Source organism: Babylonia areolata, chromosome 13 (genome assembly GCF_041734735.1).
Source record: "Babylonia areolata isolate BAREFJ2019XMU chromosome 13, ASM4173473v1, whole genome shotgun sequence".
NCBI lineage: Eukaryota > Metazoa > Mollusca > Gastropoda > Neogastropoda > Buccinidae > Babylonia > Babylonia areolata.
The window spans coordinates 15,651,849-15,704,348 of NC_134888.1; the positions used below are offsets into that span (position 1 = coordinate 15,651,849).

Here is a 52,500-nt window from a genome sequence, read left to right on the forward strand (position 1 = left end):
ACATGTGTATATAGACTGGCGTCGTTTTCGACGATGACTATCAGTACAGCACGAAAGATCCTCGGCATAAAGTGGCAAGACAGGGTCTCCAACCTCCAGGTCCTAGAGAGGAGCGGCCTGCCCAGCATCGAAAGCCTGCTGATCCAGTGCCAGCTACGCTGGACAGGACACGTTGTCCGCATGACAGACAGCAGGATCCTGAAGATGCTTTTGTATGGCCAGCTGAAGGAAGGCCACCGTGAACTTGGAAGACCCTGCAAGCGCTTCAAGGACACCTTGAAGACAAACCTCAAAGCCTGTGACATAGACATGGCTTCCTGGGAAACTGATGCCCTTGACCGCTGTCGCTGGAGGATGCTGTGCTCTAGTGGCATAAAGACGTTTGAAAACAAGAGAACGCTGGCCATTAAGGAGAAGCGTGAGCGAAAGAAGCAGGGCTCAACTTCTGGAGACGTTTTCCCTTGCAACACTTGTGGGAAGTGCTGCGCATCCATAATCGGCCTCTTCTCCCATATGAGGACACACACCGACAGATAAGCCTGCCTGCCTACTCACCCGTCGGACCGACGGGAGACTCCATCATCAGAACAGCAGAGGAGGTTACTGCTGTTCCGACTATCTGGGCTAGAATTTAATTATAGTGGAGAGCGTCTTGCCCAAGTTACACCCCCACTCTCTCGGCCAAGTTTTAGGGCAGTCGGCGTTGGGGATGGTTCCCAAAGGCCAACTAGCCCCCCCAAAGGCTGCAGCACTAAGAGCCAGAGCAATTTTGCCTCCCAGTTTGACTTCACAAAAGACTAAGCTGAAAGTGATTTCCCACTGCATTGGAGAAACCATTGATAATACAGCTCTCATTTAGCTGTTGGCCCAACTATAAACTGTTCTCAATCTGTGATATAAACCACATTCATCAGGGGTCTAACTGGATCAATATGTTCAACATTTACACTCTTTAGTTTGAATGGACCAAAAATGGTTAAAATAGACATTTATCGTGAGTCTGAATGGACCAATATTGTTAAAAATCCATATTCATCATTAGTCTGAATGGACCAATATCATCAGTTGTTAAAATCCACATCTATCAAGACTGTGACATGAGTCTGAAAGGACCAATGTGATCAAAACCCACATGACACACATTTGATGGGACCAATGTGGTTAAATTCCACATGAGTTTGAATCAAATATACAACGTAACATTCCAGACGTATCAGAGTCAACAACAACAACAAAAAAAGGTTGAAACCTACAAATTGTCTAAAACAGTATATTTACTTGATAAATTCACATACCTCCCTTGAATGCAAAATACCGACTTGTACAGTTAGTTACTAAACTAGTGCATTTGTGTAGGATTTTTTTTTTAAGTAAAAAAATAAAGTGAAATAAAAACAAAAACAAAAAAAACCCAGTTCTACAGTTCGTTTTCTAAACACACACACACACACACACACACACACACACACACACACACACACACACACACAAGCATGCATGCACTGGCACGAACACACACACACACACACACACACACACACACACACACCACAATTATTCATGATAGCCTTGTCCTCGTTTTATGAAAAATCGAATAAACAAATAAATACATAAAATGAATAAAAACCACGTTTGCTGTGTGCTGTGTGCCTGTGCCAATGGCATGAAGCAAGTCAAACAGACAAGACCAGTAGTGCTTCAACACAATCCAAGCACAAGCACCATTGATTATTGTGAGGCAAGGCACAGGCACCTGAAGTTTCATACAAACCTCAGCCAGGAAATAGAGTGCTACTGTTCTGCTGGGAGGAAGAGGGAAAGAGAAACAATAAGAAATCTTATTTGACAAACCAGGCATATGAATTAAACAGACGGGCGCAATAGCCGAGTGGTTAAAGCGTTGGACTTTCAATCTGAGGGTCCCGGGTTCGAATCACTGTGACGGCGCCTGGTGGGTAAAGGGTGGAGATTTTTACGATCTCCCAGGTCAACATATGTGCAGACCTGCTAGTGCCTGAACCCCCTTCGTGTGTATATGCAAGCAGAAGATCAAATACGCACGTTAAAGATCCTGTAATCCATGTCAGCGTTCGGTGGGTTATGGAAACAAGAACATACCCAGCATGCCCACCCCCGAAAACGGAGTATGGCTGCCTACATGGCGGGGTAAAAACGGTCATACATGTAAAAGCCCACTCGTGTGCATACGAGTGAACGCAGAAGAAGAAGAAGAAGAATTAAACAATCAACGTTCTTTCTTTATCCACCCAGCCCTGGGGTATATATATAAATGTATTTGTATTTTGTATTTGTATTTCATTTTATCACAACAGATTTCTCTGTGTGCCGAAATTTGGCCGGCTGCTCTCCCCAGGGAGAGCGCGTCGCTACACTACAGCGCCACCCATTTTTTTGTATTTTTTCCTGCGTGCAATTTTATTAAGATGTATATAGATAGATAGATAGATACTATCAAAACTTGGGGGTGGGGGGTTTACATTAAAATTTGCAAAGTATGCGAAGTTTGCCTCTCTCTCTCTATCTGTGTGTGTGTGTGTGTCTGTCAGACACACACACACACACACACACACACCCGCACGCACACACACACACACACACACACACACACACACACACACACCCGCACGCACACACACACACACACACACACACACACACACACAAGGGGTAAAACGTTCGCCTTGCATCATTCTTTTACTGTCAGCAGTTACTTAACTTCTTGCCCAAGTATTTCAAAGAGGAAAACAATTCAACAGACGATTTTTGGAAAGTCATTTCTGACGAGGTTCTTACGGTCGAACTTTCAAAGGCACTATAGTTCATGGCCCTATTTCTACATTCCTTTAATGTACTGCATAAGTGTTTTAATACTTTTTGTTATCATCGTCATTGTTGAATTGTTACTGCTAAATTTGATTGCATGTTAGTTATGCATTTCTTAGATGTTTTAACATAACTGAATGGCAATTTTCATGTATATCTGACCGAGGAGGTGCAGAATATTAAAATGTTGGTTTGACTACCCAGAAACTGTGTTCAAGACTTACTGACAGTTTTAGCAGTCATACTTCCGTGAAAAGGATTTCCATTTTGCACTGAAATTTACAAAGTAGGTTTGAATATTTGTGACTGACAGACACAGATGATGGAGTCTCCCGTCGGACCGACGGATGAGTAGGCAGGCAGGCTTATCTGTCGGTGTGTGTCCTCATATGGGAGAAGAGGCCGATTCTATATGTGCAGTACTTCCCATATGTGTTGCAAGGGGAAACGTCTCCAGAAGTTGAGCCCTGCTTCCTTCGCTCACGCTTCTCCTTAATGGCCAGCGTTCTCTTGTTTTCAAACGTCTTTATGCCACTAGAGCACAGCATCCTTCGGCGAGAGCGGTCAAGGGCACCAGTTTCCCAGGAAGCGATGTCTATGTCACAGGCTTTGAGGTTTGTCAAGGTGTCCTTGAAGCGCTTGCAGTGTCTTCCAAGTTCGCGGTGGTCTTCCTTCAGCTGGCACTGGATCAGAATGCTTTCGATGCTGGTCAGGCTGCTTGCTCCTCTCTAGGACCTGGAGGTTGGAGACCCTGTCTTGCCACTTTATACCGAGGATCTTTCGTAGGCATCTCTGGTGGAATTGCTCAAGTTGTTGAATGTGACGGCGATACGTCGTCCATGTTTCACAGCAGTACAACAAGGTGGTCAATACAACAGCTCTGTAGGTTTTGATTTTGGTGCTGAGCCTGATGCCTTTGTTGTTCCACAGCCTGTTGTTGAGTCTGCCAAAGGCGTAGCTGGCCTTGGCGATGCGCAGCGTCACTTCTGCATCAAGGGCTCCGTTGCTGCATAGGGTGCTGCCCAGGTAGCAGAACTTGTCGACTGACTTGATCTGTGTGTCATCCATCTTGATTGCAGGTGGGGAGGGGGGGGTGGGGGGGGGGGAAGCACTGGCGTTCTGTGAGCTAGCTGGTTGGTACAGGGACTCGGTCTTGCTGAGGCTGATGGTGAGTCCAAAGCGCCTGCAGGAGGTTGAGAACCTGTCCATAATGAACTGCATGTCCTCATGGGTGTGTGCAGCAAGCGCGCATTCATCAGCGAAGAGGAAATCTCTCATCAGTGCCTCAAACACCCTGGACCTAGCGTGGAGTCACCGCACGTTGAAAAGTTTGGCATCTGTGCGAAACTGAATGTAGATGCCCCGGTCACAGTCTTGGAAGGTGTCAATCAGCATGTCAGAGGACAGAATGGAGAACAGTGTGGGTGCCAGGACGCAGCCCTGCTTCACTCCATTTACCACAGGGAACGGATTCGACATGTCAGAATTTTCCCGTACTCTTACCTGCATGCCATCGTGGAATGACCCAATCAGCTGGATTAGGCTCTCTGGGCAGCCGAACTTTAGGAGGATCTTCCACAGACCACGGCGGTTCACCGTGTCGAAGGCCTTAGTCAGGTCTACAAAGAACATGTGGAGCTCCTTGTTCTGCTCACAGCACTTCTCTTGCATCTGGCGTACGGCAAACACCATGTCACATGTTCCCCTGCCTGAGCGGAAGCCGCACTGTGCTTCAGGGATGACTGTGTTGGAGACATGGTCAACCAGTCTGTTCAGTATGATGCAGGCGAAGATCTTGCCGGCGATGCAGAGGAGAAAGATTCCACGATGGTTATCGCAGGATGTTTTGTCTCCCTTCTGTTTGTAAATGTGGACAATTGAAGCATCCTTGAAATCCTGGGGGACCTCCCCTCTCTCCCAGATAGACTGGAACAGGGAAGTCGGCTTGTCTGTCAGCACCTCGCCTCCATACTTGTAGATGTTGGCCTGGATTCCATCCACTCCTGGTGCTTTTCCTGGCGTTGTCAGCTTCAGGGTCTTCCGGGTCTCGGCCTTGGTGGGAGGGGCAGCTAGCGAGTCATTGACTGGTAGCTGTGGGAGGGCTGCAATTACCTCGTCAGATACGAAGTCCCTGTTGAGTAGGGTGTTGAAGTGCTCTGCCCAGCAGGCAAGGATGTCTTTCTTGTCTGTCAGGAGGGTGGTCTGGTCCAAGGCTCGAACAGGGGTTGATCCTGTGACTCTCGGCCCATACACAGCTCGGAGACCATCATGGAAGGTCTTCGTGTCGTGAGCATCAGCAGCGGACTGAAGCTCTTCGGACTTTCTCTCCCACCAGGTGTGCTTCATCTCACCCAGCCTCTTCTGTACGAGTTGCTTGGTTTGCAAGTACTGGTTCTTCTTCCTCTGGCAGTCTTTATCGGAAATGTGATCCCGATGCCGTGAAAGCAGTGTGTTCAGGAGCTTGGAGATTCCAGAGTCGTTCTCGTCAAACCAGTCTCTGTGGCTCCTCTGTACAAAGCCGAGTGTGTCAGCTGCTGCTGTGTACACAGCATCTCCAAAGGTGGATGAGGAAACAGACAGACAGACAAAAGCCCGTCAGTGTCACTGTATGAGAAAATATTTAACAGCCAGAGAGTTGCATAAACAAGATACAACACCAACCTTTTTTCTCCTTCCAAAATTGTGTTGATTTAAAAAAAAAAATTTAAAAATATATATATATATATATATTAGAGAGAAGGGGGGGGGGTGCATTCTGTCTTAACTGAAAAAATACATCGTCTGAGAAAGGAAATATTTCTGGTGCCTATGCAACTAAAAGGGGAGAAGAAAAGAATAGAAAAAACAACAACCATCAAACAAACAGAAGTGGGGATTAATTATTTTTCTTTCTTTTCTTCTCTCTCTCTCTTCACATCACTTCAAGATAGAACCACATTATGAGCTGGGGGAAAAACAAACATTTTTTCCTTGTGCCTGTATATGAAACTTCAAACATTCCAGGGTTGTGTGTGGATGAGCAATAAACTTGATGTCATAAGATAACCAGCTCAGAACACGAGAAGCTTTCATAGGTGCCCCACAGGCATGAAACTGGCGACTAAATTGGGAAGCAAATAAACGAAAGACGGCTTGAAAGTAGGAGGAGAAACGTATAATAAACGTCGAGTGCCTGTGGGGTGGGTATGCAAGTGGGAGAGCTGAACAAGATGGAAATGAATAATTGATGTTCTTCTCGTGCAGCCTTTTATTTCTTTATCTTGTATGTTACACCTGGCTTCGTTTACAGTCGGAGCAGTTGTATTTATCTATTTCTTTGCTCCATGTGCCGTGAATACATGTATGAGTATGAAATGAATGTGTCGGTGTGTGTGTGTGTGTGTGTGTGTGTGTGTCTGTATGAGAGTCCAATTTATGTCAAAGTGTTTTGCATGTGAACGCGTATGCATGTGCGCGTGCACGTGTGTGTGTGTGTGTGTGTGTAAGCATGTGCGCATGTACAAGACACTATCAGACAGATACGGGTGAAGAAACAAGCTGTGAAGACACGTTGTTAACATGAAAATAAAACTTTTTTTTTTCTCATTCTCTTTCAATAAACTAAATATTGATTTCCTCAATGCTCGGCCTTCTTGTTTCCACCACGATTAATTTCTCCCCCCCCCCCCCCCCACTCTATTCCCCTCATCCCTTGGACTCCCCCACCCCACACACACACACACACACACTCCTCCTCCCCCTCTCTGCTTCCACCTCACCCCCCTTTTAGATGGTGCTTGGCTTCTCCATCAACCACCCCACCCCCACCCCCCGCCCCCCTTCACCCTCCTCCCCCTCTTCTAGTTCCCCCTCCACCACCCACCTCATCTTACACACTCTTTCCCCTCCATGGACAAGTGTGCGTGTGCGTTGTTGCGCATTTTCCATTCTGCAGAGATAGGAAGAAAAATGAATGAAGAACAAGAAGCAGGAGGAGGAGAGAGGAGGAGGAGACGAGGAGGAGAAGACGACGAGAAGAAAAAGATGGAGGAGGAAGAGGAGAGCTACGAGGAGGAGGAAGAGACAACAGAAAGTGGGGGAAGGGGGTGAGGAAGAACGATGGCAAGAAGAGTAGAGGGAGGGAGGGAGGGAGGAAGGAAAGATGGATAGAGAATTGGATGGGAGTTGACAACAGGGAAGGGAGGGTGGGGGGCATTGGGCGGACGGGAGGGGGTGGGGTGGGGGGGTCAGGGAGGAGTTGATGGGGATGGGTGTGTGAAAGTGGCCGGAGGGGGACAGGGGATGGGTGGGGGGGGGGGGTGAGGAGGAGATAGAGACAAAGGAGGAGGAATGATAGTGAAGACTGGGCGGAGGGGGGGGGGTGATGGGGGGACGCGGACGGAAGAGGGAGAGTGCAAAAGACAGGACAGACCAGACCAGGATGTGTGTGTGTGTGTGTGTGTGCGCGCGCGCGTGTGAGACACACACACACATACTCACAGACGGAGATACAAAGAGACACAGACTGACAGAGAGATAGTGGGGGTGGGGGGGGGGGGAAGGGGAGGAAGTGAGGGAGACTGAGGGAAGGAGAAAGGGGACTGGCAGAGGGAGTGGGAGAGAGAGGGAGACAGAGAGAGAGAGAGGCAGAGGGTGGGGTGGGGCGGTATGAAAAAGTACGAGGCAGGGAAAAGAGATGGCAGAGGGAGTGGGGTGTGTGGGAGAGAGAGACAGAGACAGACAGAGACAGAGACACTGCTGGAAGATCATCCTGACGTATGCTCAACCAGCCACACCCAAAGCCCCACTGCCCCACACCCAAAGCATCACTGTCAAATGAGATTATCTTGAGCTGTTGTCAATGATGTTACACACACACACACACACACACACCATTCAAACCACATACACACACATGAACACACGCTTGCACGAACACACACACACCATTCAAACCACACACACACAAACACACACACACACACACACACTCTTCATGCCATGCACTGTTCCCTTTTTCACCCCTCACATAACAGACATGTGGTGTTTGTCCATGAGAACACATTAATTCAATCACCAGGCTAAAAAGATCAATTCAATTTGCATACATGTGTGTGTGCGCGCATGGTTTCATGAGCTGGTGAATGCATGCATACCTTGAAATGTGCAAGCCAGACAGATTCATTCTTTCTTTTCTTATATTGTGCATGTGCAAGCATGATTGATAAAACAGTAGTTGGGTTGTTTTTTATTTGCCTTTGTGCACGTCTGTGTGCGTGCGTGCGTGTGCGCTAGCGTGCCGAGAGCTGGCGAGCAAAGGCCATTGTTTTAATATTCTGTCTGCCTTTGTGTGTGAATACACAATTGTATATCCTGTATTCAATTGTCTGCTTAACTGTGTGTGTGTGTGTGTGTGTGTGTGTGTGTGCAATCAATTTCTGAATTTGTGATGATCAATCATTTTTCATTGTGTCAGCTTTAGTGTGTGTGTACGCATGCTCACATGCGCAGGAACATAAAGCAGCACTTTTTGTTTTTAAGGTTCTTTTTCTTTTATCTAGTGTTATTTTGTCTGCATCAGATGTTCATGCAAACATCCATGTCTTTAAATGTGATGCTACTAGTCCACTTAATAGCTTAAAAAGCACCCTGCTTAGAAAGAACACAAAAAAAAAACCCAACAAACTTTGGCAGAAACAGAATGAGTCACTTTAATTCTAAAAGACAAATATGATTACATATTATTGTTCTTGTTTTGTTTTGAATTTTTAGAGACGCAGTTTAACAGACACAGAAAAAGGGGTGACTTCCAAGAACAGTTTTTACAGATGAATTTATACACAATTCTAAAACAATGAAAACAATGGTCAATGGAAATTGGAATATGGGAAAACAGCACAGAACATATGACAACTGTTGTCAGTACCAAAAAAATATATATATATATATGAGTGCGTCTGTGTATGTGTCTGTGTGTGTCTGTGAACCCGTTTTGATCACTTGGAAATGGGATCAAGTTTCACATGGTTAACTTCTTGCAACAGCACTTCTGTCCATTCAGACATCCACCACACTTCGTCTGTTCACAGACATCCACCACCACATATCCATCTGTTCACAGACACCTGTTTCATGTTCACTGACAATCTACTTTAATCATTCATTTATAATCCACAAACAGTAGTACACACACCCCTCAAAGACACACACACACACACACAAACACACACACACACCAACAGAAAGTAAGTCAGACACACAATTAGTCACAAGTAACATAACAATTAATATACTACAAAAATATACTGAGAGAGAAAAAAAAAGGAAAATCAAAGTTATAAAGGGAGAAATCTAAGTGACTGAAACTAAGTGTATTTTTAAATCATCAATGTCTTTCTGTTAAAAAGAAACTATAAATAAAATTTCTCAATGATTATTATAATCTTAAAGCTTTTATTGACAATTATATTATGGTCATCAATATCATTATGCTAGATTTTTTTTAAAGTTTCTTTTACAAGTTATTTGCTTCAGAAAATTGTTGTTTTGTTATTGCACTTTCATCACTCACACACACACGCACTGCAGCAGATTTATCTTTCCACTTCATATAGATAAACAGTATTGCGTTGCTCAAGAGGACACTTAATAAAGCAAGAGGAGAATCCAAGTCACTGTCAGTTAAATGGTTATCTGAATCTCTGGTCCTGGAGCTAGATGCACTGCTCGGACGGAAGAGCCAAGTATGGTCGTAACCCCCTACTAACTGTGTAGTATGGAACTGACTAACGGCGTAGTTCGGTCAACGTGGGCATTTTGTCATGTGTAACTGTCAAAAAGTTAGAACCAAGCAATGCAACTGGCACCAGGAGTATAGGGCTTTGAGTCTGTCCTACTCCTAGTGTAAATATATTCTCTGCATCCATGTGTGTCCAAGCGCATGCATGTTCATAAACGCGAATTAAAACACTCCTGTTCTTAGACATGAGACCATAAATTCAAATGCACCAGTGCATGAGAACATGCAAGTGTGTTTGGGTTTGTTGGGTTTTTTTTGTGGAGTGTCCGGGAGCGGGGGGTGGGGAAACAAGATTGAAGCAGTACTGTCTTGCGCCTGAACTCCAGTCAGTTTTGTTGCAGAAGTCTCTCAAAACACACCTCTTCTCTTCTGCTTATATACTACGCTCTAATCGATTAGTAATGTGCTTCTTGAACTTCTGCTCGGTGTATGCGCGTGTGTGCGCGCGCATGTATGTGTGTGCATGTACACATCTGCCATGTGTGTGCGTTTGCAAGTTGGTGTGCGCACACATTTGTTTCTGTATGACCTGTTGTACTTGCATATATGTAAGATTCTAAGAATGTACGAACTTCATTGTAAATGCCACAAACTCCCTGTATGGGAGATATGAGTGTCACTGTCAGTCTGGATTGTCATTATCATCAATATTATCATTATTATTATCATTACTATTATTATCAAATTCTCTTTAAAATGGATAGATACTTTATTATCTTCTTAAATCACTCATTTCATTGGGAAACTGGATGAATTTAATAACCCCCCAGGATCTACTTGGCTGGAATTACATCCCATGCTCTTCAATGTATGCATGCACATAATTATGTCAAAGAAAATCTCTCTGTTTTCCAACAATAGACCATAAATCTAAATGTTGTCAATGACTGAAAACATTTCATACATGTATCAGTGACTGAAAACATTTCATACATGTATCAGTGACTGAAAACATTTCATTTATATGTTCTGTGACACAGATATCTAAGATAATGTTTCCTTTTTTTTTTTTTAAGGGTATATCAAAAACAAAACAAAAACACAAAGTGAACAAGAAATAAATAAAAAAAATAAATAAAAAGGAATTTCTTTTAAACAACGCAAACACACACACAGTCACGCACGCATAATTCTATATACACATAATTATACACACACAGTCTCAAATTTACAACCTGCACCTTCCCTTTCTCTGAGATGAATGTGATAGGAAGACTGGTAAAACACATCAAAACGCCATCACAACACACTAACATAGTGCAGGTCTCATCTCTTTCATTCTTCCTCTAACTTACACCCCATCCCAACCCCTCTTCCCCCTACCAAAACTAAAGATGTACTGCATACAGGCCATACCTTACTTTTATTTCTTTTTCTTTCTTTCTTTTTTTTTTTTCTTCCAAGAATATAAATATTTAGTAGTCATCGTCCCATTTCTTCTGTCATCAACTTCAGTCTGAAGACTTCCGTTTCTCTCAATGTTTATTATTAACCCTCTCGCTGCCAGGAAAGTAAGATTTAAGTGAAATCTATTTGCCAGGGGTTTTTCACAAAAAACGGGTATAAATTTTCAAAAAATTCTGCGCTCTTTGTTATTGGAGAAAGACCCATTAAAGTATACATTTTCTGAAAGGGAAATGAATAAAGAATACAAAACACATGATGTTTTCCCATTTTATGTATTTTTAGTGACATGCTGTTGTTTTGAAATCAGTGTTTTGTTTTTTGTCACATTTTCAACTTGTTTATTACAAACATTAGTTAGGTAATTTGCACTAAAATATCATATTTTCTGGACAAATGGATATTTGCACACACAAAATCATACTAGAACAACCACAATATAAAAAAAACTGAAAAAGAAATAGATACATAATGCATTGTGACTTCTGCAAGTGATAATATGGATGTGAGGCCACGCCCCCTCGGTCGCCACCCCCCTCCTCTTCACCCCTCTCACACAGTCACTTTATCTAGTTCTCATCAGAACGCGTTGGCTGAGTGCCAAGAAAATAGCTCACACTGCTAAAAATTTGGTGACTTCTGTCGACTGCTAGAGCTGAACAGCCGGCATCACTCACTGATAGTCGTATCTTGGCCACTCTCTTGACTGCTCCCTTTCTCTTCTATCAAATCGTCCTATAAATGTTCACCACTGTCTTCTCCTTCGAATTTATGCTTCAATTCTTTCTGAGCATTAGCTAAAGAAAGTAATCTTGGTTGATTTAGTTCGCCATGATCGCACGTCTTGAGCACGAAGTCAGTCTGACATTTTGTTGAGCGAGCGAGGAGAGGAGCCAGGCAAAGACTGCGGCCAGTACCCCAACCAAAACGTTCAAATAAAGGACTGCCTTATGACGCAGATGGTGTTTCTAGCTATGAGTAGAATCTAAAAAGATTCCCCAAGTTAAAGCTACCAGCATTTTTGTCAAGAACTGAATGCAAAGCAGGGAAAATTCAAAATATTTCGATGACGAGTTATCTCGTCATTGTGGCAGCGAAAGCATACATGCTTTCCATGACGAATTTATCTCGTCATATAGGCGGCCTAGGGGTTAATAATATCATACCTGTCACACTTCGATTTCCCTTGATTAATTAATTGTACATTTCGTTTCTTCATTTCACTTGTCCTTTTCGTAGTTCTGATTTCATGCCAAATGGACAAATTAAATGAGAAAATCTCAGGAAACAGTTTCTGCAAGCACAAACACATGCTGCTGTTTGGTACTGGTCAAATTCCAAAACCCCCCCCCCCCCCACTCCTCCACCACCACCCCTCTGGCTCCCCCACCTTCCTACCCCAACCCACCTCCTCCGTTATTTTGATGACAAAAAAAATAGAACATATATACAAACACATCTAATAGAAATACCCAGGCAAATCATACATCTGGCTAACACACAAGTAAAAAATACAACTCCAAATAGCAGCAGCTCTCTTTCTGATCTAGAAATGAAAAAAAAAAATTTTTTAATAATAATAAAACCTAAACTAATTAATTACAAATAAGATCCTAGACCATCATTTATTCGTCAAACAATCAAGCAAAGAACAGGCATATCCAAAAGATCTGTCCATTGAAGACAAAGCCACACACACATCATTTATTACAACAACAAACAGAATAAAACAAAACAACTGATAAACAAAGTCACCCCCTGACTCAGAACCCATGTACTCTGTCAAACATCCACTGAATCTGTCCACTCAAACCCGAGGCTCACACATCACCACTGCCCCACCAACTCCACACAGACACAGCTGCAGGAGAGGGAGAGCAATGACTCCATCCTTCGTGGCTAACACCACACACACAGATACATCCCTGTGGAAGAGGGGATGGGGGCGGAGGGTGGGGGTGGGGGGGGTCACACACTCCACACAGCCTCCTGGAAATCCATTCCTCAATGCAGAGAATCAGACATCATGGACAGTGCCACTCCACTTCTCCCCATACCCCTGATATCTCAAAAACAAAACAGGTGCTTGAGTCGGCACTTGCTGAAACACGGCCAGCCCCTTCCCTGGGCCTGGGGTTCCTCCTCCAAGACCCAACCACAGGCACCCCCCGAGGCAAATGGCAGGTACTCCTCACACCAACCGGCTTCCACCGGGTTTTTTTTTTTTTTTGTTGCTGCCCATGTGCACTACTGAGTAGGCTCACACACCACCACACTGAAAGACTTGAGCCCCCTGATTTTTTTTTTCTCCTGGTTTTTTTTTGTTTTTGTTTGTTTGTTGTATTTTTTTTCTGATGGAGAAGATTGTGATTTCCCCGAAACCTTCAGTGTCTGGTCTCTATTCCTCTCTTTCTCCCCCTGTGCCGTCCATCAACTCACACACGAGCGGCCCCTGCTCTTGTTCTGTTCTCCACCCCGCAGCATGCTGTCCTCAAACTGTTTGAGCAGGGCCACCAACGCCTTGCGCTTGAAGCGCATAGCCTCCTGCGTGATGCCCCGCACAAACGCACGACGCACCTCAAGGCTGCCTTGCACCGTCGACAGCTGTTTGAACAGGCTGCTGAAGTCTGCAACCCAGGGCAAGGCACACACACACACACACACACACACACACACACACCACATACACACATGGATGGTCTAGCTGTCACACACAGACACCTAAATGTGCATGCTCACACTTGCAGAAAATGGTGCATAAAACCCATCACAGCATGTTACAAGCATACTCAAAAAACTGCTGTTACCAGTCTCAGTCTGAAGTATTTGATTAAGCTGAAGTTCTTCCCCTCCTCCTCCTTCATTCTTATTTAAATACACAGGGTCTCCAAATAATATATTTGCACATACCTGTTTACATGTGAAAATGCCTTAACAGTAGAATATCTTTTTTCTTCTTTTTGTCTGGTTGTTTTTTTTCCCCTGCCCCGTCATCTGCACCCTTTTAGTGGCATTACTCCCATGCTGCTAATTTCAAATGATAGATATTCACAGTCATACCTGGGTAGTGTTATGTTTGTCTGTGTGTGTGTGTGTGTGTGTGTGTGTGTGTGTGCATGCACATACTGTTTTACTGTTTAGCTGAGAAAAAAAAGTAATGACGCATACATCACACACTTGGTTGTTTTGCTGTTGTGAAATAAATAATAAGTAAACAAACATATATCAATACACAAAAGTAATGACACACACTATACATGATCTGTACATAAATGACTCACCTTTGCCTGGCTTCTTCACCTCCTTGCACACTTTGACCCGCAGCAGACTGTTGAACTTCCACACCTCCTTGCTGTTGACGTTGTTAGTGGAGTTGACCACAGTCATCACATTGTTCTTGCCCTGCTGCTGTGCCCCTCCAGGCCTAACAGGAGGATGGTGGTGGTGGTGGTGGTGGTGGTGGTGGTGGTTGTTGGGCCCCCCACTGTTCACCATGTCCGACAGTTCACTCTCCCCATTGGTGCTCACCTCCCTCTCCCCTACTCCTCCTTCTACACCACTGCCACCCCCTGTGTGATTGTGATTGGTCAGACAGGAGGTGGGCGTCTGCCGGGTCACCCCCCCACCTGGAGAGGGCGCCGGAGTCGGTGACAACGATGCCGCTGAGGAAGGGGTGGTGCTGCCTTTGTTCATAGAGTCCCCTCTCTCGTCGTCCGTGCTGTCGTCTATATCAATGGCGAGACGGCTTTCCCCTGGTGAGCATAATTGACAAAGACACTGGTTAGAAAACTGTCAGCTAAGCCCAAAACATGCAGTATAAAACTGTGCTTTTCAATCATGGCAAATCCAATTTTTACGGCCATACAAATAAGAAAAAAGGTATGCTCTATTTGAAATGGCAGTGTACTGCTGGTTTCATGACAGCCTATTCCCCATCTCCGTATCTCTCTCAGGCAATGCATTCATAACATTAAATTAATCACCATGCAAAATTCTGTCCTCACACACTTGTCCATCACCTTGAAACCTATCAACACATTCACTATCAAGAAGAATTTGCATGGCAATTATTGTCAACAAAACAAGCTTCAAGTCAAAACAAAAACTGTCAATTAAAATCAACCTGGTTTTTTTTTTTTTTTTTTACCATTCACATTGAAAGGAAAACTTAAAATGATAGAAAAACAAAGCAAACACAACTAATTAAAAAAATAAATAAAATTTTAAAAAAAGAAGACGAGCGATAAATCAAACCAGAACTTACCATCCGACACTGAGATGATGTCTTCTTCATCTGACGGGTAGTAGTCCTCTGGGGGCGGAGACCGGCGTGGCGAGGCCAGGACCTTGTAAGGAACGTTGCGAGGCAGCGGACCTGTGCGCCACAACATATTCAAAGCGTCAACATTTGGTCACTAGCTGCAGCTGTTTTCTCGCCTGAGCTATATAGTATTTTGCACAGGGCTGGAATCAAGACCCCTGCCCGAGTCTGCTTCAGTGGGTCCCGAAATAGCATGTTTTATCAGTGACATACCAAACCCATTCCTGTTTTTCTCCCCCTGTCCAGCTAGAAGACCACTTCAAACTATCAAAAACAAAAAGTAAAACTCAACAGCTGCCCATAACAACCCACAAAAGAATTCTGCTTTGTAAATAATTCAAAAAGGACATGTAGCCTTCAACCTTTCACTTCTTTGGACATTTTTGTCAGGGACAAACTAGCCCATCCATCCCAGATATGTATCTTCCATTTCCCTTGGCCCCCACACCCACCCACATCCTCCCCAATAGAACAATGCACTTGGTTCCCCCCAAGCAAGAACGTATCTGCTGTTGCATCAAATTTCAATCATCCTGTTCATTATGCGTTGGGCAAGGAGGACCTCACAACCCACACCGTTAGATGCATCACTTATTCATTATATCATCATGAAAGTATGAAAGCTAAATACACATATACAAATGCACAAACATACTCGGGTGCACATATGCAAACGTATGCAAGCAAACACACGCACTAAAGCACACACACACACACACACACACACACACACACACACACAGACCAGGTTTTCGCTTTCGATCAGGTCCTGGAGAGGCAGGAGCCTCCTGTGTCTTGCGTTTCAGCGACTGGTTCCCAAACAGGGCGTCTTCCGCTTCATCCACCATCATGTTCTGTGCAACACAACAGTAATCATCATTTAGCCATTTCAGTGCCAAGCTGATTTCATACTCAATGACAGCTACTTGCACAAGGGATTTCTGGCCACAGAGGGGGGTATAATAAAAATAAATAAATAAATAAAAAGATTCTAGCAAGCAAACCACTGAAAGAAACCTATACTTTTCTGAAAGGACAATGAACACTCTCTCCAATTATGAATATGAATCTAATGATTTTGCAATGAATAGAAAAATTCCTACAATGATGCAGACAAGATTGCCATCCTGCAGTACTTTTGTGCACTAAAAGGGGATGGGGGAAGACAGGATGGGGAAGAATGAAAAGAGAGATGTAGACAGTATGAAAGAGGGGTCGAAAAAAGATGGGAGGGTACATGGGTAAGGGAGAGAGAAAAAGGATAATAAATTCTGCAAAGACGACCAACCTACAACTTTTTATAAAAGTTTTCAAAATTCGACACAGCCAAAAACTCTCCACCCTTAAATCCCACCAGGCACCGCCGCAACCAAGATTAAAAAACCCAGGACCCACAAGCTGAAAAAGCCCCCCACCCCCTCACACCCCTCCCCCCAAAAAACCGCTTTAACCATCAGGACTGCTGGGCCTGCATCTCACCTGCTTGTTGACCTTGAAGGGATTGCCGAACATGTGGAGGCGGGCAGGCTGGTTGTCGATGGGTCGCAACGCTGGAGGCTGCTTCTTCAGCTGCTCCTGGTAGTTCCCCATTTGCTGCACCGGCACATTGTGCCTCTCCTCTGGAACACCATTTCCCAACAGGTGTGACCAACCACCAAACTCACATGCTTTTCCAAGACCTTTCCCACGCCAGAATGAACATTTTCCATACCAATCACAAAAGCCAAAACTGAATGAAAAATTAGTCTGCTAGCTACACCCACTGATGAAAAAAAAGATCAGAAGATATCCTGATATTGATCTTCAATTTTCTTCTCCTTTCAGCTTTTTTTTTTTTTGTTTGTTTGTTTGTTTTCTCTTTCAGTTGTTAATTAAATGCATCACTCTTTTTTTTTTCTTTTTCCTTTTTTTTTTTAATGGAACTGGTCAAGGGTCATATAAAAATTCCAAGACTTTCCCAGACACCCCCCCCCCCCCCCCCCCCCCCCCCCCCCCGATATATTTTACACCTTAGAGTTGGAAATGGTTCTGCCATTGTTCCAACAATCCAAGACTTTTCTAGACTTCCACAAGTCTGTATGAACCCTGATGGAAGTTACAGGAAACTTCCATGGCTGCTGATGTTGTTTTGTTTTTCACCAGCATGCTGAATGCTGTGGTTTTGGTGTTTTTAATTTCATTCTGCTTTTATCTAAGGAAAGCATTAGAGCCAGATGTATGAATCACAAACATTTCTATATCAGATTTTTGTGGGTTTGTTTTTGTTTTTTTGTCAGTCTGCTAATAAATGACACCCTCTTGTCCAGTAAATTACATTCCACATTTCATTTCATCAGGATCTGTTTTGGGGGGGGGTTGTTTTGGGGTTGTTGTTTTTTTGTTCTTTTTCTTTCTATATTCTTGGACTGAAACTCCCTCCAGCATTCTCTCCAAGCTATGAGTGGGGGGGCTTTTAGGTGTTTGAATATTTTTACCCTACAAAGCATGCAATTCATAAGTTTCTCCTCTATAAAGAAAAGAATCCTCCTATTCTAACATATGTGCACTCTCTTTCAAGTTTAGTCCACAAGCTGAAGAATAAACAGCACTCCCTTCTGCCTCATCATTCAACTAAACTACAAAGGCCTTAAAGCTTAACTGATTCTTTACTCAGTCTAATACCATCATCTTAGATGAACAGACTATAAATAAATAAACAAAAAAATGATTCTTTACATGTCATTTAAGTCCATATACCATTTTATACAAAATGAATTTTTTTAAATATATCTTTGAAAAAAATTCTTTTCTTCTTTTTTTTTGTAAATCAACAACTGCATGGCCTGAACAGTTCACCTTGTTCCATGAGGGTCTGGGCAGTATGGGACGTCTGCAGTAAGTTCTTTCTCATCCGCGTCACCTGATCCAACAGGTTTTTGCGGAGGATGTCATAAGGGTTTCTGAAAGTTAACACACACACACACACACACACACAGAGGTCAACCAACTGTTTCTACTTTCAAATCCAAAAACATGTATTTGTGAAAAAAGGAAGGGAAAGCGAAAGATGAGACAGTTTCTGAAGCGGTCCAGTCCAAACACAAATAATAAAACTGGTGAAACATCATCAATTTTTTCCTTCCCTGTAACCATCAACCCCTAGACTGCTGAACCTTGGTCAAACAAGATCAGTGCAGCAGTTTGTGCAGTGATGTCACTAACTTTGTTGAACAAAGGTAACACGATCCCAGGAGGAAAAAGTCCAGATGAACAATGGTGACTGACATCCTGACCTTGTAAGCTCTTACCTCAGTGAGGTGACTGCCCTTCACATTTAAGCATACTCGGCAGCAGCTGTCAGGGGGGTACGTAAGACAGGCTATGCATGTCCCCAACTCGAAGCATTCAAACGGTGTATACAGTATGGTGGTTATTCCTCAGGATTCCCTGGACTTTGAGGAGCTTAGGCTCACAGAGTGTATTATATTTGAAGTGTAATATTTTGTCACAACAGACTGCTCTGTGTGAAACTTGGGCTGCTCTTCCCAGGGAGAGCTTGTCACACCAGTGCAGTACCACCACCACCACCCCTTTTTTTTCTTTCTCCTGTGTGCAAGTGTATTTCTTTTATGATCAAACTGGAAATTTTTTTTTTTTTTGACACAATTTTTTCTAAGGGCAATTCTTATTGCAGTGGGTTCTTTTACACCGGATATCAGTTTATCTACACCCTTTACCCCACCAGGTGCACCTAATATCAGGGAACAAACTCAGGAAATGCAAGAGAAAATCAAGCGCTCCAACCATCTGATACAATGCTGACAGTGAGCCCGAGCTCCCCTCACCCCCAGACCCGACGCCCCACTGACCTGTAACACTGCGGACGAACGGCAGGGTCAGGCACGGCGATGTGGAAAGCTGAGTAGTCGGAGGTCATTTCCTGCTTCAGCGCAGACAAGTTGCCCCCAATGCTGGACAGCAGCTGGGAAAAATCCCGCCGCTGCAAAATGGATGTCTTCGTCCTGCAGCGAGAGAGAGAAAAAAGAGGAAGGTCAGTATATACCCACCATCACACAATTTTATTATAAAAAAATTTTTACTTGGTTAAAAAAACAACAACTTTGAGCTTAGAGAAGAATTTCCTTGCTTATTTCCATAACAGATGTTATAATATTGTGACCTCAGTGTTTCAACATTTGACCCCACAACACTGGTATGAAACTAAAACATATCCACAATACCTGATGATAAAAACAGAAATCTGATTCATACCTTTCAGTTTTCAAGTGATACACTGCAAAAACAAAACAAAAAAACTGCCAGAAAAAAAAACACACAAAAAAAACAGCAGAAAAAGAAAGATCTGAATCACAACTTTCAGTTTTCCAGTATACTGATAATACACATAAAAAAATCCAAAGCAGAAACCATAAAAGGGTGAACAAACAAATTAACAACAATAAAAGTTTTTCTTCTTTTTTTTCCCTATTTCAACAGACATAACACAGAAGGAACAAGAGTGAAGGCAGTAGTCATCGTGAGCGACAACTGACCTGGAGTTAACAGCAATTCCTTCGTTCAGCGGAATCTTCTGTCCCACTGATGCGTTCATTCTGTCCATCTCAACCTTGGCCTACACACACACACAGATATACAAACTTTGTTATCATCACTTCCATACACACTCAATGAAACCTGCAACCATGACTGATGTGCATTTCTTGTGACATTAATTCCGGTGTCAATCAATTGATCAATCAATGGCATTAATTCCAATCTCAATCAACTAATGTTACTTTACTGTCTGAAATAGACTGTGCAGACATTTGCCTCCATGTTTGTGATCTGAGATAAATAGGCCAAAAACCACTCACATGATCTGCAGAGGGGAAGAAATTGGGACAAGCATTCATCTCAATGAATAATATTCACACATACACACTCATAAGTATGCACACACCTCTGTTCGTCTAATATCACTAAAAATGAAAAGACAAACAAAACACACACACACACACACACACACACACACACACACCCTCTCTCTCTCTCATTTCCATATTATCTCCCTAAACATAAACACTCAAACACAACAAAACACCAAAGTCAAACAAACCTCAACCAAAACAACAACCACCGACGACTGCAATCAAGCATTCGGAAGACAAACCAACCCGAGAAGACCCCCCCCCCCCCCCAACCCCTAAAAGCGCTCACCTGGTTCTTCAGCTTCTTGAGGTAGGTGATGACAGAGTAACTGAGGCAAGTGTCGATGTTCTCGGGGATCAGGTTTGGAGCTCCCATCCGCCCAAGTGCTCGACGGAGGGGCTGAAAATCATCAACCACATCACCTTCACTTTCGGTTCAAGGTCCCACACTCTTTTACAGCCATCAGGAGGGGCAAATTCACATCAGCAGAACAGTTTTACTGGGTAATATCAATGGGGAAAAATAAACAAAAACTAAAAACCATCACCACCATTTATGTGTCTTCTTTCAAAATTCTTTTCAGGTTGTCGACACCAGTTCAAGAGAAGACAAGATGATGACTCCAAGCTAATAAAACATAGAAGACTAAGCTAACAAAACATAGAATTCTTAAACATTCTGTATGAACCATTCTGCAGTCTGTAAGGACAACAGAGAAACTGGTAAACCAATGGAGGTCCCTACTCACCACAGCGTAGTAGCCGGGCATAGACTTGAGGTACTTCTCAAACTTTTCTCGCCACTGTGGTGTCGGTTTCAACTTGTGTACTTTAAACAGTTCATCTGCAAATAAATAATGGATTCATCTTGTTAAAAAGCTTGTTGCCACTTGCGTCACACAAGCTCCCTTACGGTAAAAGATAGGCCAAAAGAATGCAACTGAGAGAATAATTCCTTTTTTTTATTCCCCTGGAGCGCACTTTCCCCAAAATGTGGGTGAAAAACACTTCCGTGGATACCACTCTTCATCCAGTTTGATACATACAAATGTTAACTTTTTTTCTGAAAATAAGTTTGATTTGTCTGAGGTACAGATAAGCCGACCTTGTATTTTCTCTCTCTTTCCCTCCTTCCCTCCCATGCACAGACACTGATATAAACACACAAATTCACACAGCAGGTGCAACAAGATGGCAGAGTTGTAGTGCATAAACACTGACACAAACACACACAGACAAATATGTGCGAAACAATATGTCAGATACAAATGTGAGAAACACCCAGACACACACACACACACAGACTCACACACACACACACATAGAGAGAGACAGACAGACAGACACACACACACACACACACACACTGACCCAGCAGGGGCAGCAGGACAGGATAGTTGTAAGGCATGACAAACAGGTTGACAGCTGTCAGGGAACTGCTGGCCTTCAGGTAACCAAAGGGAAGCGACTGGTCACAGAACCGCCCACTGTTGGCCACAAACGTCTGTCGGAGCACACACACACACACACACAAAGGAGCATGGAATGAAAAATAATAACAATAATGATAATTCAATTTTTTTTAAATTCAATTTACATGGCACCTTACTATGCAAAACATGGTCAACTGGACATACACTTTTACTGTAAAAACTGACACATGCATTTAAACACTATAACAAAAAATGTACATGTATAATCCTTGCATTACATCCAACCAAACACTCAAACACTTAATTTATGTTCATACACAAAACCATCACCCTCTACACAACACTGATCATACGGGGTCAACCCAGTTTTGCAAACATCAAATCAAAACATCCCCATCAATCAATAAACCAGTAAGTCACAAGCACTGATAACAGTATTGAATCAGGTTATGTTTGAAAGGTATCCAAAGGTTGTTCTAAATATCAGTTATCTTGGCAATTCCACATTTTTTGGTTGTATTTGGAGTCTTGCATTTTTTTTTTTTTTTTTAAAGGCATCTACTCATACTACTACTCAACTGGTGAATAACCTGTCAGCAAGTTGTAAAGTTACACAAATGATGAACCGGCACTGGCAGTACAATAATCCAAGCCTCTATTAAAGAACATTGTCTGAACAACTCAGTAACTGTGTAAAAATCTGTTTTAACATCTTGTCCACATAGTTAGGACAGAAGTTGCCTCCTCAGCTGTTCTGTTGGTTAAAGTCGGACACAACTGACTACCATACATACATATTCTTAAAAACATAATCATAAAACAAAAAAACAATTATGCAACAGATAATACTGGACAAAAACAGCACTAGTCAACTGTCAAAAACACAACCATCAATTCTTCCGTCACACGACCAAGGACAGGAACAGAGTATGCACTGTGCTACTTTTTTAGAATTATTTTCTTCTTTGTTCGTGGGCTGCAACTCCCACGTTCACTCGTATGTTCAAGAGTGGTTTTTACATGTGTGACCGTTTTTTACCCCACCATGAAGGCAGCCATACTGTTTTCAGATGTGTGTTGTTTTTTTGTTTGTTTGTTTGTTTTTGTGTTTTTTTGTTGTTGTTTTTAAGAAGTCTTCTCAAACAAATCAGACAAGGAATCTTCAAAATATGAAAAACAAGAGGGCATTCCAGCAGACTTCAAAAGGTAAGGACCGATGCCTCCTGATAAATCGCCGATGCATGAAACTGCATTTGTTATGAATGTTACAACAGATATAAAAAAAAATATTGAGAGAAAAAAAAAGAAAACAGCAACAACAAACAAAACAGGAGCAAAAGAAACACAAATCCATGCAGCAAAGAAACACACTTTGCCAACAGACCTGCCAGCAAATGTTGGGCTGTCTCCTCTCCAGTATGTACTGCGTCAGTGGGGAGGGCTCCAGCTCATACTTGTCAAACGGAATGTTTTCTATCACCATGGGATCCACAGGAGCGCAGGAAAAGCGAACCACCGGGTGGGCTGTCCTTGGTGTCTGGAGGAGGAAAAAGAAAAAAAAAAGAGAAAAAGAAAAGAAAAGATTATGTGTCAAGTTTGTTGTTGCCTTTTTTTTTTTTCTTTTCTTTTTCAAAACAACTGTTACTTCAATAGCATAATATCTGTTAAAAATGATCCAGTGTCTCCCAACAGCCCTACTTTGTTTTGTTTTTTCCTTCATAAGAAAAGTTTCTCTTCTTTCAACAGTATCTGACAAAAACATTCAACAGGCTTAAAAATAATTTGTTTTAATTTTTAGATGGTTTATCTACTTTCAGCAGTAGCTATCAAAAATTACCCATCCTCTTCCAACATATTACAGATGCTCAACCTGGCCTGATTAAAATAAATTAAGAAAATGAAAATAAAATCAAAGAAAAAAGAAAAAAGAAAATATATGTGTGTGTATATATATATATATATATATATATATATATATATATATATATATAAAACAGAGCTCCACTGAAGCAAATCCTCCAATTCAGCAAAATGTGTGTCCTGATAAATCTAAATGCTTTCACTTATCCTTTTGTTGTCGTTTTGTTTTTTATGTATACATATACACATGCGCACACAACACACACACAATCACAACACACACAGACTGAGGCCTGTCACACTGACCAGGGTAGGGCTGCTGTTGTCGGGCCAGAATCCCTCAGGAATAGGCCAGTGCCCCGTGAACTGGCCCTTTGAGGCTGAGCGGGGCACGTAGATAAGGCGCCGACATGAGTGCCATGCGCTGTTGCCGGCCGGCGCCTGCTGGCTCATGGGCGAAGACGTAAACTTCTTCTCCTCTAAGAAGGAGTCCACGTTCTGCCGGTTCATGTCTTGGTTCTCTGCACAACAAAAAAAACAAACACCCTTGAAATCTTCATCACTGTTCGGCATCAATCAATCAAAGGGAAAGGCATTTTCCATTTTGTCACCATGGAAAGTCTGTTCCCTGGAAAAAAAAAAAAAAAGAAAATGTTTTGTTTTTCATGGATTTTTTTGGTCTGCATCCAAACAAAGTGTCCATGTGTGTCTGAAGTCCACATCATCAAAACAGACCCAATCCCACATTCTGATTCCTCATGATCCGTTCGAACCTGTGATATGTCAGGACTGACCACACCTGCAAGACCCATGGTTTACAATTTACATTTATCTCTGTTTTCAGGACTTATGCCAACAGCAGTCCACAATCAGTACGTCAACAATCACACATCAACACACTTCAACAACAAAGCTTATAACTGTCCGCAGTAACTGTGCTTGTGTTTCTGAAAAGTGTAGCGAACCCGCTACAGACTGAATGAGTAATATTCATAACATTTCATGTCACTCATGGAATTGTGCTATCAAGCACAGTTTGCTAACAATAAGTGTCATGGTTGTAACAAGATAAACAGTCACATCTGTAATCTTCAATGACAATGATGATGAAGTCTCAGATCAATATCTGTATTAATCAAACACCCACATAATAATGAAATTCCAATGCTCCGAGCAAACACTTATGGATCACAATAATCACAATCCTGTCTGCAAATAATAATCACTTCTAACATGACTGAAAGAATCCACAAATCATGGCGGGATAATTCACAGCTTGATGACAAAGCTGCATATCTTGACTGTCCAGGCAAGGAGACAAGCTTTGTAAACAGCAGCAAAGGACATGGGAACCACAAGACAAAATCTCTGATCTACAAATACAATTTCTGTTAATAAAACAGCAACACGCTCCTTGCATAATTACCATTGTAACAGATTTTAAATCCAAATCTTCAGCCAAGTATTGTGCACATTATTTTCCTTCCACTTCCCCTTGTGCTTGTGTGAGTGTGTGCACGCACTGTGCCAGGTCTCATTCAGAGGGATGCTGAACAAGTCTCACCAAAAGTAAAGGGTCAAGAATAACGTCAATACATCCATGAGTGGAGGAGGGTTGATGCTGGGCAAAAAAAAATTTATATCCTGTGGACAGGTAATGCCGAAAAAACAACACACTAAATTATGGTGTAGTAGTAGTCGCTGTCCCTGTCTCAAGCTGGCCATACAAGTCTGGGGATTCGTCCCTGCTCGCTGCTTCCAAGGACTGATATCAGGCATGTGGACCTGGCCCACTTCAGTGCCTTGGTGCACAGAACATCTTTTTGCCATAAACATGTATCTAATCCAACAATGACCCGAAAACTTCAACACAGATGGAAGAAGTTCAGCTTCTGGTTGAGCCAGTTGTAATTTTTCAACTAGGTGTGTCATTGTATGTAATAAAGAGACGAGAAAGCAAGGGAAAAACAAAAAAAGGTAAGAGAAAGGGCAACCCAGACTTGAGTGCACATCCTTCTCCACACAAGAACAGCAAGAGAGAGAGAGAGAGAGAGAGAGAGAGAGAGAGGGATGGTGACAGAGGGGAGAACTGACGGAGAAAACCAGTTCACCTTTGGCATTGCCATTAGGTTCCCCATTCTCCGTCTTCAGGCCTGCACATTCAGAAACAAAGACATCACTGGTCACATGCCCCCTTCAATGCCTCTCCTCTCTCATACCTCAACAACCAACCACCACAATAACACAACAACAGGCAACCAAGGATAAGACAGGCAACCAGTAACAACATTCTCCTTATTCTTTTTTTTTCCTCAATGTTAAAAAAATAAGACAATAAACCCTTGAATTTTTGATACACATGTTACAAAATCACTTTCAGCCAAGCGTAGTACTGCTGCCAATAAAATCATAAGTGACCAATTGATGAACTCAATTATTCTTAATGTGATTAATTTATGCACTAAATAAAGTTCTGCTTGAGCCCAAAATTGTACAAGGAGGAGCAAGATGACAGACAAAAGTCTCGCAACTTCTGTGCACTGGGTTACTTGTAATTTATAAAATTGCAATTTTATTTCTACAATTTAGTGTTTCTAAACAACAAATCAAGTGTTGCCCCCAGGTCATACCACCTCCATCTGTACTATTTACAAGATAGTGCTCAACACATTTTTAGGTGAAAACCGGCATCCAACAAAAAGTTAAAGGAGTTCATTCATCTGTTGCACATCCAGGGTTCATACAGGTTTTTAATCACAGAATTTAAAAACTTGTTGATAAATTGTAAAAACCTTAAAAAAGCAAAAAATTAAAAAAATATTATATAACAGTATCATGAACCCAGATGAAAAATAATCATTCTGACTGCAATCATCTTGAATGAATCATCTGCTTCAAGACGAGACCAGCAATTTTGGATCGAAATAATATCCTTTTGGGATCAAGTTGCATCTTTTTTAAACAAATAAACTAATCATTATTTTGTTTTCGAGTTTTCAAGAATGTGCTTCATTAATTACTGACAGAAATAACGTGGTGTTTTTTGGTGTGTGTTTTTTTTTTGTTTTTTTTTTTTTTGTTTGTTTTTAAAGCTGAAAATGAACAACTTTTACATACCTTTTTTTTTTTTTTTCCTTTTCAGATGAATGTCATATTTTACAATTTTTCTCTGGATTCTTAAAATCTGTATGAACCCAGAAGCATCATTAAACTACATTTGTGAATTCAATCTTCCACATTTGAAGGCAATGCATGCAGCGACTAAAAAATATTTTCAAAAATTAGTACACAAATATATATTAGTAACTGAATAAAATGAAGTCCAAATGAGATCATATCCTGCCCTGTCAGTTAAAGTGGAGGGGGGTTGGGGTGGTAGTAACAAATTCAAGTACAGCGTGAATCAGCCGAGATATCCTGTTTGTTATCAGAGGTCTCTGTAGATGGTTGGATGGCTGGTTTACTGATTGATTCATTTATAGTCCATGGTGAGTTTGTACCCTAAATCAAATTCAATAAAATCAGATAAGGTCCATAGAGACATTCTGTAAAATAAAACATCTCCATACTGCTGCAGTCTAGAAGCAATACTGGAAACTTACTGTTCAGAAACAGTGCAGCACATCATACACATGCACAGACACGCCTGCCAATCCACATTTTTTGACTGATGATGATGTTCTTTTCACATAGCACAAATAACAACATGAACCAAAATATACTGTTCTCACCAAGGCACATGAAAAGAGGAGTCATCTTTTTTTTTTCTTTACTTTATTTTTGTTTTCCAGTATTCTTGTGTGGGATGGGGCGATATCAAATTAATAAAGTGAAAAGAAAATCAGCAAAAAGAAATATAGGACATGGTTTTTTTTTATCTAATCATTTCCTTTTGCTTGGTATGCACAGTATATTTCAGTTAAGATAACTCAACTAAAATACATCCCCATACCATGAGATGACAGATAAAGGAAATTTAACAAATTCAAAAGAAGCATGGAAGATACCTTTCCTGTGTGTACGTGTGCGTATGTACACGCATGAATGTATGTATGTACACTTATGTGTAGGTCTGTGTGCATGCATGTGTGCAAATTCTGTGCATATATATGTGTGTGTGTGTGTGTGTGTGTGCGTGGGTGTGCGTGGGTGTGTGCATGTGCACAAACACAGATACATGCTCATGTGTCTGAAAGAAAAAACATACACTTGTTTCAAAAACAAAATTGAATAATAAATTTTCTTCCCATGTATACAATGAAACCCATTTGTAAGTTCTGAAGACACACATGCCATGAAGTTAACACATTGTACCACTTTCTTTCCTCCCTTGTCTAAAGAAAGTGGTGGTGTATTTCTTTTTTCTCTTTTTTTCTGGACCACAAAAAACAGCAACCATTCAAGCACTCATTGTGTGGGTGTTTTGTGGCCACGTTACCAATGTAGTCCCCCAATGGAGCACAGTAACAGAGAAGAGCCCAAACAAATAAAACACACACACACACAAACACACACACACAAGGCACGCGACAGACAAAACAAACCACAAAAAAAAGTCTACGTTCACACGCCGCTATCACAGACGTACATGAACGTGTATTCACCCTTCATTCCGCAGCCACGGGCCAAAACGTCGCTTCAGACGTCGTGGCAACTGCAGGTTAAACAAAGAGTGCAATGAACAACAATGCTGGTTGCACAACACTCTCATCTAATCAAACCACCACACTTTCAGGCAACATGAGTATTAAAAAAAAAAAATTAAAAAAAAAAAAAAAAAAAAGCATACAGATTTACAACTTTCCAAACAGCCCTGCTGTTGAGAACAGACTTAAAGAATCTCCTCCATTGTGTGCAGCCAAATACATACAGGGCCTCCAGATTTCAATTCCCCACGCCCTCCCAACCTGGTCCCCAGCCAGCACAAGGCTTTCTGTGACAGGTTAGCTTAGCGTGTGTCAAGGGTGTGGGTTGACCTTCATGAAGTAAGCCCTAAACATCAGTTCCGAAGCCTACTGAATAATCCACATCACGGACATCTTATATACACTCCTGGTGAACGCTTGTGATGATGAAGGAGAAGGATCCTCTACAAATTCACTAACAATGGCTGTGACAACTCTAATAGACGACTCACATCATTGAATTTACCTCATTTGATGATTAACATTACACGTTTAACATATCACTCAGGTCTCAATACCCACAATAAATATCTAATAATAAAAAGAATAATAAGAATAATATCAATAACAAATAACTGATATCACAATGATAATCATAATATAAAAAAAAATCAATAATTAAAGCTGTAGCAGCTGTATGACATACTCAGTGGAAATAATTTTCATCTTGTGCTTTCTTCTTATTTTTATTTCTTTCTTGTTTCAAAATCAAACAGTAAAATTTCAGCAGGAGTATTTGCAATGAAGCATTTCAATTGACTTTTTTTTTTTTAATCATAAGAAAGCATGCCATTTTTTTTTTCTTTTTTCATGTTAGATCAAGGTTTTGTTATTCTCTTGTGACCTAGAAAACCTGAAATAATATGTAAATTGACATAAAATAAAAACAACTGAATAAATAACTTTTAAAAGAAAAAGAAAAATGCCTTCTCATCTCACTTTATCGAGTTCCGTTGCTTTTTCTGAATCTATTTTCCTTTCTCATGATACAAAACACTCATGAGCACTATGTGGAGCAAAATAGAAATCAAACCCAATCATCACAAAGTCTCACAAGAACAGACCACAAAAAAAATTATATATATATTTATACTGTTTTCCAAATTTACACAGAAGAGAGGTTCCATTAATACCCATGCCACTCTACTGCCCATACAAGTCTGCAATGGCTGCCATCTAGTTGTAACAGACTTCCTTTTTAATCAGCTGCCCTCTGTGATCTTAAAAAAAATATATATATATAAATATGTGACGCTGCACGCGAAAATCATGGATAAGTCGCAGCCACACATTTCGCACTACACGCTGGGAAAGTGACCATGGGCTCAAAATATCAAATTTCACTTTTTCGCATATTCACATTCTATAATGTTTTTTCTACTATGTCCCAAAGTATTATATACAAATATAAAGTAATTCTACTTCATTTTAATGTTTTCCTGTTGGGACATGAGAGTAAACTTTAGGAAATCAGCGAACTCTTTTGCCCCACTTTCGAACACTATTTCGAACAGAAAAAGTTGCGTGTCAAGCATAAGAACATAACCTCCAGGTTGTAAACAGTCTCTTGTCCTATTTCCATACTGTTCTCAATCAGTTTCTGTATGTTTACGCATAGTAATTCGAAGTTTTTTGTGAGACCGCATGATTTGACCGACTTATCCATGACAGACACTGGCCGACACTCGATTCATCACTGCTAAAACTTTGATCGCCAACTTCAATTATTTCCAAAAGTAGCACACTTGTACTGTCTACATCACACAGGCAAAGGGGAGGTTGCCTACTTCCGGGAGGTTATCGGCCGTACTTTCGTTTTCTCCGCATAGGCGGATAGTAGTTTGCACAGGACAGGAATGTCAGACCCCTGCCGGAGTCTGCACTAGTTGGGTCACGGTTAAGTATGTGTAATTAAACTTGATTTTCAGCGCTCTCCGTGTTTTGTGAAAGCCACAATAATTGCCTGAAGTGGGTGACTGTGATTGTGTTTTGCGAACACGAAGCACAATGGCGACGCAGAAACTGACCAGCACGCAGATATCCAAGCTGTTGTCGGAAACGATGGATTTCACCTCGCCAGAAATCGTTGAAGCAGTGACAGAATACTTTGGTGAGGAAAAATCATCAGAAATTGATGATTTTAGCAGTCACGATGAAGAAAACCAACCTCTGCCGGAGGAGCATGGGGATGAACACAAAGACCGAGACTCTGGTAAGTTTGCTTCGCCACCATCATTCACGAAGCTTTCGCTTCGAGTTTTAGTTTGACGCGTTTTAAAAATTTTGTGAATTTATGGTGAACTAGAATTACTTACATGAAAGGAATAACATGTGTCATTTGATTACTGTAAATGGTAACCCGACTAGTTGGAAACATCCACCTAAAAGTAGTAAAACAAGTGACAACGTTGACAAGTGGATGCAATTTTTAGTAACAAACTTACAAGGCAAAAGCAGCAGTTGGGAAAACCCTTCACTACCAGTCAAATATTATCAGTAATCATGGCATGTTTTCACTCTTTAATGAAGGTATTTGAGATATTTCACAGTCTATAAGTCTGTAAAGAAAAAGAAGAAATGTATAATGCATTTCAGATGCTTGAGAATGTGTAATCAAGTGTTTATTTGTGACTATTCTGTGCAGTCATTGTCAGAGTGTGTGTGTGTGTGTGTGTGTGTGTGTGTGTGTTGATGATGATGATGATGATGATGATGATTGTGTCAGCCTGTGTATTGTCTGTGTGCATGCATGATGTTAATTACATGCATGTGTTTGCATGCATGTATGATTTCATGAGTGTGCTTGTGTGTTTGTGTGCATGTGTGTGTGTGTGCGTGCGTGTTTGTGTGCTAATGCTTTTTTATGTAAGTGTGTTTATGTATGTGTGTATGCTTGATTTCTTATTATTATCAGTTTCATATTTGGCAAAATTTTAATCATTACTTAATTGTACTTTGTAGGTCTGTCTTACTGGATATCTTTTCACCTATGGGACTCCAGGAAGACCAAAGAAAACCAAAAGAGGACAAGGTGCACAGAATAAACTTCACATGTGATTCACTGACTGAATTGTGTTTCTAAAGTGTGTGGATAAATTTGGTGAGTACTATTAAGTTATTATGTTGTTTTGTTTGTATCACCTGCCTATCTTCAATGACGGTGTTATACAGGTATACTCTGGTGTGTCACCACAGGGGTAGCACAGATATAACACATGTATACAAGCCATCTCATGCTGATCAAAGGCCATACATTCCTGTACATTGTCAGAAAGTTTGGAGTTGTTCTGATTAGTATTTTTTTTCTACAATTTTTTTTCAAAGTGTGAAAATGCGAAACATCGCCCATTTATTTCTCGGTGTTTACACCCAGTGAGCATGATTTTGGGATAATATTTTGACAATTATTTGGTGATACTGAGTCTGAGTCTTTCTTGACATTTTGGTATCAGTCACTTGCTGTTGAAAATTCTTATGAAAAAGTCATGACTATGTGAATGTTCCCAAACTTTAAACCCAATTTTCTCAGTTCATCAGCGACCGCCAAGAGACTCAAATGCATGTATCTCAGAAACTAATAAAGGTAACTGAATTCTGTTCTCTGTGTCTTATTCAGAATTCTCTCTACTTTCAGATAAACTTATTATCTCATTTTGTGAATTTTGACCCTTATCCATTATTTTCGCGTGCACCATCACATATACATATATATATAAGTTCATGGAAAGATATGTTTCCACAGAGCCAGTTCATAACACATTTTCTTTAGTCTCTCATAATTCTAGAACATACATTTTCAATGCCTTGGAAACAGTCAGCAATATTCAAACAAATTTTGCAAAGAAGCATTCTGATAATAATGCAAAATGAGCAAGCACTCTGACCATGTTGTTACTGATAAATAAGTGCTCTCCCTTTGCTCGGATTTGGTCAGGCAGACAGGCAGACTCGCCAGCAGGCTGAGCAGCAATGGGTTAACTGGTAACTCACCTTGACCAGTAGAGGTGACTGACCAGTCTGATATTTTCATTCAACTTCTAGACTGATTTCTTTCTTTCTTTTTTGCTTTCTTTTTTCTGACTTTCCAAACAGTCAACCTAAACCTAAGCTTCCCACGAATTTAGGAGCCATTTCTCCTTCATTAATTCTATCTGCTCAATACGGTTTCTGTCAAGTACCTGACGACCTGCATATACTATAGTCATCTAACATCACTTCATCATCTTTTGCAATGTGTTAACTTTCATATGCTTCTCATCTTGTCATCAAGGCCAAAAGATCCAAAGACTCTCTCAGGATCACGCTTCCATGCTAGTGGCGAGAGTTAGTGGCTAGGGTGAGGAGTACATGTGGAATGAAACAAATTCTAGGCAGGAAATAGATTCTATGCTCGCTTCGCAGCAAAGTTGCTCTGATGGCTACCTAGCCTGGACATGTGGGAACCTAGCCACCCTTGCCAAGAGGTGGAAAAAAGAAACACACCTTCTTTGTGTGTCTCACAAGAACCTTGCCTGACTAGCATGTAGCATGAACTAAACAACTTGACCCGAAAGGCTTTTTGCTAATAGGTCATTAAAATCCACTGATTGGTCAACTAAACTAAACATACCTTGTCAACTCACCATCCTTAAGCCACATAGAACTAATCTCATCAGTTTGCCTTGACTTGTGATACTACGTCTCCCTGAAACATCATATCACACCAAAAGTAGATTCACTGTATTATCTAGACTCACCTGTCATACCATCTGCATTAAACAAACTTGATCTGCTTTCTGTACTGGATTTTCTTCATAAAATACCACACCTACGTTGACCACACCTTATCATTTTCATCAGCTAGATCTCCTCACCTGTTAAACGTTGCCTGTACTCACAGCACTTCATTAAAGTGTTCAGCCTTATCCCGTCACCTCCAGTGTTCATATTCATCTCATTTTCCCCCAAGACTTTTCCAGACTTCCATGACTGTACAAACCCTGTTCATCTTGTGGTACAATCGCTTGACTAACCGTGCCTGGTTACACCACAATTCATCCAATCTAGCTGACCAACTCAGCTCCCCACAATACCCAGTCTCACAAAGGCCTGTTCACCTGACATCAGAATATGCTTTCACTTTAACTCAGTATACCTGTTCACCTGATTTGGAATATACCATCACCTTGACCCAGTATACCGTTCACCTGATTCAGAATATGCCGTCACCTTGACCCTGTATACCTGTTCACCTGATTTGGAATATGCCGTCACTTTGACCTGGTATAATTGTTAACCTGATTTGGAATATGCTGTCACCTTGACCCAGTATGCCTGTTCACCTGATTCGGGATATGCCGTCTCTGACTCAGTATACCTGTTCACCCAACAGGATATGCTGTCACCTTGACCCAGTATACCTGTTCACCCGACATCAGGATATCCAGTCACCTTGACCCAGTATACCTGTCCACCTGGGAGCCACCCACAAAAGACCCGTGTCCACCTGGACTCACCACACCTGGTCACCAACCCAGTCACCACCAAGTCACCTGCAGGCCTCGTCATCCGGAGGCTACAGCGTACCTTCAGCAGTTGGCGGGGGATCGGGTCCAAATTTCTCAAAGCTGATGACCACTCCACTGTGCACCTTCTGGACCAGCGACTCCAGGGCCCCATTGATCATCTTCTGACTGTATACTGCATAGGAACGACCTGCTCAGCCGTGAAAACAGGACAGAGAGATGTTAGTTAAAACTGACATTACTATCACACTAGTACAACACATACCATCTTGAAAGAATGCACAATCAAGTGAAAAAAAAACCTCTCTTCAAACTGAAGCATATACAATAGGAATAACCTGCTCAACCATGAAAACAGGCACAGATGTTAGTTAAAACTGACGTTACTGTCACACTAGTACAATGCATACCATCTTGAAAGAAAACTATCAAGTGACAAAAAAAAAAAAAAAAAAAAAAAAATCTTCAAACCGAAGCAAATTCAATAAAATGATTTCTTATTCTCAAACAAACAAAAAACATAACACAAAAAAAAAATGTTTGAAAATCACTGCACAGCAAATATTTCTGCAGTGGAGTTGAAAAGAAGATGAACACTGTGCGGGTGCTATTGTTTTCTTATGTGTCACAGTCAAAAATGTTTATGTGCATCTGCATTCAAAGAGTAGAAAAACTTGCTTAGCATAAATAATAAAAATTATTTGCACCAATCACTCTTTTATTCAGCAAGCACATTTACAATTTGTACAGACATACACACATACACTCACACTAACATAAGACCCCACACAAAGAAAGCTCCCTCTACTCAATATTTCCAGTCCACATAAAAATCAGGAAATTTTTCCCACATATGTGTAATTAAATTAAGATTCATATTCTGTGTCATTCTTCGGTCACAGAATCAAACCTACACACTGAAGTTAAGTATGTCCCTGTTACCTCCTGTGACCTCGCACATGACATCGATGGGACTATTTTCTGCCGAAGGGATGAAAGGGAAATTGGTGACGTCTGGCGGTACACTGGCAGGCAAGCGCAGAACAAGGCCAAAGACGCGCTGGTCCCACCGGAACGGTTCTTTGGTCAACTCAGAACCAGGAACCACCGACGTATTCATCGGCAAATTCAGCTGCAAGGACAGAAGCATACTTTTGCAAACATGAAATAACTGATACAACCACATCACAAGACTTTACCATAAAGATAAACTATCATGACAGCTGTTATAGAATATAATGTCAAGGATAGGAAGATGGGAGATCCACTCACCTCTGAAGAGACAGAAGAATGAGTTGTGAGAATTCCCCCGTCAGTGATAACAATGATCACAGCTGACTCCAGGAAAAATGGACACCGGCCCTGCAACAATGTTCAACAACATTTTGTAGACATTATCATTTCATGAGTTAATATAACAGCATCTCTTCAAAAATGAAATAAAGAAAAATATAGAAAACAAAAATGAAGGACATTTAAATTATCATTTCCTTCTTTTTTTTCTCCTTCTTCAGCTATCTTCAAAATCATACAGGCTTACAAAAAGTGAATAGGGGAAGCTTTCAAAGGGGAAAGTGTTTATAAACCTCTGAATCAGAAATACAAGAAAAAAAAAAAGAAAAAAAAAATTCATGAGCGAACACCCCTCCCCACACCCCTACAAAAAACAGTGTACTCAAGCCACTGAGTACTTCAGGCTTCAAAGCAGCACACTGTTCATCAGATTATGATCCAGCAAGTCAACTCTAAAACTCAATAGCATATTTGTCAGGTGCCCTGTATTGATTCCTTTTCTGACAGGCACACATTTTTTATACATTTTGATGATCAGGTTTACTATCTGTTGTTAGTGTTAATAGAGGACATGCAAAAGGTTTCTTTCAAAACTAACTGTCCCATCAGGTTAACAATAATTAGAACAAGAAGAAATTACCAACTCACCCTTGAAACGAAATACCAATAATATCTGCCGAGTTATTTATACATGTCACATTGCACTCAAAATATTTTGGGAGGGTATCATTTATCATTTATGCCAGGTATGTGTGCAAGGGCAGCGTGGAAGTGTTTAAAGTTGCTCTGCCGATTTCTTACCTGTCCATAGGTGTCCACACCGCTCTGCATTCGGAAGAGATTCAGGAGATCAAAGGCGTTCTTTATGGAGGGACCCATGGTGGTCAGGCCCCCAGCCTTCAGGTTCTTCAGTTCTGCTGTGAATGTGACTGCAGACTCCTTCCACCCAGCCTGCACAGAATACATGAACCTAGCTAGTGGCTAGTTTTGTGTGTGTCAGTAAATGATGCTGTACATTAGAAGTTTTCTCACTGTAATGATGCAGTCTCACAAAAGAAAAACATTCTGATTTTGTCATGTAACTTTTGCCTTTTTTGGGGGTGAGGGGGGGTCAGGGGGGCCGGTAGGACACTGTGTTTTGCTGTTCAGCTTCTGTTTTATTTCACTTTTATCATTAATGTGATCAATTATGAATCAATGGCCTATGGGAATGGTGGTTCAGGGTAGAAAAAAAAAGATGTCAACAGAAAAAGCATACAAGAATGACAAATCAATATTTCGATCCACAGACTGATCATTGCCAAACGTCTTTCACTTGCTCAGCATGAGTATGCTCATACTGCTGGGTATGGGAGAACTGTATATAAGTTCTGTGACATATTCTGATACTGATTTTTTTTTTTTTTTTTTTTTTAATCAATATTATTAAGGTGTGACAATGTTGCTTCTAATACTTTAGGATGATATGTCAGTAACTGCTCAACAGGCTAAATGATTAAAAGACACAATTTCTTAAATTTTTTTTTTTTAATTAACAGATTTGTACAGATATGCTTATAAATCACAGAAAAAATATATCACAGTGAGGTTAAAAAACGAAAACGCAGAAAAAAACAAAATTACCGTCTACAGTTCACAAATTCCTAAATATCTAAATCATAAGCTTTGTAATCTGACACACTGAGATCTTGTCAGTCATCACACCACTATTTTCTTTTCTTCTAGCTCTTTGCACACAATGAATGTGATTATCCAGTTTGTGCACACACAAACACTTTAGTTATACAATATATGTCATAATGAAATAATGTGAAGAGAGTGTGATCAAAAAAGGGAACTGCCAATAAAACTGATGAATACAAGAAGTTAGTGCGTAAGAGGACATAAAGATGATAAATATAAATATCCTAATGTCATGGCCATTTAGGTAATACTGTTATTAACTTGTTTGATTCTTTGTAACAGATCAATGGCTTTATCAAACTTTATTATTCACTTGATCTAAACAAAACTATAACATGCAACATGTAAATAGTTGCACAACCTCTCTGCATCACTCCATGTGACCTTGATGTTTCATCATGTTATGAGTGCAGAACTAAAACTGAAAATCTATCTTGAATTTTATTCAATGAAATGATAAGGAAAACAAAATAATAATAAAAATAATAAAGTAATAAACCACCACCTTCAGTAGGTAAGATAGAATATGCTGCAGTTATATCATAATTCATTTGGACTGCTCCATGTGAATCACTGAATGTTATACACAAGCCCATACTGTTCAAATGACATTTATATCAATTCATGTTTGCAGCCCAGCAAACTGTAGAGATCATATCAGGGCTGAAAACACAATGATCAAAATATGTCTGAGGTTATATAAACCTAAGACTTTCTAAATAAGCAAATATTCTGGGGCACAAGACATTTATGGCAGTTTGTAAACTGGACCAGGTTGCAGTTTCAGTTTCTAAAGGAGGCACTAATGCATTCAGACAAATCCATGTACGCCTCACATCTGCTTGGCAGATGCCTGACCACCAGCTTAAACCAATGCCCTTAATCAGGCCTTGAGTGCATGCAAATATATTTCTGTACAAAGGGCCTTGCTTTATTGTCTCATCTCGATATATGCCCAGTTTGATTTCCAGTCAAACTTGGGGGGAGCAGGATTTGAACCCAGACCCCCACAAACACTGTATTGGCTGATATTGAGATAAGCGTCTTAACCATTCTGCCACCTTTCTCTTCCTTCAGGGTTGCAAAGCAAGACCAACAGCGCTAAGCGGTAAGAATTTTCTTAAGCCTTTGCAATTAAAGTAAACTTACGAAAATCCATACTTTTTTTCAAAGCAAACTGAGCACTGCTCAGATCACAGTACGATTCAGCTCTCGAAAATGTTTCCCTTTTTTTCTTTTTTTTATGTGTTTTTCACTTGGTGATAGTCAAGAGAGACAAGGTTGGGGGTGGTGAGGAAGAATTAAGTGTCGGAGAGGAAACGTAAAGAATAATTTCTTGTACAGAAGCCTGTGTATTGCATTGTATTGTATTGTATAATAATTTATACAAAAGCCATGACATCACGTGTCCATCTTTTAAATATGAAGTGAGCAGCTTTTTTGTGTGAAAATAAGTTTTCCTTGACCTTTAGTCAAATTTACCTGCAAATAAATGTTTCAAATGTGACTTTGACAGAACCAGAAGACCATCACAAAACTTATTTTTATTTTTCCTCTTTTTTTTTCCCCCCTTTTTTCTTAGATATGTTCTATCATGTGTGGTTAGGCTGCAAGTTGCATCACATTTCACTCTTCCTTTTGTTTTGTCATTGTCCTATCTTAGTTAATTTTACATGTCTGCCATGAAATTTATCGCCTGACTGCATTGAATCTAAAATGTAAATGCTGCAGAAGAAAACAGGAATGGTCTTTGTTACAGAATGTATCTCAGTTTGGTGACTGTACTGGCTCAGTTACAGCTCAATGGAAATAAATGGTCCAAATCTATCTAGCCTCAAAGAGTGTATTTAATTTTGCCATCACGAGTACTTATTGTCTGCATGCCACAGTATCAATTGTCATAGTTAAACTGAGCACAAGACAGCTGAGAAGACTGAAGTTACCAAATTCAAAAGCATATGCGCAGAACAAAAACCATTTCATGATTGATATGACAGTTGAAAAACAAATCGTGGCCATGACCACTATCCTTGCTTGGTTGCCTGGTAGTGGTATGTGAACATAATGAGTTTTTGTAATTCCTTGGCCAGAAAGGTTGCTGGACAGTGAATAAAATAAAGGTATTTTGTGGGTCGGATTTGTTTTTGTGCATTTTATTATTTATGTTTTTGTTATCGGTGGGGGTGCTGTCAGGGGCAATTACTGCATCCCCAGTGTGTACCGATTTGTTAAAATTTGATTTTTCAAAATGTGGCGCGCGCGTGCACACACACACACACACAATGCATACACACACACATGCTTATATTCACATGCATGTACACACATTTACAGTCACAATCACACATGACCTCCCCCTCTTTCCAATCCCCCACATAACCCTGCCCTATCTCAAAGACACTCGGCATGCAGTCACTGCCCTCTATCACACATCCCTATAACCCAAACCCTCCTCAAAAACTGGGGAATGGGTGAGAGATGGGGAAAGAGCTTATCAGTTCATGATTTAGGCACCACACTGAAAAAACTGCCAAAGCGTATGTTCTGTTTATGTCACTACCCTTAAAATAAAGAATAATCAAATCACAAGCAATGTTTGGTCCATTTTCAGTTTCATTAAGACATCCCACAGACAAATGAAAATAACAAAATCCAAGCCCATTTGATTTGCCGAAGTTTCCACAGGTATAACTCGCTCTGTGTTTAACTACTAATAATACAAGTCAGCGGGCTCCCCAATTTTGCCTCGTGTTTAGTCCATCAGTGGGAAGGAAGCCTCAACTTGGCTCAAGTGTGCAGTACTTAAGCTTCTTTTTCTTTTTTGGCAGGGGGAGGTGGGGGGGGAGGCGTCCCTTACTTTTCTGTCCTTACACAGATCTGCAAACTACTGACTATTTGCAATTATTTAATTAATATGAAAAGACATTTATTATCATAATGTACTATTACTTTTCTGTAAATTTTCACTTCAGAAATAATCCAAATATATGTATTCAACTTCAAAAAGAATAATGTCTTAAAATTGCTTCTCCATCCCTTTTCCCATTCTTTCACTTTTACCCCCAAATTTTGTTTCACAAAACTAATACTTATTTTATATTGATACTTTTTCTGAAAGCGAATTTTTTAACAAGTGAAGTCTCTCTTTTAAGCTGAAATAAATAAAAAAACAACCAAGAATTTTCAACAACGAAAAAAGGCCTCTAAGTTAACTATGTAGATTTTTTTTTTTTAATGCACTGCATCTTGTACTAATTCCCACCAGTTATCTCTCTCTCTCCAGTCCAGGAGCCAGTTGCATTGCTTGGACTGAAGAGCCTAGTATCGTCGTAACCCACTACTAACTGTGTGTAGTGTGGAACTGACCAATGGCGTAGTTGGTCAACGTAGGCATTTAGTCACATGTAACTCTCAAAATGTTAGAACCAAGCAATGCAACTGGCTCCAGGTCAATGAAATTCTCTTTGAACAAATACTGGCTGCATATGCTGTCATGGAATTATTCCACTTGTTCTTTGTGCCCTTAGTTGTTCGGATAAGGCTTTTTTGGTGATCTGCATGAAAATAATAACATTACTACTAATAATAATAATAACACAGGGTAATGCTTTAAAGTGCAATTCCTGAAAAAAAAATCCGGCTCAATGCACTGAACAAAAACATTTTAAGAAATACAATAACATTCACTGAAGCCAATGAAGGGAACAAAATTTTAAACTTTTTCAAAAATATTACCTTAAAATTAAACGCATATGCTTGTATAATATGCACTGCAAAAATGTGAATGAGTTCTGTTATTTCTTTTTTGTATACTTTTTACTTTTGATATAAAGCATCACATCAAAGCAGCTGATAAATAGCTATTTTTACAAGCTGTAAGTATAACATGCACACACAAAATCTGAGTTCCAATCTATGTTAAGTTTAATCTATTCATCAAACCCAAAAACTGTTCATAAATTTGTGACAAAACTGCATTTACACTCAGTAAAACTGAATCCAAACTGAATCATACCTTTATCTTTTGTGTGTGTGTGTGTGACATTTTGACCCTGACCTCTGACCTTTGACCTTCCATTAAAATTTTGGCATTTGGCTTCCTCAAAAACGCTACCAAAGTTGCAGAATACAAGTTGTAAGCAAGACTCTTGCTTGCCTTTTCAAGTTACAACACCAAAAAAAAAAAAAAAATCAACTGCATTATTCAATACTTGCCCTTGACCTTTGAATCTCAAATGGTTTATGCTGTGCTTTAGCCAGTCACAAGTATGTGACTGTGCAAAACAAGATCAATCTTGCAAGAAAAAAAAAAAAACAAAAAAACTTGAATTACACACCATGTTCTGATCATCACCTTTTATCCTCTCTCTCTCTGCTGCAACCTTGACCAGTAACCTCTAATTTCAACAGGTCTCAATGCCTTTACCATGGCTTTTCACTGTACCTAATTTGATGAAAACAAAAGCTCTGCCGACATTTTCAGGTGTTGTGTGCACAAAATGAACACAATGTTATTTTTCTTATGGCAGCAGATGGGAAAAAAAATCAAAACACAAACAATTCTGCTGACAAGTTCCTTGCCTATCAATATTATTTCTAATGGACTGAGCTAAAAATAATACTTGTCCTCCAAAATTAGCCAAAAATATAATATACTGATAACAGTACTTTTTTTTCACTCCTTGCCTTTCAAAAGTCTGACAGACTTCACTAAAAATGTTGTCTATCCTCCGAAATAAGTAGAAAGTACTGATGTTACTACTTCAGTGGTTTCTGATTGGGCGTTCATACCCATTAAACGACAGGTGGACATACAGATATCAGCTTTTCCCGTTATCAAGCACATTTCTTTGCTAAAAGTAAACAAAAAAAGTCAAACATTCAAGAGAACTTTTTTTTTTTTTTTTTTAATTCTAACTTGAGTTTGAGGGGGGTGAGGGGTGCCGGCAAGGTAAGTTTAGTGTTTTGGACACCAACGTGATTCGTGTGAAGTATGCAAGCTTGACGACCTTCACCTTGATGTGAGGACCTCTATTGTTTCATATGCAAATGTGACCCGGTTGCCTGGCATACATTTCAGGCCTTCCCACAATCCTCCTGGCACACCGGGGAAGAAGATGGCGGGTGTGTGAAACAAATAACGGCCTCTTGGACTTTATTGTTCAACGCACCGCACCTGCAGCTTCACCCGGATCTAATTCTTTGCTACGATGAATCTACATGTTGTAATCTATCAGAAGTGTTGACTTCTGGCGGTCGATTTCACCGCAGTTTTGTTATTTACCTTCACATTCGCTGGAGGATCTTCGAATGTCAGGAGCATGTACCTGTCCCATCGGCTATTTGGATCGCGGGCTCTAATCTGAATAAAAACAAAACGAAAAAATCATTAAGTTTCAATTAAAAATTGTGAAAGGAAGAAAAACTGGATATTCATTCGTGTTTCAAATAAACAGGAGTATTAAGTTCGCACTTAATTTACCTTCATAAAAGTCTCGACTGCAGCCTTTGCTACATCAAGCATAGTAGTTCCAAGATACGTGCGTTGGTTCATAGACGCACTGGTATCAACCAAAAATAAAATGATTGTCATCATAACACCCCAAGCACCAGTCTGACAATGTAGAACGACACCGACCGCGTAAACACGGCGGCAGACTGCGGAAAATTCTGACAAAGTCTTCCCCTTCGAACAATGGCGCACGTCTGACGGCTGGGCAAAACTTGCAGCCTGTACGCCACGAATTCTGTCCACGTGACCCAAGCGCCATTAGATTCTGATTGGACGAATGTGGTGTAAGGGGATCTGTCTTTGTGTGATAGTGCGGTAGTGTTATTAAAAAAGAAAATTGATATATTTGTGGAAAACGGTATGGATTTTATGTGATTTTGCTGTTTTAGAAAGCATTCTCGTAAGTCGCTTTATGGCACATTTATTGGTTTATGGGGAAATATGAGAAACACTGGATTAAGAATGGTCCCTGATCTCTGTCAATGAGGCAACACCCAGAGTTCCGTGTTTGGAAGTCGTTTATCTTAACCTTTTTCGATTTCTTCAATGATTGCTAAATTATATTAGTTTTGACAGGATTTTTTTGTTTCTTAAGTGCGTACCGAAAACGTATTAGTTAGAAAATAGTTACTAACTAAGGAAATAGTGTTGTGGTTGACCTGTGACGTAGGAATGAGGGGTGGGGGAGGGGGAGGAAGAAAGTGTTCTAAAGATAGAATTGTTCTTTTCCGGTTGAAAACAAACAGGAAAAGAAATGCCTTTTTTGACTCGCAGTGCTTGTTAAAGTACTCTTCAAAATTGTAGTTGGCTTATGAAGGACCTTTTTTAACCCTAGTCAAGACACGCAGCTTTCTTACGCAAAGTCATCATCACACTGATCACTTTCGTTATTTATGTACATTTTTGAGCGAATATTGATACAACACAAACATTAAACCTGTTTTTGAATCAGATTGTTTGCACTAGAAAGTGTTTTATCACAAAATCGTAGCATTTTTATGACAGAAAAATAAATGTTGATGTCAAGTCGACGCGTACGCAGGTATCCAATTGGGAAAAAAAACACACTAGAAAATGGATTTTATCAGTCATTGGCTGAGAAAGCACCAGAGTTGAGGAGAGAAGACAGCTATTTAGAATTATTACAGTTTGTTCAGGTCTGTTCTACCAGCATGAATTCAATAGCGTTACAATTAACCGCATGTGGTCCCAGCAGTACAGTGTGGAGTTGATTCAGTGACAGTTATATTCTGCTCTGTGGATTAAATCTTTGACTTTCAAAGTTAGCATTGGAATAATTTATTACTCTTGGAGAGCCCCTTGCCCAGTCTACAGTCAAGCATTGATAATACACATAAACATTACACACACTAACAGGCAAACACAAGAATACCAGATGTTAACACATGTTTAAACACACATATGCACACACACACACACACACACACACACACATCCCTGCAAACATGAGAAGACATAAACTGTCTGCATGTGAATACATTCACACACACATGCACACACACACACAGAGTCACAGCAGTACGTACTTGAGTTTTCAGAAGTGAATGCTTTGAATGTTCTTGTTTCCACAACCCACCCAACACTTACATGGAACAGTTGTTTAACATCCACATTAAATGTTGATGACATTTTATCTTCTGTGTGCACACACGCTGTACTGTGGGGCTTTGGGGACTAGTGGGTCTGTCAGCACATATATGTACAAAAAGGAGTTTGAGAAAATAATCTTTATCTGCAACCCACCAGGCAATGTGACCAGGATTCAAACTGAGGCCTCAGCTCACATTAAAAGTGCAGTGCTTTAACCACTCAGCAGTTGTACCTGTCTGGTGTGGTATTTGACATGAGCTTAATTACTGACACAACTAGTTAAAAATAAAAATAAAAACTAAATGCCTACAGTTTCACATTTGTGTTGTCTGTTTCAGACATTTAGGCCATACACACACTACACCAACACACACACACACACACAGACCATGTATTCACATCAACAGATACACATGGATCACACACACACACACACACATGCCAACAGACACACCTATTGACATAGGCCATACACACACCAACATACACAATGATATAGGCCATACACACTCGCACACACATAGGCCATATGATAGTCGTGTCCAACTATGACCATCAGAACAGCAGAGGAGGCAACTGCTGTTCCGACAATTTGGGCTAGAATTTGATTATAGTGGAGAGTGTCTTGCCCAAGTGCATCCCCACTCTCTTGGCCAAGAGGGTTTCAGGACAGTCGGTGTTGGGATGGTTCCCAAAGGCCAACTAGCCCTCAAGGCTGCAGCACTAAGAGCCAATGCAATTTTGCCTCCTAGTTTTAGAGTCATGGTCCTTCACAAAAGACTAAGCTGTAAATGGTTTCCTATTGACTGGAGAAACCATTGATAATACCACATAGGACATACATATGCACCAACAGACACACTTGATCCATATTCACACACCAACATACATATATATGTAGACACCAACAAACACTCTTAGGCCATATACACACACCAACAGACATGTACTAACTCTGGACACACACACACACATACCATCAGGCACACATAGGCCATGTAGATAATCAACAGAAGCATACTGATAGAGACCGTACACAAACACACACCAACATAGACACAGCAGATACATACTGACAAAGGCCATTATTAACACACATCAATAATCACAAACACTGACTGGTCACACACTTAACGGACATACATGGGCCAAATACACACACCAACAGACATTGAATGACATATACAGGCCTCACCATCTATGGCCACACACACACACACACACACACCCACACACTGATAAAAGCAATACACACACATACAGACCATATACTGACATAAACCATACACAAACACCAACCATCATAAACACAAGCCATATGCACACATCAACAGACGGACACGTACATTAACACGGGTCATTCACACACCAACACATACTGACATGGGTTGTACACACACTCTTAGTACACACACTGACTTTGGCTGGCTTACATCAGACATACGCACACCAACCGACATACATAGCACACACACACACGCGCGCGCGCACACACACACACACACACATCTAAGTATGTATTTGGGTGACCAGATACGCGTGCATTGGCAGACAACAAACCCGTTTATTGTCGAAGACAAAGGAAAGTACCCAGCTTTTTTTCTTTTTTTTTTTTTTTTTTTTTTTTTTTAAACTAAGGGAAGTTACTACGAATGAAGGACGCAGTACATTGCGGTCGACATCGTCAAATGTTACACTCCCTTTCTTTTGAAATAAAGTTGTTTTAGTTTTACAAGCCTAATTTGAGCGGTGCTTTCACAGGTCGGTCACGTCTTGTTTTGAAGATGTTGATCGCGTGAAACCGTCGCTTTTTCTGGTTGTAAAGTTGGTTTCACGTTCATGTTGAGCCTCATTTTTGGCTGTGGTTCATCAGTGTGGTTCACATGTTGTGTTGCATGAACGTCCGGGATGGGTCACATTGATTGCAGGGGTCACTGATACATATCTATATATATATATATATATATATATATATACTTGCACCTAGATATAAATCTATGGGTCTGGTTGAGTCTCAGGAAACGTCGATGTCTTCAGCTGTGCCCTGATATAGTTAGACCTCGTCAGTTCCCGGTTGATTGCGGTTTTTTTTTTTTTTGGGGGGGGGGGGTGTTTGTTTGTTTGTTTTTTTTTTGTTTTTTTTTGTGACAGACGCTTCGACAACTGTGCAAAGAACTGTTTTTTTTTTGTCACCAGTTTTCAGAGCAGGAAATAGACGTGTTGAGCGGTCATAATATTTCTTCTGTCTGTCAGTCCTCGAGCGAAGTTGGGTGCTCATCAAAAAAATTTCAGTACCAGAATATGCTAACTATAGCCTTTATCAGTTGCCGTTGTCCTGTGCTCAAAGAGAGCAAGCAGTCAGTGGTTGACTACCATAGCAGTTGTTTTTGTTTGTTTGTTTCCTCGTCTTTTTCTCCTTTTTATTATTTAACTCTTCTCCTTTTTTTTTTTCTTTTTTTTTCCCCAAGTGCATAAGATTGAGGATGCTCATGACAGAAACCCCAGGACTCATGACTTGATGCGAAGTTAACACATTCTGGCAATGCAAACTGTGGTCCATTGTCAGTTGTTGACAAGGGCTTCTGCCGGGTAAGCCATGCCTCGCGCAAAGTGTGTTGTCAGTTTCCTCATGACAGATGAGGACTTGATGCTATCCGATGTTCAATTCATGCCGGCCGGGCCACACACACACACACACACACACACACACACACACACTGACAAAGGCCATTTACACACAGAGACATCATAGCCTCTCACACACACACACACTTACAAAGGCCATTTACACACAGAGACATCATAGCCTCTCACACACACACACACACACTGACAAAGGCCATTTACACACAGAGACATCATAGCCTCTCACACACACACACACACACACACTGACAAAGGCCATTTACACACAGAGACATCATAGCCTCTCACACACACACACACTTACAAAGGCCATTTACACACAGAGACATCATAGCCTCTCACACACACACACACTTACAAAGGCCATTTACACACAGAGACATAGCCTCTCACACACACACACTGACAAAGGCCATTTACACACAGAGACATCATAGCCTCTCACACACACACACACTGACAAAGGCCATTTACACACAGAGACATCATAGCCTCGGCGCTTTACAAGTTGTTTTGTTTTGTTTTTTTAAGAATTTGTAAAAAATAAAATTGAATAAAAAATTTTGAAATGTCTTAACGATCCAGGTTTTGCCGGTAAAAGCTTCTGATTTTGACACATCATGCTGACATAGGCCATACACACACACTCCAACAGACATGCACACTGACACTGGCCAACAGATAGACAAATAGGTCACACACACACAAGCACGCGCGCGCGCGCGCATACTGACATGCACACCGGCACACACACACACACACACACACATACCAGTACACACACTCCAACCGACATACACAGGCCATTCACACACACTAACAGACATACACTGACTGACATAGGCCATATAGTCAAACACCTATGGATCCAAACACCAACCGTCATAGACGGCACACACTGATAAAGGCCATTTACACATAGCCAACAGGTTCAGGGTTATACACAGGTTTTAAAAGCTTTTTTTTTTTCTTTTCTTTTTTTTTAATCCGTCACAAAAAAAATTAAATAACTTTGCTAAATGGCCGAGGTTTGTTAAAGGTTTTTGATTTTGACATCTGCATAACAAAAAATTATGCATCGTTTCTGTCGATGATAAACACAGCTGCAAAATGGTCCATCTGATTTTGAATTTATAGTGATAGTACCGATTTATTTTTTATGACCGAAATACCGACACAATTTTTTTTTGTCATGCATTTTATCCAGGTTCCTGACGTATTAATGTTTGGCCTTTGGTGTTTTAAAGGTTTAATTTTTGTGCTTAAAAACCAGTATGAACCTTTTGGGCCATATTCACACGGACACACAGACACTGGCACACACACACACACACACACACACACACACGCACGCACCAATGAACGTAGCCTACATAAACCACAAACAAGCACGTGCTTTTTTTTTTTTTTTTTTTTTTTTGCTGTTGTCATTATATTGTGTTGGCTTATATATTCCGGCGTTCGTTGGCGACGCTATTGATGCAGCATACAAATTGGAGATGGCACATCTGAATGAGATAAATGTGACGACGTAAATCAGAATGATCGCCATCACAAACGCCGGCAGAGAGTTGCAACGTGTCAGAACACTCTCAGCATCCCGAAACCGGCTGACGATCGGCGAGGAACTGAACGTTGAACCATTGACTGATGTGGTGTCATCGATAATGGATGGCTCAGAATGGCGTTTGCACAGAGTCGCCAGCTCACAGCCCAAAGCAATGAGCTTACACGAAATAGTAGGCCTACAGCCGTACTGAAGATCCCACAAGTTTTTAACTGAAAAAATTGTGACGGAATTTTCGAAAAAAAAGAAGGTAAACGGTTTGTTTACTGAGGCCAAACCAAACACGTGTTGTGGGTGTCTGTCTCCAGAACGACAATAATGCAATGTTGGTTTCATTAACGATGACATCATATTCTCCTCCGACAGTTCGGCTGCCATATGAAAAGGCTAGTATATGAATATGAACGCCTTGCATCTATTTGGTCCGTCATTTAAGTTACATATAGTTTCCAGTCATACAATTCAGTTGTACAATGTCTTGAGCCGCAGTTGCTCAAGTTGAGTGAAGCAACACACGGCACACGCACACACACACGCGCGCGCGCGCACACACACGCACACACACCAGACTTGTTTTTATCCCTTTTGCCCCTCTCTCTCCCCCCACCTCCCCAACCCCCCTTTTCTTTTTCATCTTTTTCAGTTTTCTTAATCCCCCCCGGTCCCCCATGTCTAATATCATTTAATGTGGATAGACATTCAATGAAATTGAAAACACACACACACACACACACATACTACGATATATATACATATAATGTGTGTGTGTATACATACATACATACATACATACATACATACCAATCAACCGCTTGTGGCGCAGGTACGTCTCAAGTCCGTGACACGGGTTTTACAGGCTTACTATTTCGGGGCTACTGGTGCTGCTGTCTCAACCGGTATCCATGTGTCAATGTAATTAAACGGACTGGCTGAAGTCATAATCATAATGTTTCATAGGTTACCGCCAACTGGTTAGACATGGTCGTAATCTCTCTCTCTCTCTCTCTCTCAAGGCCTGACTAAGCGCGTTGGGTTACGCTGCTGGTCAGGCATCTGCTTGGCAGATGTGGTGTAGCGTATATGGTTTTGTCCGAACGCAGTGACGCCTCCTTGAGCTACTGAAACTGAAACTGATCTCTCTCTCTCTCTCTCTCTCTCTCTCTCTCTCTCTCTCTCTCTCCGCATGCATCACGGACTTCTCCACACATAGGCCTAATTTCGTTTGCCGCGAAGATAATAGAGTTATTCTGATTCTGAACATGTGCTGTTTGTCTGTCTGTCCGTCCGTGTGTCTGTCTGTCTGTCTCTGTCTCTCTCTTTCCCTCTCTCCTTCTCCTTCCTCAAGGCATGCGCACATGCAAGTCTGTTGAAAACAGTGCAGCTGACATACATTTCAAGGCTGTACTGACACAAAAGAAAACAGGCACCATTTTAATTTCAAGTTGATGTGGACACGCTGAAAGAGCAAATTAAGCCATCCATTTTCAGATTACGTCCAGCGTCATTGTTTCCATGGCAACAGGAAACGAGATAAACAGGAACTTGCCAGCATGTGTGCCTGTCTGTAAACCACTGAGACTAATCACTATTGTACTCCATAGCAGCCTCACTGATGGAAGCCTATTCCTGGTTTTCGGAGAGACGGAGTCAGATCTCGAACTACTCAGTGTAGTGCCTTATGCTAGCTGCACAGTGTGTGTGTGTGTGTGTGTGTCGCCTTTCGCCGGAAGGCTGTGATAGGTGTGTGTCAGTTTGTGCGTGTACATGCGTGCGTGCGTGCGTGCGTGCGTTTGTGTGTCAATGCAACGGAAACTGAATGGATAAGAGGCACTTAATTGGAGGCCTGAACGCTTTCCGGTGTAGCGCCTGAAAATGCGGACCGGTTGTGACTCCGATGGAGTCGACCCTCATGAAACACTCCCCTTGGAGCTAATTCAGGACATGTCTTTTTTTTTTCTTCTTTTTTTGTTTTGTCTTCTTCTTCTTCTTCTTCTTCTTTATTCCTTAAACTCCACCTTCTGCCACAGTTTAAAAACCCCACCCCCTTCTTCCACACTGGAAAATCTCAGTGATTTTGCAAACCTGCGCATTTTGAAAATCACGTATCATGGCACTTAGTGGTAAGGTCAGATAATTATGGAGACCGTTGAGTCTTTCTACATCATCTGAGAACTATGACTCCATAATTTCCACTTTATTCTTAAACAATTAATTCCGATAACTATACCGATTTCAGGAGGGGGGGCGGGGGGGGGGGGGGCTCAGGGAAGTAATGGATTTTGGGTCTTTCTCAGAACGACTCCTTCAATGTTTTTAGCATCAATTGAGTTTTTTTGTTTTGTTTTTTTGTTTTTACCATAAAAACATGTTAATTCGAGATGGGTTGATGAGCGCATGAAAGGGTTGGGTTAAATAATGATTTTAGGCCTTGAGGGCAGTCTTCATGAGTCAGTCGCAGAACTTGACCGACGACTCCATTTAGCCTGTTTTAAGTCATGATTTTATCTTCTTCTTCTTAGCAGAAGAGTCCTGATACTGCAGGGAAGCCGGACAGGGCTCAAGAACTGGGATGGAAAAGAAATGGTTTTTTTGGGGAGTTATTATATTGTCTCCAGAACGACTCCATCAGTATTTTTTTTTTTTTTTTTTTTTTTTTCTTTTTTTTTTTTTTTTTTTTTTTTAATTACATTCAACTGTCTTGGCACCGTGGCAAATCTGCTGCTGAAAATAAATAAATAAATAAGTAAACTAGTAGAAATAAATCACAAATGAAGAAAGATGGGTGAGTGCATGAAAGGATTTCAACATTAGGCTTCGGGGGACGGGCGTAACAGCCGAGTGGTTAAAGCGTTGGACTGTCAATCTGAGGGTCCCGGGTTCGAATCACGGTGACGGCGCCTGGTGGGTAAAGGGTGGAGATTTTTCCGATCTCCCAGGTCAACATATGTGCAGACCTGCTAGTGCCTGAACCCCCTTCGTGTGTATATGCAAGCAGAAGATCAAATACGCACGTTAAAGATCCTGTAATCCATGTCAGCGTTCGGTGGGTTATGGAAACAAGAACATACCCAGCATGCACACCCCCGAAAACGGAGTATGGCTGCCAACATGGCGGGGTAAAAACGGTCATACACGTAAAAAGCCCACTCGTGTGCATACGAGTGAACGCAGAAGAAGAAGGCTTCGGGGGAGTCTTCTGGGGTCAGTCGCAGAACGACTCCATTATATGTAGCCTAGTTCCTGTTACGACTCCATTATATGTAGCCTAGTTCCTGTTACGACTCCATTATATGTAGCCTAGTTCCTATTACGACTCCATTATATGTAGCCTAGTTCCTGTTACGACTCCATTATGTGTAGCCTAGTTCCTGTAACGACTCCACTATGTTTAGCCTAGTTCCTGTAACGACTCCATTATATGTAGCCTAGTTCCTATTACGACTCCATTATATGTAGCCTAGTTCCTGTAACGACTCCATTATATGTAGCCTAGTTCCTATAACGACTCCATTATGTGTAGCCTATTTCCTGTAACGACTCCATTATGTTTAGCCTAGTTCCTATTACGACTCCATTATATGTAGCCTAGTTCCTGTTACGACTCCATTGTATGTAGCCTAGTTCCTGTAACGACTCCATTATATTTAGCCTAGTTCCTATAACGACTCCATTATGTGTAGCCTAGTTCCTGTAGCGACTCCACTATGTTTATCCTATTTCCTGTAACGACTCCATTATATGTAGCCTAGTTCCTGTTACGACTCCATTGTATGTAGCCTAGTTCCTGTAACGACTCCATTATGTGTAGCCTAGTTCCTGTAACGACTCCATTATGTGTAGCCTAGTTCCTGTAACGACTCCACTATGTTTAGCCTAGTTCCTGTAACGACTCCACTATGTTTAGCCTAGTTCCTGTAAGGACTCCATTATATGTAGCCTTGTTCCTGTAACGACTCCATTCTGTGTAGCCTAGTTCCGGTAACGACTCCGTTCTGTGTAGCCTAGTTCCGGTAACGACTCCATTCTGTGTAGCACCGTGTCTTGATTTTCTTCTTAATAAAACATGCCTGTTGCTGCAGGGCAGGGCAGGGATCAAGGAGAAGGGTGGGAAAGAAGTGGGTTCCAAGGGAAGGTATTTTCGATCATCCCCAGAACTTCCACAATGTCTTGATTTGCTTAATGATTGTATTTTAAAATGGTGAAAGGAATCGTTCTGGACTGAGATAAGTTACCCCCACACACACAAATCTCACCCAATGTTCCAACCCCTGACTCCCCTTATTCCCTAACACCTAGCCTGCAGTAACAGGACTTTAGTGATAATAAGCAAAGTGGCTAAAACATACTGATGTCATTCTTTTAATGACCCCAAAAGACTCCTCTCAAGTCCCACATCACTCCTACCCTGAAACCCTTTTCAACGCCTGTCCTGAAATAACACACCTTTTGAAT

At 41.0% G+C, this 52,500-nt stretch overlaps 1 protein-coding gene across 2 annotated transcripts; it reads right to left on the reverse strand.

The window, feature by feature from the left end:
* Positions 1-12,624: 12,624 nt before the first annotated feature.
* On the reverse strand, positions 12,625-42,801 carry LOC143289088 (integrator complex subunit 6-like). 2 transcript variants are annotated; one of them, XM_076597931.1, is made up of 20 exons: positions 42,195-42,511; positions 41,997-42,074; positions 35,831-35,980; positions 35,009-35,098; positions 34,679-34,868; positions 33,798-33,926; positions 25,659-25,700; positions 23,854-24,068; positions 23,072-23,224; positions 21,626-21,758; positions 21,004-21,098; positions 20,544-20,654; positions 19,880-19,959; positions 19,196-19,348; positions 18,183-18,286; positions 16,827-16,966; positions 16,093-16,201; positions 15,291-15,401; positions 14,308-14,778; positions 12,625-13,653 (listed from the first exon to the last, which is right to left on the reverse strand). In XM_076597931.1, the coding sequence occupies exons 1-20, from the start codon at positions 42,306-42,308 to the stop codon at positions 13,457-13,459; spliced, it is 2,865 nt and encodes a 954-aa protein (XP_076454046.1). In that variant the 5' UTR covers positions 42,309-42,511; the 3' UTR covers positions 12,625-13,456. The 2 variants fall into 2 exon arrangements, with proteins under 2 accessions (XP_076454046.1, XP_076454047.1); XM_076597932.1 differs by lacking the exon at positions 25,659-25,700 and having other exon boundaries at positions 42,195-42,801.
* Positions 42,802-52,500: the final 9,699 nt, after the last annotated feature.

Coding starts and splice junctions, on each gene's coding strand:
- LOC143289088 (XM_076597931.1), bottom strand. CDS start 42,308: ATGATGACAATCATTTTATTTTTGGTTGATACCAGTGCGTCTATGAAC. Junction 23,225..23,853: donor ACAACAGCAGCCCTACCCTG/GTCAGTGTGACA, acceptor TTCCTCCTCCAG/ACACCAAGGACAGCCCACCC. Junction 18,287..19,195: donor GTTCGTCCGCAGTGTTACAG/GTCAGTGGGGCG, acceptor GTTAACTTTCAG/AAACCCTTATGACATCCTCC.